At 42.4% G+C, this 60,150-nt stretch overlaps 1 protein-coding gene and 1 long non-coding RNA gene across 7 annotated transcripts; one reads left to right on the forward strand and one right to left on the reverse strand.

Moving 5' to 3' along the window:
- The first annotated feature begins 1,388 nt into the window (after positions 1 to 1,388).
- On the forward strand, positions 1,389 to 52,672 carry LOC115567474 (uncharacterized). 6 transcript variants are annotated; one of them, XM_030394123.1, is made up of 5 exons: positions 1,414 to 1,645; positions 6,603 to 6,790; positions 6,885 to 7,230; positions 7,375 to 7,464; positions 8,612 to 10,150. In XM_030394123.1, the coding sequence occupies exons 4-5, from the start codon at positions 7,432 to 7,434 to the stop codon at positions 9,365 to 9,367; spliced, it is 789 nt and encodes a 262-aa protein (XP_030249983.1). In that variant the 5' UTR covers positions 1,414 to 1,645; positions 6,603 to 6,790; positions 6,885 to 7,230; positions 7,375 to 7,431; the 3' UTR covers positions 9,368 to 10,150. The 6 variants fall into 6 exon arrangements, 5 of the variants coding, with proteins under 5 accessions (XP_030249986.1, XP_030249983.1, XP_030249982.1 ...); XM_030394122.1 differs by having other exon boundaries at positions 6,603 to 7,230; XM_030394124.1 differs by lacking the exons at positions 1,414 to 1,645; positions 6,885 to 7,230; positions 7,375 to 7,464; positions 8,612 to 10,150 and adding exons at positions 3,384 to 3,605; positions 16,793 to 16,962; positions 52,590 to 52,672 and having other exon boundaries at positions 6,606 to 6,790.
- LOC115567489 (uncharacterized) lies at positions 11,168 to 14,166 on the reverse strand. Its single transcript, XR_003981205.1, has 3 exons — positions 13,750 to 14,166; positions 13,614 to 13,664; positions 11,168 to 11,517 (listed from the first exon to the last, which is right to left on the reverse strand). It is a non-coding gene; the product is annotated as an uncharacterized LOC115567489 (long non-coding RNA).
- Positions 52,673 to 60,150: the final 7,478 nt, after the last annotated feature.

The raw sequence follows: 60,150 nt of genomic DNA on the forward strand, positions 1-60,150 counted from the left end.
CACTGGTCAGACAGCGGAGCACCTTCTCCGAAAGGCTGCTTCAGCTTCGCTGTCGTAGCAATAGATACAGGAAATCTTTCCTGCCACAAGCCATCACTTTATACAATAACTTTCTCACCTCTGCCTGACAGAGAGAACTCTGATCTCGCTACTGTTTTGTTGTATATATTATTATTGTTATAGTATATTTGCATATTTTGTTTTGTTGTATATATTATTATTGTTTATCGTTTATAGCACACTGTGCACTGTATATATACACTATGTATATATTGGATTCTATTTATGTTATGTACAAAGTGTTTTATTTTCGGACCCACTACTGCTGCTGTAACAAAATAATTTCCCAGTCTGGGATCATTAAAGTAATTCTATCTATCTATCTATCTATCTATCTATCTATCTATCTATCTATCTATCTATCTATCTATCTATCTATCTATCTATCTATCTATCTATCTTGTCCATGAGCACCATGTCCCTTCACTTGTTTGTTAGTTGCTGAAAATCAAAATAACTCTCAACATAATCATTCACAGTTGGGTCTGTGGGTTATCCTGACTAGCTGTTATGATTTCAGGAAAGAGATCAAGTCATTGTGTTGTTATATGCTTTCAGGCACATTACAAGACATCTCCAAACCTCATCAAATCACACTATAGATTGGCCTTGGCTAACATAATGTTGAAAGATGGTAGGTGTTTCACTGATCCCAAAGCCTACTCGTTTGCCATCTTTTGAAAATCTTTGATTTTAGAGTTTGTCAGAAGTGCTTACAACACTAACACCAAGGGTTAAACGTGTTCTCGCATGAATACTTATGTGAGAACATAAAATTTATATTGGTCAGTATATGTACATGGATTTTAACATCGAAGAAAGTGAAACACTGACAAAAACATTGACCTAAACACGTACAAAATTACATTATAACATTCTTCAGACAGGCTGTTACGGCCAGAAAGCTTCATTCAAATGTTAAGAATTTACAGTATGCTCTGCTCTGCACCGATTGCCTCTTTGGCATCACTTTTAGCCTAGCACTGACCAAAATCATTTAAACTAAACATTATCTACAAAAAGGAAGCCAAAACTTAACTAAACAGGTGTGTCGCATAAAGGTCACACCCTGTGGATAGCAAAACTATCTCAAGTACTTTACATAGAAACATGGGCGTAACCACGCATTCTTTGGGGGGGTCGTGTCCCCCCCAATATTGAGAAAATGGCAATCTGTCCCCCCCAATATACAGAAAAAATATGTTAAATATGCACTCTTTTATAAACCCTGTCAAACGATCTGTTTCGTTATTTCTTATTTATTTTCAATTTATTTCCGTTTTTAAGGAAAACACAATTGTGTGAACCCCCCTCTCCCAATTGTAAACTTGGTTGCGCCCATCCTAAAGTAGTTAACTGTTCGCCCTCACGGTGTAATAGCATACTGAAATGGAGCGCACCTCAGTAGCTGAGTCGCTCCCCCATACATGAAAAACCCATTGGTCAAGTTACAGTGATTGACAACCATCAAGCCAATCACAGCCATTTGATCAAACCCACTAGTCCCGGCCGCCCGGGAAAGTAAACAATAACATGCTAGCGGAGCTGCTGTCACTCGCTGCTGCAGACAGCGAACAGAGTGGAGGTATGAAACTGTTGTTTAACTAGTTAATAATGTAGAATTTTGTCTGTAAATAACTTTGTCTTGCTTCGTGGCATGTTTGCTAATATTAAGCAAGCCAGATGGATTAGGCCAAGCCAGGTAAGCCAGGCAAAGTTAATGGTAACTGACATAGTTTTCTAGAAACATCCACTGATTTTGATATCATTCAGCATGATTATGAATGCCAAAAAGGAAGAGGCAGCAGAAGATTGACTTCTTTTTCAAGTCAAATTGTCATGTAAGTGGAGTTATGTGACAGGAGTACATTCATATTCTTGCATTAATGCCATGTAGGTGTTAATGTACGTAATTTAAAGCTGTTTGTTGGAGCTTAAAACCTTATTTTCAATGGAGAAAATCTCCTACATAAACTCATCCCTGTTACTGCTCTCATTTGTTACACATACAGCTCCTCCAGGTAATGTCCAGATCAGTTCAGAATAGCAGTGCATGTGTGAAAGGGGCTACACTACTGTACATTATACACTGTTATTTATGCACTTACTATTTAGCTAAAGCAAATAAACTAGTAACACAAGCAGAAAAATCAATGTATTAAATTAAAATGATCATCAAGGTCAGCCATTGTTCTTCTGGTAAAATATTAGTATCTGGTCACAGTGTAGGCAGCACAGAGACACAGGGAGAGGCAGGTGAAAGCAGTGGCCAGGCAGGGACATGCTCTGGAGATACAGATGATCAGGTGAGAAATCTGAATGAGAACTTAAACAGCATGATAACATTAGTTTTGACCTAGGCCTACATGTCAGCAGTAAATAAAACTAGTAACATTGGGCCTGATACTGGCATATAGGTGAGATATAGAGCAAAACCTTTGAGATAAAAACAGTGATTTTCACTTAATGGGAATTTAAAGAGAAACTTTATATTGATTCTGTAGGAATCCATGCAATTTCACAGAATATTCCTTTACATGTGAATTCAAATGGTCAGTGTTGTCCTCAAAACTTCTAAATGTGCGAATTTTCATATATAAAATATCATAGAATTGTGGGAAATGTACTTTAAAAACAAAATTCGGGGGAAGGGCTCTCATTTGGACCCCCCCAATATCTATACCATGGTTACGCCCTTGCATAGAAATCAGTCTACAGATATAAGTAAGTGAGAATGTTAGTGAAGGTCTTTTTAAGTTACATTCCAACCAGTTCACAAATTGGCAATACAAATTTGTACATCACCTTATAAATTACCGAGAACAGATTTTTTTTTTAGGGACGTAGGCCTGTTATGATATGAAATGCAGTTTATGATGTGCATGGATGCATCAGTCAAAGTGAGTGCTGTTGTAGTGGCATAAACATATCACTATCTGTCGCTAGGAAAGAAAATTTATAAAAGACCTCAGGATAAAACTAGATGTAACAGAGGCTTTTTAGATAATCTTTGTGTATTTTTCCCTCACCTAGCTATTGGTACTACTTTCAAAATAACCATTCTCTGTGTGGTACAGCATGAATGCATTATATTACTGTTCTAGCATTTAGAGCAAATAGGAGTGTATCTGTGCTAAAAAAAAAAAAGGATTCCAGCCACATATAGCCTTTATCATGTGAGAAATAATTACTTGAATTGCAAGGTCTTAAATTATTTTATCAACAGCATGAACGAATTGAAAGGGTTAAATCAGGAACCATTCTGCAGCCAATCAGAATTTGTATCTGAGTTTTGGACCAGCTGCACAGAGCGCGCACTGCAGGGGGACGAGCTATCGAGAGAAAGCCCGGTGGACTGAAAGAAGCTAACGGTCCGACACTGACGAGCAGGGGTGTGGGACTGTAGAGGTTTGGGAGAGCGTATGACGACTTGTATTAAATATCAAACAACAGATGTAAAATTCAGTGGAGGACGCCGTGGACGCGCAGGAACATTTTACAATTGTTCGGAAAACAACTGCTCACAGCGCGGGACCATCTGCAAGGCAAGTGACCAAATTCAAACTTGGTAACGTTAAAGTTAGCATTAGCTTGGTAATTGCTTTATCACTAGACTTTACTCCTTCTTGGCAAAGGCACTATATCTGTATGACCTGTAATATTGCATATAGTTAACTGAAGTGTCAGCTAACTATTAAGCTATCAAGCTAACTCTCTCCTCATGTTGTGGAATGTGAGTGGAGAGTCGCTCACTAGCATAACGTTAGCTCTACCCATTTGGCCACACACACACACACACACACACACACACACACACACACACACACACACACACACACAGTGTTAGTGTTCAGTACACATATTTCCAGTGGTGGACAGTAACGGAGTAAATTTACTTGCGTACTGTACTTAAGTACATATCCAGAGGATTTGTACTTTACTTGAGTATTAGATTTCTTTGGTACTTATTACTCTTACTTGAATACATTTCCAAGACACATATTTTTACTTTTACTCGAGTTAATTTCTAGGAAGACTGAAAAGTAGTCGTTACTTTCAGGTCTGCTCTTTTTTTTTCTTTTTTTTCTAAAATACTATTGGACACAAGCTGTGTTTGTCAAAGAAGGAAACCTATCACAGTGCACGCTCTCCACTGGGATCTACGTAAAAGCGGATATACGTCATCCCTCCCCATAAGGATACCACCAAAGTAACCGTGCTCTCGACTGCGTTTGTCAACACAAAACCGCGACAATGGCTGCATCAGATGTAGTTTTTTGTAAAGCAGTGATTCTCAACCAGTGGTCTGGGGACAACATTGGCCTTTGAGGGGGTTCCAGTTCCCAACTTAGCTAAATGATAGAGTTAGTTGGACGGTGCATGTTCATTTGGTTACAGTTTTAATGATTGTTAATAAACATCTGCATCTGCAACATCTGCTGCAGTGATGTTGCTAGGTACGCGTCCTGCGTCCCTGACGCATTAAAATCTGAAAGGACGCACTAAACTCACTATCCATGCGTCCCGGGGACGCACCTCATTTTTCCCATGAAAAACGATACATTGTGAACATAAAACAACTCGTGTTTAATCACAGTAACTGGCAAAGAAACCTTGTTGTTAGCAGACCGGACAAGCGCTGTGTCAACCCTCTGTGCATCTACTCGGCGCAAACGTGATCCCCTGTACAAAGTATCGCGACATCCTAATTTAGCCGCTACCAAAACAACTAGCACGTCACCGCTGATTTCCTTTCAACCAGAGGCGTCGCACCCGTGGGGGATGTGTGTATTTTAACACCCACACTTTTCCCGGTGAGAGGGTTCAACACCCACACTTTTTCTGCAGTTTTTCTGCAGTTTTGCACAAACGCCTTACTGCGGCCGCTTAGTCTGCTCTCGCTGCAGCTGCCTCATTTCCCCCTCCCTCTCCTGTTGCTGCTTCAAACATGTCACCGGCTTTGGGACTGACCGGCTGATGATTGGCTGTTCTGCCCTAAGTCCCGCCTCTCCTGCTGGGTTAGATTTATTGTTCAGCTCGTGCTGATGAGGCGGGATCTGCCGTAAAATACCAAATAATAGCCGGGCGTTTATTTGTCTCAACCACTTAACAGACCAGGCGTTTATTTGGGACAGGCATTTAATTCCCTCCTCACAAAAATCCGGGTTGAAAATGTCACAAACTTCTCCAGCTTCTCTGTGAATTCTCTGGAAACGGAGAGCAACCAAAAACAATGTCTGTAACGTTCTCTGATGATTATAAACATTGATTATTCCTGATACGTTCAGTATACAGGTCGACACCAAACCACATGATGTGTTTTATAATGTTTTTATGGGTTTACAGCTGCTGATGTATGTAACGCTGTTACTGTGATGACATATGACAGTTAAATATTTAATCTGTATATAATAACCACATCCTGACATGTAACTGTGATTTTTGATAATCTAAGTACTAATAATAACAATCATGACAAAAAATTAACAGAGACTGCAGATCAAGATAAGAAGCTGCAACTGGCAGTGAGCAGCTCTCTTTTCTGTTAGCAGTGAAGTGACATAGTCCATGACAGAACATTATAAAATATGATAATGTATAAAATAACATTTAATGGTAAAAAAGAAAAAGTACAGTTTCAGTAGGCTTCTGTTATAAATATTATAATTAAACAAATCAAGACAGATGTCACATTTACTTGTCAGGGTGTGGTTATTATAGACACAGATTTAATATTTAAGTGTCATTTATCATCACCCTGTCATGTGTCATGCCACTGTGACAGTTGTTTTGCAATAAACTTTTCAGATTTGGAATTTTATTTGTTTAATTTCAGATACATTTTGAACATACATGAATATATCCGTTTATTATAACCATATCATACCACCATCAAAGGAGTTTAACACTCAATAAAATTTAAGAAAGAGAATAATATAAAAAAAGAAATACATTTTTTTAACTGGGGAGTCGGGACCCATTGAATTTCCCAGGGACACACTCAACTCACCACCTGTGTGTCCCGGGGACTCACTACATTGAAAACCTATCAACATCACTGTGCTGTCCTCCTGTGATCCCATTCATTGTATTTGTTTTTATAGGTGTTTCTGCAGGCTTTATATAACATTGTGGTTCTAAAAGCAAGCACATCAGTGCAGGTGGTTTCAAAGAGTTAATTCTCAGAAACAAGAGTTAAAAGGTCCTTAAATTCATTTAGAAAAAATTATAGTAATTCATTGATGTGAAAAATAAGAAATTTACTCTTACTCTTACTTTTACTTAAAGTAAATTTAAAAGCATGTACTTTTGGATACTTAAGTACCTTTAAAAGCAAGTACTTTTTTACTCTTACTCAAGTAACATGTCGACTGAGCTACTTTTACATGTAACGGAGTAAATTTTGACCAGTAGTATTTGTACTCTTACTCAAGTACTGGGGTCGAGTACTCTGTCCATCTCTGCATATTTCCTTGGATTTAAGCAGATATCTTCATTCAGGAGTCCCATGCATTAACAGAATACTTTTTCCCTTTTCTCAGCAGATAATTTGTGTGAGCCTGTATAGTCATGGATGGAGGAAGTGATCTTGCCTCGTTCATTACATCCACTCTTCCAAAACTAAGTGAACTTGACCTGGAGGACTTGAACTACATACAAGAGAGTGACCTTCTTCATGTCCTAAAGCCTGTGGAAGTGAGGAGACAGCTTTCACATTTCAGAACCACAAGTAAGTGTTTTAAGTACTCAGTCACATAATGCAACTTTCATCGTAAGAAAATATGCATATTAAGACATCCAGTGTTTCCCCTACCATTGTACAGGCCTGGTGGGCCGCCAGGCCGAGGAGACTCTGAATAACCGGCTTCGGCTTAATAACCATAACTACAGCCCTTGGTTGTACCACACTCCCCATTCGTCTTATTCACCTGGCGGCCATTTTGAAAACTCGAACGCCGTTGAGGGGTACACAAACCCGGAAGTCGCACTCCGATACATTCGGTACGACAGCAGCAATGGAAATTCTGTGGACAACAAATCTGACTGGTCTACCTGAACTAACCATCCAAAATGTGGAGCAGTGGGCCAATATGGACGGCAACATCCCCCGGGCTGTGTTACTAAAGGGATACAGTAACTGGGTTGAAGGATATATCCACGACGTGGAAGGTAAAGCAAACGTTTAAACTGTAGCAGGGGCTACAGACTTTCCTGCTAACTTGTTATGCTAGGATAGTTAGCTTAGCAGTGATGTGGAGTTGTTGAAATACTGTTCGCTATGTTGCAATTTTAAAACACTTAACATGTCTTTAGTCGACAGTTGGTAGGAGTCCTTCACGGATATTCGTGAGGGCTAGATCTTTTCCCTCTATGCGGAAAAATCAGGCACCTTACAACATACAGGTATCATAGTGCTAAGTGGACAAACGGCTCAGTTCGCAGAGCAGTGTCACAGCTAAACCAGCTTGCTAAATGTTTATTATGAGTTCATATCAACAATGTACCTATCCTGTCTGACTGAAAATAATATGTTTATTTTATCTCATGAACATGTTACCTGTATACTAAATAGGTTCATTTTGCCTTCAGATTTAACTTAGGTTTATTTGTTTCTTCTGCACAGTCTTAAAGTCAACACTGTGAATGTATGACACAACAACTTTAAACCTGTAGAAGAACAAAATAAACCTGTGTTGCCTGTAATTTATGTGATATCACATTCCTCATTGATATCCTCCAAAATATTATGTTTGAAATTAGCAAGACAGGGCTAGGTGCATGTTTGTGGTTAAGGATAGTGTAATGATAGTATCAGGTAAGTGATAAGGTAAGGTAAGTAACATTTTTTTAAGATGAGAGTTGCTCAGTTCTTGGAGCAGTGTATCCAGGGTTGAGGAAGGTTTTTCAAAATCTATTTAGCTTTAGGTTTACAAATCACGTGTCTGTTTAAAATTGGCTTGACATAATACAATAGAATGTCATAACTTAAAATAACACAAGTAACTATGTCTAAAATCCATACTGTGAGCTATTCCACAACCCTGACTTTTTTGTACAATGAGTGTCCAAGATATTAGGTATATTTGAAGTTATGTCTGCAAATATCATTGTAAACAACCAATAAGATTTTCATGGCAGAACATTGAAAAGCCAGATGGACCTAATTCATTGCACACTCAGTGTATGTATATTTATTTAATACATATGTTGTGTATTTGTTATAGTGTAAGTTTGGTGTAAATTGACCCATAGCCCTGTTGTATAAGCTCACCACATGCAGCCCATAGGAAAAAGAATGAGACAATTTGGAACAACATAGGCCAAGTCATGGACAGGCAGCTAATAGCATACCCATTGGGGCATGGAGCAGTGCTAATTGCTAACTGCTCCATGCCCCAATGGGTATGTTGTTCCAAATTATCTCATTCTTTTCCCTATGGGCTGCATGTGGTGAGCTTATACAACAGGGCTATGGGTCAGTTTACACCAAACTTACACTTTAATAGCAACTCTGAAGTGTCAAGTGTGTAAAGTTTGATTATCTTTTCAGGTGGAGCTGTCACTTGAGCAGCCATACATAAGGGAGACCCAGTGCAACTGCAAAGCTGGCTTGGGACAGTGCAACCACCTCATCGGGCTGCTCTATACCCTGGCTCATTTTGTCAAGATGGGCTACACGTCTGTCCCCCCAGCGACTAGCAAAACGTCATTGCCTCAAGCCTGGCACATTCCATCAAGGGCCCTGGGTGTCAGTCCAAGAACGGTGAGCTCTGTGAGTGTTTCAAAGTTGAAACCACTAGCGGCCAACGCACCCCCGCCAAAGAGGCAACGCGCTTCTGAAGGTGTGATGTCGAATCTGTACTGCCCTGTGTCACTGCCGCTTCCATCAAATGCCTTTGCAGAAAGCTTACACCAAAACCTGAGTGCAATACAGAGCAAGAGCCAGATGTTCAAGCTGCTGGAGCAGAACAGAAAGCAGCCCGCTGCTCCTGTCTCCACCAACTTCGGAGACCTTCCAAAGGGATCTGTGCTTACCTACCACACAGCACAGTCTACCAGGGCTGGTGATTATCCTCCGTTTCCTCTACCATCACAGCCATGCTCATTCAGCACAGTTCTGGATGACACTGAGGCCTGCTTCTATAGTGGCCTGACGGTCACTCAGGCTGTTGCAATACAGCTGGAAATAGACACTAGGGAACAGAGCCACAGTAAGACCTGGCATAAAGTCCGGACCAACCGTCTCACCTCCTCTTCCTTCAAGAGGATTTGTTCAAGGGTGGCAGACTTCAACGTTTTAAGCTGACAACCTGAAAAAAAAGACAGTGCAGACAAAGGCGATGAAGCGAGGCCTGGAGCTGGAGCCTGTTGCTGCGGCCGACTATCAAGACCTCACCGGTTTTGAGATCTTCCCCTGTGGTTTTGTCATCAACCACCACGCCCCACACCTAGGTGCATCACCTGATCGAAAGGTGATTGACCCCAGTGCCTCACCAACGCATGGTGTCCTCGAGATCAAGTGCCCCAACAAAGACAGTGTGAGGGATTGCAAGTACTTGCACTGCAACAATGATGGTAGCCTTAGCCTCAAGACCACACATGAGTACTACTTTCAAGTGATGGGGCAGATGGGCATCACTGGGTTGAAGTGGTGTGACTTTTTTGTGAAATGCAAAGATGACCATCACTTGGAGCGGGTGCACTTTGAACCAAAGAGGTGGGAGAACATGAAATGTAAATTGGACACATTCTTTTTCACCTTCTTTCTGCCTGCTGTGTGTAACAAGAACATGTAATGCATCATTGATAATCTGTTTATGTATATAGTTCTCTTTTGTTAATGTTTTTTAATTGTTTGTTCCTAATGTAATTTTTTCTAATGTTCTGAACTGTTCTGGTTCCTTTTCCATACTTACAGTATTACAAGCAGGCCATTTGACTGTATTCCTCCTAGCCAATAGCCATGTACAAAGTTACCTTTACAAACCTAGACCAGTGTGCCTTTCAATGTTTTTGAATGACCTGTTATCTTATGTTCTGACCAGTTGTGGTTCCTGTATACTAAGTCATAAAGTTATGAAGGATATCATCCATGTGTAATAAAATTGTACTTTATTCTTTACTTCAGATGAATGGACATTTCATTCATTCTGAAGGATATTCAGTAGCTTGTACATAAACATATAGACACAAACACATATTGTATAGATTCCTAAAATTAAACAATAATGGTTAAGATTTTGTACAGATTCGTCACGATAAAAAAATTATAGAACCTAATGGTAAAGGTTTTGTACACATTCATCAAAGATAAGCACTTATTTAACAAGGTTTGATATCATTTGTGGATATCAACATTACAGCTGTATATATTTACATAGCATTACCACATTTCAAAAGACAGGACCTTGAAAATTTGTTAAAAGGGCACAAACGGCCCACAGTTGGTTAATGGAGCCCACAAGTGTCATGGGTAACACTTTATCAGATATATGGTACTCTTTAATCCGCCTAATGGCACGCTCTACATGGATTCGCAGTCTCGCTATTGCTTGAGTTTTTCGAACTTCGTCTGCAGTGAAATGCCCACTTGGACCTAAAAAAGGAGGGATTACAAGGGAGACCTGTATTTCAGAGAGAAGGTCCTTGATGAGAAAGCCTTTGTCAGCCATGACCATATCTCCTTCTTCAAGCAAAGAAAGTATACCTGATTGTTTGGTAATCTCTTTGTCAGATATGGAACCTGTATACAGGTCACTGACAAAAGTGATTTCACCTGAGGGTGCAATGCCAATCAGACCCTTGAATGTGGTGTTGCCTTTGTAGTGTGAATAAGTCACTGAGTTGAGGACCTTGGAACTGGGCTTCTGAACGTGAATTTCTGTACAATCCAGTATCACCCTAGTACCTGGGAACGTGCATTTAAAACACTCTGGCATAAGCTCATCCACGGTTTTTCTTGTAGGCCAAATTGGAAGTGTTCCCAACATGTAGTACAGAAAGTTGACCCACGTCACACAGATCCTACTAACTGTTGACTGAGAAATGTGGAAACGGGTAGCAAGGTCCTGCTCAGGAAACCCCTGCCTCAACCTGCAGAGAAAAAGAAAAAACTGGTCCATAGTGGACAATTTAGAGGCACTAAAGCCTTGCCGAATTACCTCTAAATTTGCCTGTTTGAGTCGCTGAGCCTGACTCCATCCCACCATATTTTCTGCAGTAGGTTGCAGGGCCAGAAACACAGCTTTAAATGTGGCATAATCTGGGAACCCTGTATAAAATGATATCAGTTTATCATCACCCTTCAAATTTTGCACCACAAACTGTTTTTGTTGAAGCTCTTTTATCAACACTCCTTGCTCACAGATGGTCTTTCGAGCTTCGTAAAGTTGATCTTCAAGTGAGGGAGGCAGTACAGCATATTCGTGGTCTGGGTGTGGAGGGGGCGTCTCTTCACTGGAAATATAAGAGTATAAGAGTACATTGATAGACACATTAGGTCTTTACAAGGATACATGGATATGTGGATTAAAACATGGATTTTAATGTCACCTACCGTGAATTACCAAATAATAGCCGGGTTTCAATTAACCGCAGGGTCCCCTTTACACGCCGGGTGCAGGTGTATATTTTGATAAATAACAGCCGGTTCCAAATAAATGCTGGGTCTGATTTATTTATTTTTTCTAAATCAAGGAAGAAGACGTGTTCACTGACACTGCACGTTTTTCTTTTTCGCCTTTTTCACGTATCATGCTGCTTTCCGTCAGTCAATATCACATCAGCTGCTGCTAGACGTTTCTCTGTCAGCCCCAAGAGAGTGAGAGATAAAACTGAGCTTCAGCGTCTGTCCGAGGAGGACAGCAACAATACCAGGCTGGTGGTGGAGAGAAGGCTAGTGAGGAGCCTGAGATAAACTTGCGGGGATGAGTTACAGCAAACAGGCACGCCACGAGAGAGTGTCCCACAAAATGATCAGGGCGAAACAAATGTCCGCCACCATGAGTGACAGCAGAGATGAGGAGTTACCTGTGAGTGCTGGTTGGCTGAATCATTTCCTCCACCGCAACAACTTCACCTGCACAAGACAACTATTGCCCAGCAGGATGCCGGAGAATTCACAGAGAAGCTGGGGAAATTTGTGACATTTTCATCCCGGATTTTTGAGAGGAAGGAATTAATCGCCTGTCCCAAATAAACGCCTGGTCCCAATTTAACGCCTGGTCTGTTAAAGCCCCTGTACAGACTTTTCATTTAGTGTTGATTTTGGCGGCCCCGCTGGACGAAAGCGGTAGTGTTTTGCCGGAATGAAGACTGAATTTCCCATGAGCTCTAGCGCCCACTGTCGTGAAGACGTTTGTCTGGCCGGCGCGTGTAGATTTGTTTTGGAAACGTCGGAAAGACGATGGGACTTGCTTTGAAAACTTTTTTTTTTTTTTTTTTTTTTAGCAGCTATCTGCAGCGTGCATATGGACAAGGTAATGTGTCTATTTGTATTTCTACTTAATATAATATGCCGCCGGTGAAACAAAGTAATGCTGCTGTTGCGCTGCAATTTCCCAGCTATATATATTACCCACGGTGCTACAGAGCTAGCGTTACAGCAAAGTCACAGTGATTGTGATGGATGTTTTGTTCTAAGTAAGAAACTGAATCATTTATAATGACAGAGGATATTACCGATGCATCGTTGCAGGTCGGCTGGGCTGAAGCATACACACAGCTGAAATGGATGCGTGATCTAAGACGTTTGTTGTCGTTTTCACGAGTGTAGTATCTAGAGCTAATCTAGTGGTAACGTTAGCCAGCTTTGTTGTAACAACATAAATTCATGTATTGCTGTAAACTACGTCCCGCATTACATTTCATAAATGAAATAAAATTTACAAACCTGTCTAGGAGGAATCGGGCGAATTCTGGATCCGACCCTCCCTTCAAGCCCCGCAACTCTCTCCATCTCTGGAAGGAATCGCCAATGTTTATCCGTGTTTTAGCCCTAGCTCGATCGGATTCCCTCTTGGCCTTTCGTTGGTCTTCGGTTCGAATTCTTTTTCTTTTCTTCGTCTCATTATCAGCCATGACAAAAGTTTTAGCTCGGTTAGCACTGGCTAGCGTAGCAACAAAACAGCTATGCCGTATCCTGAATGTTGTCAGTTCCGGTCTGACTGCCGTAAATCGTTTCGTCAGTGGTCCGACCCGACCAAGGCCTTTCAGAGGTATAGAATTAGACTACTTAGAAATAGCGTATCTTCACGCTGATGGGCTCATTTGCTGTTGTAGGTAACAGAGACACATCAGCAGAAACCAGAGACTTTTGCATATCCAGTTAAAAACTCCGTACAGGGGCTTTAAGTGACTGAAACAAATACATGCCCTGGCTATTATTTGGTATTTTACGGTATACTGCAAAACATATGAAATAGCATTTGAATGTTTGTAAAATAATTCACGTTTCATTCATCAACAGCAGCATAACAATGGGCTCAGAGACAGTGTTGTAAGCACATACATGTGTTGCTCAATATCATGTAACCAAATACACCTTTACATACCTCAACACATTCACGACACCATCACCATCAACAGGGTCCGTGGAAACATTACTGGAATTAATCAGTGGAGAAATAATGTCATTACACTGTTAATAAATGCACTACAAACTGGTAGATTCACTCATCTAAACACTACCTTGCAGTTCTAACAACAACTCTCCTCTCTGGTCTGACCGAGCTCCAGGCAAAGACAGTGGGGAGAGCACCTTCTTTCAGCTTGGTGAGGCCATTCTTGGTTTTAACGAGACAGTCTGGTAGGAAATGCTCTGAGCATACCTTTGTGTGTGTTTTTATCTGCACCAATAAAGAAAAAAAACAAGAATCATTGTATTGATCAGACTCGATGTGACTCCTGAGCATCCTCTTTCTAGCTAGCACTAGGGACACTGACGTGTACACTGGTGTTGCCTAGTGATGTAAAATCAGATAACTAGCTGCTAGCTAGTGACTAGAAACTAATACATACAAGTTCACTCAGAATACACTTATATACGAGTGAATATGTGGTGGTAGATTTAATTAACATACTACTAATTTTGGACTAGGCGGTAAATGTAAAGAACCTGACTCTGCTAGTTCTAGCTAGCCTGGTTAGCGATACAAGCTAGTTATGGAGACTGACTCTGAGCACCAACTATCTGAAAACTTACCTTAAAATTACAACCAGGGTCCCTTCTGATGTTTTTAATCCACTCCCGACGTAGTCTCTTTTCCACTGGGAAACGGTGGAAGGTTTGTCCTCTATTTGATTTTTTTCTGTGTGAAGACGTACACCCGGGAACACAACAGTGTGGCGCCATTGCCGATAAGAAATAGCGACTTGAGAATTACCGGAAGTGGTAGGCGTACCCCTCAAGCTCCTTAGAACGTTCGAGGTGAATAAGGCGAATTGTGAGTTTACAATTTGTTGTTTAGCTTATATTTTTGTTCTGATTGAGGAGCTTCTCTCTCTCTTTTTTTTTTTTTGTTAAGCAATAATGATGAAAATAACACAGATAATAGGCTAGTTTTCCCAGGCATTATCAAAAGTATGTAACTCTGTTATAATAAAATGAATAAAAAAACGTATGTGTTTGTTAAAAAAAATATTTATAACTGATAGAATCTCAATTATGTGTAGGGATGTTTTGTCGCTTATGCTGTCGGCATAAGCAGCCCGTTAAAAGAGGACCATCCCAGAAAGTTTTCATTGAGATCCCTTCTGCAATGTACAGAAAAGATGTGCTTGATGCTCATATGGGTTCAGACCACCACGCTGCAGCCTTTCAGGCCCATGCAACTTTGATTAAAGGTTAGATTAAGCCTAATGATTTCATTTAAGTGATATCATTCAGCAATATAGGCCTACAATGATTTTTAATGTAAATGTTTGTTATTGCTGTATTTCGCGTCTCGTCTGTTTAGGGTTTTTTCGGTGGGTACCACCGGGCCTGAAAAAAATTATAGGGGAAACACTGATATCTATACTATAAGTATATGATTTTCCAGGATCGTATTATCATCTCCAAAAAAAAGCTACATGATGTCACTGTGGCAAAATATAATACAAAACATAACTCCAGTAATGTGTGTCTTTTATTAAGGCCAAAGAGATGTGTTGGGTAGTCCTCCAAGCAACCACCAGTCCTCAAATACAGCCTGTGACAGTCTCCTAACCCAGCCAGACGAGACTTTCTCTTCTACATGCATGTATTGGACAGAACGCTGTTAACCTATTTTAATCTTGAATGCAGGTGTCCTGGTTGGGCCAAAATTATGAACATGCAATGGCTGTAAATACTAAATGTATTGAGTCCATCCCAGCGTCTCTGATGGTCTAAAGTTTAACTTGGATATGACAAGTATGCAGCTTACTTCTCTACATAAATTAGCATTAGCATTCAGGAGTGGTACAGTCTAACACAGAACAAACAGGAAAGCTGGTAACAGAGCACAATAATAAACTGCAACATAATTTCACCCAGCAACTACCCCACTACACCCACGGGGTTGTATATAGACTGCAATGAGACAAACATCTTTGATAGCTATATAGAAATATCAGGCTTTGATACATATATGGTTCTGCAGTCAGCAACTAGCATGTTTTTGGGGGGAAACAAAGACATGTAAAGATATTTGTTTTATTTTGAAAAATCTGAACAGTGGCTAATGGGCTATAGTTCCAATGTAAACATTTAATTTCTAATGTAAAAATTATATATTATCTATTGGTCTGTGCACTGACATGATGGCATGGGTTATTGACTGGTGGCAAATGAATGTATGTACATTAGCTCAGGATACACTCATATAGATATTTCAGTGACCTAGCAGCTTGTCAGACAGCAGCAACTATTTTAAAACACAACAGAAAACTCATAAAACAGTTTTAATCATGGACAACAAAATGCAGTATGTATTTAGTGTATTACCAATGCTTAAATGTACTTTCAGTCCCTCTGAATCATAACGCTATTCAACAATTGAAATAGTTCATGGCAAAAAGAGGTCAGAGTAGAATGAAATGATATTTGGTGAAAATTGTCTTTTGAGTGGAGTGTTGTGGATTAAATGTGCCTAGGGTCATTTGCTGCTGCTCTGGTGGTGAACAATAATACCTTGTGATAGCAATCAAAGCTGTGATAACAATAAATGCAAATACTTCATTTGAACGCATCTATGCAGGATCTCTCTTTACTGTATGGCCAGTTAAAGATGTGAACTTGTGGGCTGGACTGTTGTCTGATTGAACTTCTGGTTTGATGCCATTGGTGGTTGTAGCTTTTCTCAGTTTAATATCATGGAATTCAGACTATTTATTAATTGCAAATGTGTTTGAATAAATGTAAGCTGGTTATAATGTTAATTTGATCAATGTGATTAATATGCTGATAATTTCTGTCTGACTAGCTACTGTCTCCCTTCGGATGTCTCCATCCGCAATGTTTGTACATTGATATTACTAACAATATCTCATACCACCATAGGTCAAAAAATCCAAACTACTTCTAAAAAGGGCTACAATGCATACATAACCAGTTGGGTGATGGATGATGAGATTTTTTATATACAGTTCGGTTTCAGTTTGTAAAGTACAATTATATAAGTAAAATTAATAATTGCTGTAGTTTATGGTCTTTGGGCTCAGCTTGTTACTGAAAGTTACTAATCCCCTCTCTTTTGTATATGTACAACAGGAAGTTCTCCTTTGGCAGCAGCACACTTCATGTTATATGTGGACCAGACCATTGTGAGCAGCCAAATCACCGGCTTCAGTGATGCTGTTGTGTTGCTGTTTACTTCCTACTACTGCCTGAACATCTCTTACCCCAGCAGCCCAAGGAGCAACATTGGAGTTCTTGCAAAGGTAAGAAATCATTAGTCAATTTTACACATCAAAACCGATATAAAATGACCAGAAAAATAATAACCCATCCATAATTATCACACTTAAAGCAGACCTGCCAACCTGTACGCATTTTGCGTAACAAGTACGCAATTTGACATCTAAATACGCTGGTACGACTCGCCCCTCTAAACTACGCAAAAAGCTGCGGGCATGTGAGTTCTGTGGCAAATGTGCACGTGCGGTACTCATGTCTGACAACATGATGCAGCAGCGTGGTGAAGCAGTTTCAGCCAATCATTGTGGAAAAGCGGAGAATAACGAGTCTACCGAACCTATAGCGTAACATCCCCGCCCCCCTCCTCCCTGCCTCCTCCTGCCCTCTGCCTCCCTCTCCGTCCCCCTCTCCGTCCTCTGTTCCCCAGGCGCTGCAGTTGCAGCTTAAAAAGATAAACTCTGTGTGTGTGTCAGCGGACCTGCCAGATTTTGGTAAATGTGAACCATTACACATAACGTTACCTTCACTGTGGAAACATTCGAGCCGAAGTCTAAGTGAAAAAAAATAAAAAAAATAAAATTTGCAAGGTGTTTTTTCCTAGCAAAATCTATCAATCATGTTCCCCTAATGACCCCAATGCATCGTCAAAGAAAAAAGAGAAAGAAGAGGCAGCGGTGCATCTGTGTGTGTGTGTGTGTGTGTGTGTGTGTGTGTGTGTGTATTTTAGCCTTTATATACACTACTCACAATAAGTTAGGGATATTGTGAGAGACTCAGTGGATTTCATACATACGGTGTTTGTTTCACTTCAGAGAGTTTTGGGATAGGGAGGCAATTGTATTGGGGTGATAGACACACCTCATTTTGTGTTTTCCATGTAATGGTCTCACTGTGTACAGTAGGGCTGCACAAAAAATCGTTAAAAAATCGCGATCTCGATTCACACATACACGTCATCTTATTTCTACACATAGTGATTCTGAAGCATTTTATATCTCGAGCTGAATCACAAACAAATGCTCCAATTTTCCTCCCGGATTTTTCGAAGCGCCCCCAAACGCAGCACTGCCGCTGCCTCCTCCCTCAACCTGTGGTAAAGCATCTTTACAACACGGGATTCAGCGGAGGAAGCCCGCCTGCAGTTGAGTGTTTGGAAGGAGTGAGTGAGAGACTGTTTTTAGACGGGGCAGCAAGCCGCCAATCTGCCCATCTTTTGGGCAGCTAGGTCCACGGTTTTAGACAGAGGGCGGCAAATTGAGAGTCTGTTTAGGTCCGCCGATTTGCCGCCTCAGAGGGTACACTTATTTCCACCTCGCTTGCTAGATGAGCAACTGGACAGCCGCTGAGATCCGGGAGATGCTAGCTGTTTCGTTGTGTTAGCTTGTTGTTGTAGCGCAAGCTAGAAACGGTCGCTACTTTCTAAGTAAAAGCCCCCCGCTAAGAACCCAGTTCTAAACTACAATGGGGTGCAATGTAAAGCTCATATTTTGAAGACAAATTTGTTGTCAACTGTTCCCAGCCCAACTTCGGGCTTCATGTCACGTCACATGTTTACTCGATGAATATTACGCCTCCGTTTTAGAAAGCCGATCACAGCAGCTATCACATATCACCTAGCCAAAGATACGGCCCCAATAAACACTGTACAACATGAGGGATAAAAGGATTCCCTCTCATCTTGGAGACACATTTTTTTTTTTTTTCTTTTGTAAAAATCATTTCTCATCCAATGATAGAACTTGAACAAAACAAAAAAAAACATTGTAGTATGGCAGAGGCATATGCCTCTGCCATACTACAATGTTTTTTTACTCAGTGCAATAAACATTTTGTGAAAAAATCGTGCCAGAGAATCGTGATCTCAATTCTAAGCAAAACAAATCGTGATTCACATTTTTTCCAGAATCGTGCAGCCCTAGTGTACAGTGTGCCTTACATATTGGGGCCAATACCAAAAAACTAAAAGACAACCATTTTCAATGTGGCATCAATTTCAACATTCTGTGGGTATAAAAAGCTGGTATTGTCAGTAAGTCATTCCAAGTTCATCATTCAAACAGCCATTAACACACAACGTCACTTAACGGACGAGCAGCGCCACCTGGCCATAGCGCGCCTTCGGGTCGGTGGCAGGCAGTCAGATGTTGCTCGTGAACTTGGTGTGTCTCAAAGTGTCATCAGCAGACTTGCATCAAGACACAGAACTACTGGCAGAGTTCGTTACAGACCCAGGAGTGGAGCCCCACGAGTGACAGACCGCAACGATGACCAGTACCTAAGGACCTATGCACTCAGACATCGTTATGCAACTGCCACACAGCTGCAGGCCCAGTTACGAGATGTGAGGGGTACTAGGGTTCCCAGACAAACCATTCGAAACCGACTCCACCGCTTTGGCTTGAATGCCAGACGACCGTTGCAGGTGACTCCACTGACACCAAGACACCGCCTTGAACGTTTGCAGTGGGCACAAGACCATGTGACCTGGACAATGCAGCAGTGGTCTACCGTCCTGTTCACTGATGAGTGTCGGGTCACCTTGCACAGAAATGATGGTCGTCAGCGTTGCTGGAGAAGGCGAGGTGAGCGATACACCGAGGTCAACATGGTCCCCAGGGTTCCCTCTGGTGGAGGAGGTGCAACAGTCTGGGCAAGCATCACCAGTCAGCGCAAAACAGATTTGGTTATTGTAGATGGCTCAGTCACTGCACGTTCTTACCTCAGAGACATCATAGAACCCATCATCATCCCCTAATTCCGCCAGCACACCCCCAACTTTCTGTTCATGGATGATAATGCTCCACCACATCGTGCCAGATTTGTCACAGCTCGACTTCAGGAAGTCGGAGTGCCTCATATGGTATGGCCAGCAATGTCCCCTGACCTGAACCCCAAAGCGCACGTCTGGGACCAGCTGAAGCAGAGACTGGATGATTGTACCCCACCCCCACGTGACCTGGCAGAACTGCGTGTAGCACTTGTGGAGGAGTGGAATGCATTGTATCAGAACAACATCATGAGGCTAGTGAGGAGCATGAGTCGTCGCTGTCAAGCTGTCATTGCGGCAAATGGTGGAAACACCCGCTACTGACATTGTCAGTTTTTGTTATTTGGGGCTATCCTTGTTGTTGTCTAAATTTTTGGGGTAATAATTATTCAACTAATGAAAATGGTGTTTCTTCTCATTCATTATTAGTAATATCAAAGGGAACTTTTACTTATTTCATTAAAATTCAGACCAAATAGGAAAAGCACTCATGTAAATAACGATATCCCTAACTTATTGTGAGTAGTATATATCCATTGCAGATAGAGTAGGCCTGTATATAAGGAGGGATGTGATTATTTATACAGTTTAAACATGTAGCCAACAAATCTTTTGCAGCAAGTTTTGCAACCACTGCCATGGCAGATGAGGGAGACGAAGAGAAGGAGGGACAGGGCAGCAGACCTGCCAAAAAGAAGAGTGTCCATGTAGTGACTGACCGATTATCGGCCATCGATATATCGGGGCCCGATAGAACGGGCCAATTTCTATCGGGGGTTCTATCGTATCGGTGAAATGTTGCGCCGATAGAAAAAAAAGTGTGACAATGACAAAAGCACACGCTGGTGTACTGATTTATTTTGTCCAGTGGGGCGCGCTGAGCTCAGCCAGAGACTCTGGCTCAGCTCACATTTCAGTGAAGTCCCTCCCCCACTCTACACCACGAAACCTCCCGACCACCTGACCAGTCAGCCGATCTGTTTATTTATTTTTATTTATTTATTGAAAGTTCTGCTACATTATTTATTTCATTTTTGTTTGTGTGCCAATCTGCACTTTTTCTAAGCTTGACTGAACAAGTTCAAATGTTAAATGTCATTTAAAAAAAGTCTGTTAAATGTTAAAAGTCTTGAATAAAGAGATTGGTTTAAGAAAGCATCTGTCTGTACTACTGTCACTGTGACTGTACTATTGCATAATCATATCGGTGCAAAATCTATTCACAATCCAAGGCCTGTTTTCATTCCAGCTCAAAAACTCACTATATCGGTTGCATATCGGCTATCGGTGATTGCACCCCCTCTAATATCGGCTATCGTTATCGGGCCAAAAAATCGGTCGGACACTAGGTCCATGTCCCCCAGAAGTTTTTGAATAAATATCAAGAACAGTGGCCATGCTTGCGACCCTCTAAAGTTCCTCATCATGCATTTTGCACAGTGTGCAATTATGATGTCGACATAAGCCACCAGGGAGCTGCAGGTAATATATAAATTAGCCCCAGTGATGTGTGCATATGTGCTGTAAGCCAGTGTAATTATTACATTCTTGAAAACAAAAACACCTATTGCAATATACAAAATAAATTATTACCATTTTAATCAAATACATAATAATTTTTAATTAATTTTGATTAAATAACTATTGAAATAATTCAATGCAGTTAACTTGTGGCTATCAGCTTGTATAAGCACACATATCATATAATGAAAGCAAGTGCAACTTTTTAGTTTTACTGTTCAATATTAACCCTCTGGCCTTGTTCGTTTTTACTATCCTCTCAGCTTGTTTGTGGCCAAAAATGGCCACCAACAGATTGAGTCTGTAATTTTTGGGATTTTGTATGTTTTTTTGCTGCTTTTACTGCATAAAATGTTTAATTAATATCAGTTCTTGTCATAAGTACAAAAAATTAATTCATTTTTGATTTTCTAACCCCTCAAATGCCAATTTGTTTGCACAATGCGCTTGTTGGAAAACTACCACAAAAATGATCACTGCCCATCTTCTCAGTGCTACCGGTTTTTCTTGTATTATCAATAACACAGTCTGAGATATGTAACTGATTAACAACAACATTGATTATTATGCATTGTTATTTTTGTGCAGGGAAGGCACAGTAGATAAAACTCCCTCTCAGCTTGTTCGTGGCCAAAAGTGTCCACCTCTTGTTTACATTTCCAAAATGCTATAAAACTAATATATATATTTAAAAAATTCCACTTTTTTTTTTACCAGTTTTTTAAATTTGCATCAGTCCTTGTCATGAAAACTAAAATTTCATTCAAATTCTGAATTTTAACCCTTTAAATGCCTATTAGATAACATAATGCTGATGATTTGTAAGGGAGAATAGCATTAAATCAGCATGTTTTTACAAAATAATACATGCTACCTGAATTATTGTTTAACCATCATTGCAGCTTAATGTGTGTCAATAATAAGCAGTATGAATGATTTTTATGCTTCATTAGTTTTTTGTGCAGTAACAGAAAAACATAAAAACTCCCTCTTAGCTTGTTCGTGGCCAAAAGTGTCCACCTCATGTTTACATTTCTAAAATGCTATAAAACTAATACATATATAAAAATAATTCCACTTTTTTCCCCCAGTTTTTTAAATTTGCATCAGTCCTGGTCATGAAAACTAAAATTTCATTCAAATTCTGAATTTTAACCCTTTAAATGCCTATTAGATAACATAATTCTGATGATTTATAAGGGAGAATAGCATTAAATCAGCATGATTTTACAAAATAATACATGCTACCTGAATTATTCTTTAACCATCATTGCAGCTTAATGTGTAGCAATAATAAGCAATATCAATGATTTTTATGCTTCATTAGTTTTTTGTGCAGTGGCAGAAAAAACATAAAAACTCCCTCTTAGCTTATGCATGGCCAAAAGTGTCCACCTCCTGTTTGCTTACAAAATGCTATCAGGGTTCGTACGGGTGCTTGAAATCCGTGAAAGTGCTTGAATTTCAATGTTGTGTTTTCAAGGTCTGAAAAGTGCTTGGATTTTAGTTTAGGTGCTTGAAAGTGCTTGACATTATAACTCTGTTTCTTTCACAAAATTGAGATCAGATTTGATAGTTTGCTTATAACAAGGAGAAATAAAATCAGTAAGAGAACCGTATGTGGAGATGTTTCCTCCTGGACTCCGCTGCTCCTCTCTGCGACCTGACGGTGTTATGCTGAGAAGTGCCTGCATGCCGGGATCTGCATGCCGCTCGCAGCATGAGGGGGATGCAGTATTCGGCAGAGCTGGTTTTGAACTTGCCAAGATATGCATCCCTGGCTGTTTAAGACAGACAAACTGCTTTATGTATGGAGTCCATGTTCGTATGAATAAACAGTCTTAATTACAATTTCTGTAACCTCATAACAGTGTTTATTCATATGAACATGGACTCCATACATGTAGCAGTGTATCTGTCTTAAGCAGCCAGGGATGCATATCTTGGCAAGCTCAACTGCAAAAGGTTGAGAACCCCTGGCCTAGTAGCACTAACCTGTTGAGGCAATGATAACTTACCTTGTCATTGCTAGCCTGTGGATGGGGATCTTGCTCACAATTTCTCTAAAAGATGGAGAATCCACTGTTGAAAGTGCCACAGTCTCCTCAGTTCTCGAGGTTCAAGCATTGCAGAACGGGAGAAAGTTTTTGCTGCTTAGTTTTTTCTCCGCTCTCATCCTCAGTTTGCTTTATTTTGGTTATAGCTTAATGTTAGTGTGGAATCACTCTAGATGTTTCATTAAATTACTTAAAAATTGCTATTTCGCGAGGTAGAGAGATCTTTTGGTTTCACACACAAAGTGCATTTAACTATAATGTTCTTCACATCCTTGTCTCTGATGAACTGAAAATAATGAGCGTATGTCCATCTCGTGAACGTAGAGTCCAACTTGTCTGCTGCTGCAGTCGTCTTCTCCTCAATCAATAGTTCTCTTCAATAACAGGAAGTAAACATTTGCGCAGATTTTTCTCCCCTGCATATCTCGCAGTGTTGGCAAATTTGTATAAAAACAACACACCACTTAATTTTGGGTGCAATGTGCGTTACTGAGATTTGTACCGAGGAAAATATTACCTTTTTTTTTTTGTAATGCCTTACATTACTGCGTTACAGCAAAAAGTAATGCATTACAGTAATTGCATTACTTTTGTAACGTGTTACACCCGACACTGCATTTTGAAACATAAAAATGTATGTTAAAAAAGAAAATTACAAGGTGCTCTCAGGCCTCTTTGTCTCGGTGCAAGTGTGCCTGAAGAACACCAAGTGGCTTCCCTCTTTTTTGGATAAAACTTTGTGTTCACCTTTAATTTCTAAACTTTTTGCTGTTATGAAACATAATTTTAGATGTTTTCAGCATAATACAATGTACATAATTGTGATAAAAATTGAAAGAAAAAAAGTATGAATATATATATTCCTGTAGATATGTATTTTACCCCAGCGATAAGGTGCTGAAAAAATGTGAAAATGACCCTTAAAAGTGCTTGAAAAGTGCTTGAATTTGACCTCTAAAAATGTGTACGAACCCTGTCTATTGGATGATTTATCTTTGGCACTGGGATAATAGTGGATGTCTTCCATAATTGGGGCAGGTAACCACTCCCTGCGCACATCTGAAAGAGTACTGTGAACACCTCACTGAGTTGGTCTGCACAGTGACACAAAGTGCGTCCACAGATGCCATCAGGACCAGCTGCCTTCCTGATATTCACCTTTTTGAACAGAGAAGCAACTTTCCTTTCTGCGATGGCAATTCCATTTTCAGGTTTTAAAGACATCCTCAATGTAGAGATCTTGCATAAAAAATCAGACCTTTCAAAACGAGAAAAAAAGGAATTGAAAGCATTGGGCAGGTCAGCATCATTTACACCACTAATAGTTGTGAGCTGCCTGGTTCTGCCAGAGTACTGGTTTATGGATGCCATCTGTTTTATCCCTCGCCAGGCAGCTCTAAGGTCACCACTGCAATACTGTCCCTCTATTTTGTCCCTGTACTGAATTTTGGCTTTCCTTATTTCGTTCCTCACTTCTATGGAGACAGCTTTTTTCTCCAGAGGGTCACCAGTGTAAAAAATCTTTTTCTTCTTATTGATTACAGCTTTGAGTTCTTTAGTCACCCAGGGTTTGTTATTTGGGTACATAACAACAGTTTTAGATGGAATTATAGAGTCTACACAGAAATTGATGTATGATGAAACAGCATCACATAGTTCATTCATATCATCACAACCATCATAGAAACACTGCCAATCCGTGCACTCAAAGCATGCTTGAGGAGAGGTAATGCCGTCGTCAGACCAGCTCTTGACAGTTCTCTCCTTTCTGTCCACACGTCTGAAGGTGGGTTTATATACAAGCATATGGTACACTCCGTTGTGATAAGAAGCTCCCAGTGAGGGCATTGGCATTGATGTGTATGCTCCTTTTACTGTACCATAGCACAGATCGATTATAGTGCTCTTCTGTGTAGTGGAGCAGGTCACATACTGTTCATATGTTTTAAGACCGTGTTCAGTTTGCAACGGTTAAAATCACCAAGAACAAATTTTGGTGCGTCTGGGCAGACAGCATCCAGCCTGCTCATTACGTCAGCGATCAGCTGAGCAGCAGCAGTAGCGTTGGCTCGCAGATGGATGTACACCAATGTGTAAAACAGTTGTTGAAACTCACGCGGCAGATAAAAGGGGCGAAGAGAGATTGTCAACAATTCTAGATCAGTTGTGCATATTCTTTCTCTGACCTTCACTGTATTACAGTACCTCTTGTTGACGTAAAAACACACTCCTCCTCCTCGGCTTTTTCCGGTAATCACTGGAGACCGGTTCAGGTGAATCGGAATTCCGAACCCGCTGAGTGAGAAGTCCTCATCCCGGTCCGAGTCACTGAGCCAAGATTCAGTGAAGGCGAGGAGACAGGTCTCCTTGATTTCTTTCTTGAGCTTGGCCCATACTTCAAGTTCATCTAGCTTGTTCCTGATAGACTGAACATTTGCCAACAAAACTGTAGGGAGTGGGGGTAATTTGCGCCGATCGCTCAGCCTGAGAGTCTTTATTCTCCGCCGCAGACCACCTCTTTTTCCCCTTTTCCTGGTCCTTACGATCGGCTTGCATATCTCCCTCGGGATACTGGCTGATATCTCTCCAGCTGCTGAAGTCCGCAGGGATAGCAGAAACTCCCGGCTCAGAGTAGCCCTCCCCGGTGCGCCATGTTCTGCTCCATGACAGAGAGAGACGCCAAGTAAAAGTAGTAGCGTTGCCGCGCAGGGCACGATGAAAAGTTACCAAATAATGTGTTTTTCTTTAATGAAGTGATATGAGGTCAACGAGGAGGTATTTATAAGCAAAACAATTGAATTCATAGCTTTTTAAGTTATATTCTCTAAAGAGTGCAGAGAGAATTATACTGTAACAACTCATGTATTGTCAGTTATTTATTGGTGCAAATGTGCACAGTGCAACTGAGACAGTATCAAAACGGCAAGTAAAATTCTCCAAAAAGTGCAGAGAATAACAGTGATGTTGAGTCCCCGGGACCCACAGGGGGTGAGTTGAGTGGGTCCCTGGGAAATTCAATGGGTCCCGACTCCCCAGTTAAAAATTTTTCTTTCTTTCTTATAATATTCTATTTCTTAAATTGTATTGGTGGTTGGAAGTGGGTTTGCTGGCGAGGTAGAGCTGGGTGTCATCTGCGTAACAGTGAAAAGTGATGTGATGTTATGTTTGCGGAAGATATTGCCAAGGGGAAGGAGATAAATGATAAAGAGGAGGGGCCCCAGGCGAGAGCCCGGAGGCACACCAGAGGTGACAGGGGAAGGTTGGGATGTGAAGGTTTTGAGCTGGATGAACTGAGTACGGCAGGAGAGATATGATTTGAACCAGTTTAGAGGAGTATGAGTGATACCGAGGGAGGACAGTCTCTTGAGGAGGGTGGTGTGACAGATGGTGTCGAAGGCTGCACTGAGATCGAGGAGGATGAGAATGGAGAGTAAACCAGTATCAGCTGCCATGAGGAGGTCGTTGGTTATTTTTAAGAGTGCAGTTTCTGTGCTATGGAGAGGGCGGAAACCAGACTGGAACTGTTCGTACAGGTTGTTGTTGAATAAATGAGAATGGAGTTGAGTTGCTACTGTTTTTTCAAGAATCTTGGAAATGAAGGGGAGATTAGAGATTGGACGTAGGTTATTGAAGTTTGTGGGATCTGCACCGGGTTTTTTCAAAATTGGGGTAATTGCAGCAGTCTTGAATGGTGTAGGAACAGTTCCAGTGGAGAGAGAGGAGTGGATGATGGCAGAGATGAGAGGGACCAGGGAAGGGAGGCAGGCTTTGACCAGAACCGTGGGGAGAGGGTCTAGCTGACAGGTGGATGGCTTGGACTTGCGGATAAGATCTGAAATTTCTGCAGAGGTGGGGAGCTGGAAGCAGGAGAAAAAGTTGGTAGGAGGAGGAAGTTCGGATATGACATTGAGGGTGGTTTGTGAGCTGAGATGTTGGTGGATCATCTGGATTTTCTGACTGAGGAATGACATGATGGAGTTACAGAAAGCAGTTGAACAGAGGTGAGATGGTAGAGATTCTGGGGCTTGGGTGATATTCTTGTACAGTGAGAATAGTGATTTAGTGTTACCTTTGTTGGAACAGATTATAGCAGTGTAATAATTGGATTTGGTTTGGGTAATGCAGTTCTTGTAATGTAACATATGATTTTTGTAAATGTCTTTGTGAATATGAAGTCCAGTTTTCCTGTATAGCCGCTCGAGTTGTCGTCCTTTAGCTTTCATAAGTCGAAGTTCGGGGGTAAACCAGGGAGCGGAAAGGGAGAAGGAGACAGATCTGGTTTTTAGCGGAGCAAGGGAGTTGAGTATCTGTTGGAGTCCAGTGTTGTAGTGTGAAACCAGCTGTTCGAGGGTGAGTGAGTTCTGAGTGGCCATGAGGGAGTCAATGCTGGAGGAGAGGGAATCTAAGTTAATATCCTTAATATTGCGAAAAGAAATGAGACGGGGGAGCTTGGTAGTGGAGAGAGAGAGTTTTACATTAAATGAGAGGAGGAAGTGGTCGGTTATGGGGAGTTCAACTGCAGTTAGATCGGAAGGGGAAACACCAGAGCAGCAGATTAAGTCCAGAATGTGACCCTTCAGGGCTTGACGCTAAGCTTTTTTCCAAGTAGCACTGTGCTACCATGCTGAAAAATTTAGTAGCACACAACATTTTTTAGTAGCACAATGAAAATTCAGCAGTTTTGGTAAAAACGTCATTTTCAAACAAATAAAGTACTTATTTAGCCTAATCCTAACCCTGTAGACTAATTTTTAATGTTATAACTGGCTCTTTTAAACTGGAAGAATGTCCCTGCTCCAGCAGTCAACATAGTCTGGTCTCCTGACCCTCTTGGAACTAAGCCAACTCTCTACGGCTGGACTTGGGTCATAGCTCTCCAGTGGAGGCCCCTCGAGGCTGATGCGCATCAGGTCCTCTGTTGTGGACACGGCCAGGCTGCTTCGTGTGGAGGTCTTAAAGCTTCACAGCTACAGTTCCCCGGCTGCCTCCCAGTGTCCAACATAACATTTTTTTCTTACTGGCCCGCTTGGCCAGTAGATTCGAGTTTTACTGGCCCCATGTGTAATTATAGTGGCCCAGCCACGAAAAAAATTAAAATAACTGTTTTTCTGGAAAAAAAAAGAACAAAAAAGACTTGTTCCCATTTAATTGTTTGGAGAGTCTTCCCTGCAAAATCAGTATGATCTGGCAGTGGTGGCAAAAAGTAATAGGGGTTTGCGTAATAACAAGTATTAAAATTTCAAAATTGAAATTACAACATATTTAATATTTTGAGATGTATCATTTCTCTCACTCCTATAATTATGTTATCATTTTTCAGGTGATTGATTTTCTGAAAGCACTGTACAAACAGTACCATTAATTATCCCAAAGTGGAGGGATCAGTATACCTGGATCATTTTTTAAAAGGCACCTATAATAACCACACCCTGACATGTAAATGTGACATCTGTCTTGATTCATTTAATTTAACTTAAAATATGGAAAACTGACTGCATAATATATGAATCAGAAACAGAAATGCTTTCCCATTCAAAGTCAAGAATATGCATAATAATAATAATAATAATAATAAACTATATACAGTATATGCTTGTCTTGCGAGTCTAATTTATTTTGAAAAAACATCAAGGAAGAAGACGTGACCACTGACACTGCACGTTTTTCTTTTTCGCATTTTTCACGTGTTGTGCCCAGAAGGATGCCAGAGAATTCACAGAGAAGCTGGAGAAGTTTGTGACATTTTCATCCCGGATTTTTGTGAGGAGGGAATTAAACGCCTGTCCCAAATAAACGCCTGGTCTGATAAGTGATTGAAACAAACGCCCAGCTATTATTGGGTATTTTGCGGTAGTTCCCGCATCATCAGTAGGAGCTGAACAATAAATCTAACACAGCAAGAGAGGCGGGACTTAAGGCAGAACAGCCAATCATCAGCCGGTCAGTCCCAAAGCCGGTGTCATGTTTGAAGCAGCAACAGGAGAGGGAGGGGGAGAGGAGGCAGCTGCAGCGAGCGCAGACACAGAGTAAACAGTAGCAATGATGGTGGGAGTCGGTCCAGAGAGCTGACAAACAGTGGATTCGAAGGAGGTGAAAGCAGGGGTAGGCACCGGCGAGACTTTCCACTTCTCGTGTTGGATTATTGCGAGACCCCCTCCCCAGCCGGTGCCACAGGGTTGACAGGTGTAAGTAAATGCCGGAGGAGTAGATTCGTTGAGTTGGGAGAAGTCGTTGGATTGTTGCCAGGTTTCAGTTAAACAGAAAAAGTCAAACTTATGGTCAGTGATGAGATCCTGGATAAGATGGCCCTTGCTCGTGAGTGAATGGATATTGAGTAAACCGAAGTTGACAGTGGTGCTTTCACAATTGGCAGTGCTACTAGCCGACCGGGGCAGAGAGGCTAGGACACTGTGGTCAACGGCCCGGCCAGTGTTGCGTGAAGGGGGACGGGAGTTGGACCAGATGGATTTTATGGGCTGAGTGGGAGGGACGGGGGCGCTAGAGAGCTGGACTGTGCTTTGTACTGCTGCTGGCATGGGGTGAGGAAGAATGTCAAAGGAGGGGGTGTGTGGTGTAAATAGTCAGTCACGTGGAGCATTATGTACGGAATATTGGATATTGGCTGCAAGCATGCGAGCACCTGTGGTGCTAGGATGGATGCCATCGGATTTAAAAAAGGAGGGGCGGTTCCAGAAGAGATTAAAATTGTCCGTAAAGTTAAGACCTCGGATGTAGCAGGCAGGTTTGAGCCAGGTGTTGAGCATTAATAATCTGGAGAAGCGCACGTCGCCGCGACCAAATGTGGAAATGGGGCCAGAAATAAAAACAGATTTTCCACAAGTGCGAAGGAAGTCCAGGAGGGAGATAAAAGCACATTTTGTCAGTTCAGAGGCACCCCGAGCCATGTCGTTGGTCCCTACGTGCATAACTAGTCGGGTAATGGAGGACGGGAGAGACTGCAGCAGCCGAGGAAGTTTTTCCAGGATATCCAGGACTGTGGCACCGGGGAGACAACAGGTGGTGGCGTTGAAAAAGCGGATATTTTGTGTAATGGAGTCCCCAATGATCAGGGTGGTTGGTGGAAAGAGTGGGCGAGGATTAGGTTGAGCCGGGAGGGATGGTGGTGATCCAGCGTCTGGGGCGTGTGCTGACGGCAGGATCGGTGACTGTGCCCGGCAGGACAGGTGTTGCGGTGGGTCGGCCGCCCCGGCCCCAGGAGGAAGAGAGTCCGCCAGCGACGTCGGGTGGCGCACGCCTTCAGAGCGTCGGAGAACGGCTTCCTTCAGGAATTTGCGGCGAGAAGTAGAGATGGTTGTCCTGGAAGACAGCTGGCGATCCGTGACCGAAACACAGGGGCTCCGGGCACCGGCGGGTAACGGCGGGGAAGAGCTAGCCTCGGGGGAGCTAACCTCCCTCACCGCAAGTGTAGGGCCAGCCATCCTGGACGTGGAGCCGCCCGAGACCGAGTCCGGAGCACCAGCGGTCGCAGGCGGAGAGGGGCCAGCGGCTCCCTGAAGCAGGCAGCCCCCGGAGCCAGGAGCCGTACGACCGCCAGCAGCCGTGTGTAGAGAGCAGGTGGCGGGGCCTCCCGGGACCGGGCGGAGATCTGGATTGTCGGCCAGGGCGTCAAAGCGGTTGGAGAGGCTCAGGCGAGGAGGAGAGACAGTCGTATCCTGGGCTCCCTTTCGGCCGCGGATCACAACTTCAGCCCAGGATGACTGGAGGCTGGGGGTTGAGGAAGTGAAAGGCCGCAGACAGGTGGAGGTATCCCATGGAGCAGTATCCTGGAGGGCCGCTTTGAGTGAGACTATTTGCATGGATTGTTCATGGGCAATGTCCAGACAGGAGGTCAACAGGGCCTGTTTCTTCTGCAACTCCTGGGAGAGTCGACGGATGTCGTCTTTGAGGTCAGATATTTGTTTATTTGCTTTTATGAGGGTGGTGTTGTCGGAAGCCATGGCTGTCAAGTAGCTAGCTTCTTGCTACAGCGTTCTGTCATGGAGTACATCAGCTCACTGCCAGTTGCAGCTTCTTATCTTGATCTGCAGTCTTTGTTAATTTTTTGTCATGACTGTTATTATTAGTACTTACATTATCAAAAATCACAGTTACATGTCAGGATGTGGTTATTATAGACAGATTAAATATTTAACTGTCATATGTCATCACAGTAACAGCATTCCATACATTAGCAGCTGTAAACACATAAAAACATTATAAAACATATCATGTGGTTTGGTGTCGACCTGGTTACTGAACGTATCAGGAGTAATCAACGTTTACAATCATCAGAGAACGTTACAGACATTGTGCTTGGTTGCTGTCCGTTTCCAGAGAATTCACAGAGAAGCTGGAGAAGTTTGTGACGTTTTCATCCCGGATTTTTGTGAGGAGGGAATTAAACGCCTGTCCCAAATAAACGCCTTGCCGGTAAATGGTTGAGACAAATACACGCCCGGCTATTATTTGGTATTTTACGGTAGATCCCGCCTCATCAGCACGAGCTGAACAATAAATCTAACACAGCAAGAGAGGCGGGACTTAAGGCAGAACAGCCAATCATCAGCCGGTCAGTCCTAAAGCCGGTGTCATGTTTGAAGCAGCAACAGGAGAGGGAGGAGGAGAGGAGGCAGCTGCAGCGAGAGCAAACTTAGAGCGGCCGGCGAAAGTGACTCCGGCCGCAGTAAGGCGTTTGTGCAAAACTGCAGAAAAAGTGTGGGTGTTCAACCCTCTCACCGGGAAAAGTATGGGTGTTAAAACACACACATCCCTCTCGGGTGCGACGCCCCTGGTTGAAATGAAATCAGCGGTGACGGGCTTGTTGTTTTGGTAGCGGCTAAATTAGCATGTCGCGATACTTTGTACAGGGGATCACGTCTGCGCCGAGTAGATGCGCAGAGGGTTGAAACAGCGCTTGTCCGGTCTGCTAACAACAAGGGTTCTTTTGCCAGTTACTGTGATTAAACATGAGTTGTTTAATGTTCACAATGTATCGTTTTTCATGGGAAAAATTAGGTGCTCCGGGACGCATGGATAATTAGTTTAGTGCGTCCTTTCAGATTTTAATGCGTCAGGGATGCAGGACGTGTACCTAGCAACATTACTGGAATAATACTGTAACAAGTAGGCTACTGACAACAGACTTAAACTCATTTGGCCTGTGTTATAACATAGAACATTCATACAACAGGCAGGCTTCACAGAATGTGCTTGAATTTTATGCCAATGCGATTTACTGTTTCACTAAATTATCTCGTTTGAAATTCGCATTGCCTGTGACAAAAGCGGGCTTTCCAGCTGCTTGCTTCTGTGCTTTGCAGTACTTATAATATATTCTTTTTTCGTAAAGGAGCCACGGGAATGTTTTCTGCCAGTCAGCATTAGAGATGCACTGATCGATCGGCAACCGATCGCAATCGGCCGATAATGCCCCTATCGGTTTTGATCGGAGTTCTCAAAATAGATCACATCAGGCCGATCATATGACGTTTAAGTATAAAGACAGTGCATTAACTGCATGCAGGGAGGGAATTTCATGGCCGCCGTTGCCCCGCGCCACAGTGGCCTCTGTGCCCCTGGCCCGGGCAGCGTAGCGGGCTTGCCCTGAATTACAGCCACCTGAGTGCACAGTAGTCACTCACAGTAACTTCAGTGAGTTCGCGGTTCGCGCAGGTGGAGTCTCATCATCACGATGATCTCACGTGAAAGCCTCTCAAACAGCAGCAGCGACGTCTCAAAACAGAAGAACGAAACTTACAGCACAGCGAGTGAGCTCAGCGTAACGATGATACGTAACTGACTTATGTGGTAGGATTTAGTCCGGTAAAGTTGGAAATATATTCACAGATTCGAACTTCCCGGATCAATAACTCATAAGTGCAGCCTTGTTAAAACACAAACGACGGCTCTTTCCTACTGTACTACGATAGACAACGAGCTACAACCGTATTTTCATCAAAACGAGCGTCTGGACATTAACTCTGGTTTTGTATGGTCAGCCGTCTGTGAGACGAGGGCGCAGGGACCGTCTACAGAGTGCAAGACCGAAAAGAGAAACTACAAAAAATTCAATAACTTCACTTTTATTCAGAGTGTAGTGTCACCAAAATCACTCCACACATCAGTGGGCTCCTGCTGGTTATTCTACAATTTTTTGTTTGGAAAAAATGTGCTTTGCCATAATTTTGGGGAATTTCTATTGGGAGAAATATTCAATAACACTAATATTCAGTGTGGTGTCACAAAAATCACCTCACCCTAACCCTACTTAACAAAAACTACTTTCTAATGTAACTTTAACTTGATTTTGGTATTAAAAAATGTTTTAATACACAATCCATGTCTTATTATAAATTAGGATGTTATGGTATCAGTCTGAAAGGTAAATCAACACATTTTACCCAGTGGTCTTTGTGCCCTGTCATGTGGCCTTGGTGCCCCTAAAAGGCCAAAGTGAAAGGCCAAATGGACTTGCCCCTAAAATGACAAAATTCCCACCCTGACTGCATGCATTCCCACTAGTAAGCTACAGTTACTCTATGTAAGCTGAGTCCAAGTTGTCTCTAAGAGAGTCTCTAGAGTGTGAAATATTGCACATTGCCTCAGCCTGCAATAAAACGGTGGTCAATTCATGATACTTTCTCATCTCCTAATTTGTATACTTAATAATACAATGTCAATGTTGTGTAAAAAGAATCATTAATTAAATATATGAAAGTTACACAAGACAACAATATAGAAAAATTTATGGATTTGACGCTGTGATCGGTGATCGGCAATATCGGGATCGGCAGATACTGCTTTTGGTGATCGGTGATCGGCCCCAAAAATCCTGATCGGTGCATCTCTAGTCAGCATTAAACGTGTACTTTTTACGGCTGGGAATGGTAGCGTTATCACCTGCTCCTCCGGTTTCTTCAGTCACGTTAGCTTCTTCATCTAACTCTTACTCTTCCTCATCCTCGTCCACCATTTCGGCCTCGGTGCCTGGGGCCACAGCTTCTGGCTCTGTCGCCCTTTTAAAAATATCGCTAATGCGCTTCATAGTTCAAACGTTTTGTTTTCATCTGTTTGGCTTTGCCTCGTTAGCATAGATACTCCCTCTGCCTTTAACCGCCTTCTGCAGCATGTCGGCAAGCACGCTCACTACGTGTAAATCACGTTTTTTTTTTTCAGCTGAGGCTGCATTCAAGTGCACAACCGGCCACAACCTCCAAACGTCAGCAACACATCATTAAACATTTATTGAACGGTAAAATTCGGTAGTCGCACACGTGCTACTAATTGCATTTCACAATTCGCACTGAACTATTTTTTACTAGCATTTGCGACGAGGTGCTCGCACTGTCGAGCCCTGTTGCCACGTAAAAAGATATTAAAAGACCCGCAACTGTTCCCATATGCATCGCTGATTCACTGACAGTTCATTCACACATAAAAAAAGGTAAAAGGCCTCTCAGAACATAGCAAACACATAAGTAGCATACACTGGGCAGACTGCTGGGTCGCACACTGTGAAGCGCCCCGGAAGTGATATATGATGACATCGAGATTCAAGTGCGCACTTTAGGCTCAATGGGAGTGGTCTCTGACACTTATGGCAACTTGCTCTGCCCTATTCTCATGAAAATGATACCAGAAGAAATGGCTTTGCAGTTCACCTGTCAAAATGGTAGTGAATGAGATGATTCAAATAATGACAACACGTTCAGTGTCAAAGGCCTGATGACGTTTTTCCAAAAGGAGGTTGAAAGTCGTGAAAGAACAGCCAATCTCACCCAGAGTGTGCAACAACCCGATAAAGAGAAACAATGGGAAAAGTCCTATGTGGAGAAAAGAATACCGGAAAAAAGGAGATCTTACACAGCCTCTACAGCCTCGTTTCACGCTGTCAGCATTAGAGATGAGCCAAAGTGTATATTCTGTGGAGGAAATAATCATAGATCTAAGAACTGTACAGAACTGACTCTTGAACTGAGGAGAGAAAAATTAAGAAAAGAAGGCAAGTGTTTTGTGTGTTTAGGCAGCAGACACGTAGTGCGTAATTGTAAGACGCAGGGAATTACCTGTGAAGAATGTGGATGAAGACACCACAAAGTAGTTTGCCCTCAATTAGCCAATCAACAAGAAAAACACACAGAAGAGAGACAGGAAAGCACACAGCAAGCTGCCCGAAATCTCCCAGCAGATGCAGTGATAGCAAGTGCAGCTCCCAGTAGTTCTATGAGTAGTACAGTTTTACTCCAAACAGCTACAGTTTGGATAGACGCACCCACTCAAAGTCAAGTGGCTAGATGTCTTTTAGATGGAGGTAGCTCGGGTAGTTTTATTCAAGAAGACATTTTCAGAGCAATTAACCTGCCAGTAATAGGTAAGGAAACACTGAATGTTTTTGTATTTGGCTCCAAAACACCCCAAAGATTGACATGCAAGAAGGTGAAGGTGCGTTTAAGGAACATCAGAAATAATTAGAACATCGAAGTTCAGCTCCTGGAGACGCCCAAGGTGAGCTCTTCAATTATTAAAATGGCAAGTGAAACGATCAGAAATGATTTTGAGTCAAAAGGAATGCCTATGGCGGATGTTCCCGTGAGAGGAATGGAGTCAGAAGAACTGGGAGTCCTAATTGAAGGAGACCAGGGGCCTCATTTATAAACGTTGCGTACGCACAAAAGAAGGCGTACGCAACTCTCTACGCACACCGTGGGATTTATAAAAAGAGAACTTGACGGGAAAATGTGCGGTCCTCCACGCCAACTCTGACCCATGCGTACGCACATAACTGGGGTAAGGAGAAACTGCGCCACTGATGGCAGAAGAAAGAAACGGGAGAAACTGTAAAACTGATACTGATCGTGTAAAATAAATAGTAATATTACCTCTCATATATGAACAGTTTATTTGCAAGAAATGTATTTTTTTTTAAAACTATTTCTACAATGAATAAACAAACAGGCTCCCTGGAGTGCACAGGGGAAACATATGATTTAGGACAATAGTAAGACAACAGTAGAGCAAATTGCGTTTACACTGATATGAATGCAGTTTAATATATTAATATCCTATATCATATAGCGCATTTCGTTTCATCTCCGTTTTCAATGCATAACGCATAAAACACTTTGTAACTGTGTTTTGTTGCCATACAAATAAAGACTATAATGATCTTATATTGTTAGTGTGAAGGACTGTTTGTCAATCAGGGTAATTCTCACACGTGTAGCAGATATTACCTAATAGATGGGTATATAAAGGCATGTATTTACAATGCGTTATGGCGCACAATGGCTGCTTTGGCACTGTTAGAGTATTTGGCAAACGGAAGGATACGGAGGCAGCGGAATTCAGAGACCAGCAAGATCCACTGGCCAACAGTGACGAGTGGCTGATGAGCCGTTTCCGACTCCCACGAGCTGTCCTCTTGGATCTATGTGCGGTATTGGGCCCAGCGTTAGAGAGGAGCACCCACAGAAACCACGCCGTGCCGGTCCCACTTCAAGTGGCATAATTGGTTTGTCGCAGCAGTACATAAAGTTTCCTTATACGGTGAACAGGCAAATAAAAATGCGCAATTTGCAGCAATGTCCGGTTTCCCAAATATAATCGGTGCCACTAACTGCACTCATGTTGCTATAAGAGCACCGAGTGAGAATGAATTGGGCGGGCATCAGTGTCCCCCTCCTCCGTCCCACGTCACTCAGGAGGGATTCCCCGATCATCCCCGCCAGTTTTTCATCCAGCTGGGTGAGCTCCGGTTGGCCGGTTTGCCTTTCTCTCTGCTTTCAGTCATGAATGAATATTAATTAGGGGCGTTTCTCTGAATATTCATAGGCAAATATGGGTGTGGTATGACCCGCACACAGGTGCGCCACATTTAGAGTGGAGTGTGATTTATAAAGGGAAATCGGCGTAGGACGTGCGTGCGCACTGTTTTATAAATCAGGATATTTTTGTGCGTACGCACTTTCTGTGTTTCGTGCGTACGCAACCTTTTGACGTCAATCCTACGCACAGTTTTATAAATGAGGCCCCAGTACTGGAGAATTGTCACTGGCAAAATGGAAAAGCTGGAAGATGGAGTAGTTGCACTGGAAAGTGTGTTTGGATGGCTGGTGCAAGGTGAGGTCACCACACTTAATATTGTCACCGAAGCTGTTGACGTTGAATTGCTGCATGTCTGTGTTGAGCAAGATCAAGCACTCTCCAACCAGTTGCGCAGTTTTTGGGAATTGGAATCACTCGGAATAGGTAAGGAAGAATTACATTCCGAGACAGATGAAACAGTTCTGAAAAGATTTGAAGAAACTGTGAAGTTTGTTGACGGCAGATACGAAATCCGACTGCCCTGGAAAAATGAGCATGTAACTATGTCTTCAAATTATGTTACAGCAAAAAACAGATTTGATAATCTAATGAGAAGGCTAAAAATGAATCCAACTCTTTTTGATAGATATGACGCAGTTATTCAAAACTATTTAAAAGACGATATAGTGGAAATGGTCAATGATGATGTAAAAAACGGCCCAGTGTACTATTTACCACATCATCCAGTCATAAAAGAAGACAGAGCTACGACGAAATAAGAGTTGTATTCGATGCCTCCTCTCATGAGAAATTTAGCTGCTCATTAAACGAGTGTCTGCTTATAGGTCCCAATTTAAATCCTGACCTTTTGAACATTCTGATTAAATTCAGACAATATCCAGTAGCTGTAATGGCAGATATTAAGTCAGCCTTTCTGCAAATCTCCCTCGACAAAAGAGACAGAGACGCACTGCGATTTCTCTGGACAGATGACGAGCCGATGTTGCAAAAGGAGATAAAGGTAAAAAACCTCAGGATGACAAGAGTCCCGTTTGGAGTGTCATCCAGTCCTTTTCAGTTGGCAGCTACTGTACGACACCATCTGAAACAGCATGAAGAAGAAAATCCCGAAGTCATACGGACAATAAGAGAATGTCTTTATGTGGATGATTTCACAAGTGGAGCCGACAACAGTGACGCAGCGGAAGAGCTGTGCGTAAAGGCCAGAGAAATAATGGCAAGTGCGGGAATGGATCTTTGTAAGTGGAAGTCCTGAACTTCAACAAAAATGTTCACAGGAACAACAAGAACAAGGGAAGGATTCCACTCCATTAAAGGTTCTGGGCCTCATCTGGAAAAGTGAAACGGATGAATTTGTCTCTGAAATGGCGGAGGTGATGAATTATGTCAAGGATAAAAAACTCACAAAAAGAGCAGTACTCCAAACAGCGTCAAGAATATTCGATCCCATTGGCTTCCTGTCTCCATTTATTATTAGAGCCAAAATCATGTTTCAAGAGATGTGGGAAAGAGGCTTGGATTGGGATGAAGAGCTGCCGACAGATTTGGCCGCATGCTGGAAGGAATGGTGCGAGGAACTGCAAGATGTGTCTCCACTGAAACGAGTAACTCTGCCTCGACTGGAACTGCTGGGAGCCCTCATCGGCGCCAGACTTGCACAGCAAGACAATGGAAGCCGTTTGTGGCTAACAGAGTAGCGGAAATCCAGAGTCTTACGCTGCCAGAAAACTGGAGACACTGCAAGGGAAAAGAAAATCCTGCTGATCATGGAACTCGGGGACTCAAATCAGAGACACTTGCAGTTGACACACTGTGGTGGAACGGACCGAGTTGGTTACGCACAGCCGACGTGACATCTGCGGAGGAAACAAACAAGTCTCTACTGACTGATGAGTGTATCGCTCAAAATCAGATAATAGAAGATGGAGAGGATGTTTGTTCTGTAACTGAGCCCATTCTAAAACTGGAAAATTACAGCAGTTTAAACAAGTTGCTTAGAGTAACTGCGTGGGCAAGGAGATTTGTGCACAATTTGCGCAACATAGAAAAACAGCGAGGAGAGCTCTGCGCGCAGGAGATTGAAGCAGCATAAAAATACTGGATCAGGCTGACACAAATGAAATGTTTTTCCAAGGAAATGAGACAATTGGAAACAAAGAGGGAATTGGACAGAACATCAAAGGTTCTCGCCTTGAAACCCTTTTTGGATGAGGAAAATTTGATGCGAGTTGGAGGACCACTGCAAAAAACAAATTGGGCTTACGGCCAAAAACATCCATGGATTCTGCCTTCAGAGGATAAGTTTTCCGAGTTGTTAATAAAAAGTTCCCACTATGACGTCATGCACTCTGGTCTACAGGACACCTTGACACAAGTCAGAGAAAGGTATTGGCTTGTAAGAGGCAGACAGATCACGAAGAAAATGTTGGAAAAATGTCTGATATGTCGCAAAAGTAAGGTTAAGGCTGGCCAACAACCTTTTGCACAGTTACCACGTGATTGTATTACAGAAGCTCAGCCATTTTAAGTGGTGGGTGTAGATTTTGCTGGTCCCTTACTTGTTAAACCCTATGGAAGAGGATTAGGGCCACATGTGAATTTTTTTTTTTAATTCTGACTTTCAAGTCAGAATTCTGACTTTAATCTCAGAATTCTGAGAAAAAAGTCAGAATTCTGACTTTAATTTTACACTTTTACACTTATTTTTGGAATATATGGTAAACAGACCTCATTTTATGGAAAAAGGAAAAAACTTTGTTTCACAATTCTCATGAGTTTGGATGTATAAAATCACATTTGCAATTCGAGGTTTTATTGTATTTTTCCCTAAATCTTTCATTTTTGGTGTGTTTTTTTTTTTTTTTACAGTTGCAGCCTTTCAACATAAAAATAATACATGAAAATAAGTGTATCTCTTTGGCATTAAATATAAGCTTTTTAAAAAAAATATTTGCATTGTTATCAGTTATAACAATAATAATCATAATAATAATCATAATAATATAACATTTTATTTATCAGCACTTTCAATAAAACTGAAAGACACTATACAAGATCATTGAGAGCTTTGTAATTGATGTGGAGGATCTTGAAGTGGATATGCTGCTTTATTGGGAGCCAGTGAAGGTGTTGCAGGATGGGTGTAACGCATTTCTTTGAGTACCATAAATTACAAAATAATAGCCGGGTTTCAATTATGCGCAGGGTCCCCTTTAAATGCCGGGTGCAGGTGTATATTTTCATATTTTTTGTATATTTTCGGTTTCAAATAAATGCAGAGTCTATTTTATTTTTTTAATCAAGGAAGAAGACGCTGCAAGTTTTTCTTCTAAGCCTTTTTTACGTATTGTGCTTGCTTTCTGTCAGTCACTATCACATTGATGATCGCCATGGCTCCAGTGCAGCAAAACAGTAAAAAGTACGACTTGAAATTTTAAATTTCTTCGTAAAATATGCAGAGGAAAACTCGGGAGAGGCAGCCGCTAGACGTTTCTCTGTCGACCCTAAGAGAGTGAGAGATTGGTGAAAAAATAAAACTGAGCATCAGCGTCTGTCCGAGGGGGACAGCAACAGGGCCAGTCTGCCGCGAGTGCTGGTTGGCTGAATCGTTTCCTCCGCCGCAACAACTTCACTTGTAGAAGACGCATAACTATTGAATTAAACGCCTGATCTGTTAAGTGATTGAAACAAATAAACGCCCTGGCTATTATTTGGTAATTTACATCCCGGCTGCGCCTAATTACCAAACACACGCGCAATCACGTACGCACATGGACACCGATTCAAACGTTAATGTAAATGAAACCTCTGATATTAAAATCTTTCTCGCGGACGTGATCCAGCCAGAACAAACGCCCAATTTACAGTGGCAGATTAATAAGGACTTCTGGGCAACTAGCAGACCGGTGTGCAAGCAGGATGGAGTGACAGCGGGGACAGCCAATCACACAAGAAACGGCAGAGCCAATCGAGGAGCTTGTGGGCGGGTCTAAACTCAGGGAAACTTGCTTCAGCTTGAGCGGCCGTTTTCCGCTTGGTCCTAGTGCTTGACACGTCTCTGTTAAATAAAGCCTAACATGGTTTTTGGACGGTAAAAACTGCAGGGGACCAAAACGGCCTTTTGAAAAAGTGCAGGGGACGTGTCCCCCCCCCCCCCCCCAAAAAAAATTACGGCGTTACTAACGGCGTTATTTTTTCTGTAACAGCGTAATCTAATGAATTACTTTTCCCATCGTTACAACGCTGTTACCGTTACTGACAATAAAATGTGGCGCGTTACAAATTGAAGTTTCTCTCTGAAGCTGTCATCCAACTCGGCTCTCAGCCACCGGAGCAGCAGGGCTGCTTTTTTTTTCTCCGGTGAGGCAGGAGGGAGGGGTGGGACAACCGCAGAGGTGATGATTGGCTCTCTAAGGTAGAGTGAGAGTTCGTAAGCCAATCAGAGGCTGCGTTCGGTTTACACACAAACCACACAGCCTCGCACACACAAACTAGCAGAGGTGAGCTGGTGAGAAATGGCAAATCCAGAGGGAATTTACGTTTTCAAAGTGGAAGTACAGACACTACTTTAACCTCTTTTGTCCACGTCCGTTTTAAGCAACTCTAATCTAATGAAGCATCTCTCAACTGCACGCGCTTCTACAACACTAGTGGCCAAAAACTCCGTTGTTGACACTGTTGATGTTGATAGCAAGTGTGGCTAACGTCAGCTCCGCTAACACAGAAGGACATGGAGCCGTCTGAGCAGCTAGCTGGATGTTTCTGCTCCAGCTTCACTAAAACTTGTGACACAGACTGAACTGAATGCAATGATAGGCAGGTATGTTGTTGAGAACATGCTCCCGTTATCAACAGCTGACCCAGACTCCTTCATTGGCTAAATACCAGGGAGAGCAGGTGCCCGTCCGCCATGCAGAAAGACATTTTCTAAATACATAGATGCAGAGTACATTAAAATCAATGCCGAGCTCAAAAGGGGAAGAAAAGAAAGTAACACAAGAGTTACTTTTCCTGGTAACTAATTACTTTTATATTGGAGTAATTCTGTTACTAACTCAGTTACTTTTTGGGAGAAGTAACTAGTAACTATAACTGATTACTATTTAAAAGTAACGTGACCAACACTGCATCAGACTGTATAACTCTTTGATAAATAGATGAGCTAATATTAATAATAATAACCACCTCCGGCGCCAAATACAACTGGCAGATATAGATATGCAGTACAAGAAGAAAAAGATGGAAAACCTTGCACTAGAGTCTGAAATAAAGAAGAAGACAATTAGAAAATTGGACCTTGAAATAAAAAAACTTGAGCGGGAGGTGAGTTATGCCTTCAATGCACACTGTATGCTGACTGTAACACAAATAATCATTATTCTCCTTTCCTCCCCCAGCTCCAAGAAGATGACACATCTTAAATAAAAAAATAAAAGGTCAATCCACGTAAAGTCAAATGAGCCAATAGCCTATATGAAGGCCCAAAATGGTGCGTTCCTTTCTGCTCTGACAATGGCGAGTGAGGGACCAATATGTGTTAAATTATTTTAGTTACTATGCATGCTTTAAATTTCAGTTAAATATGTCCTGCAGTGGCAGAGGAATTTGTGTTTTATTTATTTATTTATTTGTTTTATTTAATTTAAATTGATTTGGCTTCTTATGATGTTTGTGCTGTATACTGAAGCTTACAGGGAGGCTACTGCATCCATTCATTTGTCTGTTCATTTGATGTATATGGATTTGTCCTGCATTTATTTCAGTGTGCAGACATGCGGGGTGTATTATATACAGACCTTTGAATGTGTATTTATCCTTGTGTTGTATAATATGCTTTGATTCTGTGCTTTCCATCTTGTAGAGTCACTGTGGGACTTCAGTTTTGAAAGGAGGGGATGGTTTACCTGTTTTGCTTTGTCCTTATTCAATAAAGGAACATAATGTTACACTTTGATGTTGGATGGATGTGTATTTTATACGACAGAGTATTAGGGCCACACTGAGGAAGAAAGAAAAAGTCCTAAATTTATGAGACTGGTTCTTTCTGCGTAAAAGATGCATTTTCTTGCATAATCTTTTTAAAGTCCTGATACTTATGACAATGTGATGCTGATGTGCCAAAAGATTAAGTATCTCCTTGTTTGTGAAACCTATACTGAAGTACAATTCCACGAAATGCTCCACAGCCCTCATTTTAACAACTCTCCTCCTCTAAAACAACGGGTTACAATATTATGACTTTATTCTCGTAAATTTATGACTTTATTCTCGAAGTCTGTGAATTTTTTTTTTTCTTTCTCTGTGGCCCTAATATTCTGTCATTTTATATATAGCCTTATAGTCTATGGGAAACTGTAAATTATCTAAAATCATTATTTATCCAAAATGATTGAAATTAATAATCACAAACGTTTAAATAACAGTGGGTCTAGTTATATGTGATAACAATGTGTAGTGGGCAGTGGAATAACTATTGGTTTCCATCTGTGGTGACTGCTAACTGAGATAAGGGATGAGATTAAATAGATCCTGGAACTTAGCCTGGTCTGGAGCAGGCTAGCTCCACAGAATAAATCTCCATGGTAACTTATACCATAACATATCCTACTGCCCCCTATCCCACTTTTGTGCAACCGGATCACGGATAAGTTGAATCAGTATAACCAAGATATCCTGGCTTAATCCCTTATCCTAGTTTTGTGCAACGGGCCCCAGGACTGACAAATCGGCTATTTATTATTTATTAATATTTATTATTGCCTTACTTCCATCCAGCTGACGGAATGTTTCGTCCTGTGAATAAATGTTGTTCTGACCTCGGACAGTGATGAAGCTTCTCTGTTTGCTCCCTAAAACACAATGAAATGTAAAAGATGTTTGTGATAAGTCAACAGACAAAAGAGTTCTAATACAGCAAAAAAATATATAATCATCCATAAGGATAATCATAAATGTAGCTCTTTATTCCAACTAGACTTTTTACACGGATCACAGCCTGATCTAAATCTGTTCATCTTGGTCCATTTATGTACTGAAGTAAAACGAGTCTGTAACATCTCCACAGTCACAATACGATATAAGATATAAGTCAACCTCTGAACGTGTAATGGTTGAAAGTAAAAGGCATTAAGCTGAGCATTACCAACGTATTTTAACTGATATTTTGAGGTTTTAAGGTACCTTGAAGTTTAACATATCTGGCGTTTGACGCACAAATGAGTAAAAACTGAGTATAGGGCGACCGTGGCTCAGGTGGAAGAGCGGGTCGGCCTATGTTCGGAGGGTCGGCGGTTCAATCCCCACCCGGCCAACTGCTATCATGGTCGGTGTGGCCTTGGGCAAGACACTTCATCCACCTTGCCTCGTGTGAATGTGTATGACTGTATGTTTGAGGTGGTGGTCGGAGGGCCCGTAGGCGCTGAATGGCAGCCACGCTTCCGTCAGCCTGCCCCAGGGCAGCTGTGGCTACTATCGTAGTTCACCACCACCAGTATGACTGAGTGTGAATGAATGGAACCTGGAACCCTGTCAGGCGCTTTGGGTGACTTGAAAAGCGCAATCCATTATTATTCATTAGTATAGACCCAATACTTACATTTAAATGCAAGATCTGCGCCACTTGAGGTCACCATTATTTATTTATTCTCTTTGGGCGCGCAATGAATCTTGGGCAATTTGTAGCCGCGAAGGATATGTGTCCTCCAGGAACAGGCAAAAGAAGGAGGCACGTGTGGGGAGCATTTGGAGCACACTTTGAATTTGGACAGGCTTCGCGCGGCTTAGTGACGTAATTGCACTTCAAATACGCACTCCGAAGGATGCTGCCCCTGAATTTAGACTATTTTGTTTGTAGTTTGGGTTTTCCCTCCTCTTGGAGCGTTTTCTGTTACTTGTTATTTTTCTAGATAGTACAGTGTAGAAAAATATTTTGTAGCCCTTGCTTCCTCCCTTTTGGAGCGCCTTTTGTTGTTAATATTTCATAGTAGCTCAAGTCCTCGATAGAGTAGACCAGTTTTCAGCCTATTATTTTCCCTCCGTTCGGAGCGCCTTCTGTTCTGTTTTAGCTGTGTTCTTTGCCTTGTCCCCTTCCCCTTTTCCCTTTTTCCCTGTTTCTAGAGTCTAAGTGTTTCATAGCCTATTGTATTGTCACTCATTCTTAGGAGTAATTCAGGAATTTCTGAATAAATACGTGGATAAACTGTTCTCGCTCTGTTTCTGAGTCCTCCTTCCAGCCTAGGTTGACAACAATTATCCCTTTACTTTGCACTGTAATTAAATCAATAATCTTCTCAATTAAACGTGTCCCTTCTTCGGGAGGGTTGTATATTGTATCTAATAATGTAATATATTCTCCATCTATCTTCCCTACCACAAAAAATTATCTGCCCTCTTTGTAGCATACTGTATTCTCTACTTCAAATGGGAGATGGTTCCTTATCATTGTTATGACACCTCTTCTGGATGTGTGATATGACGAATAAAAGACTTGGGCTTTAAATAATTTGGCTAATTAAATTATAATAATAATTATATAATATATATATATATAATAATACATTTCTCATGTTCCATTTTGGACAGACGTGTTTCCTGCATAAAAACATTGTCTCCTCCTAGGGGCTTCATTTGTGCAAGCACTTTACTCCTCTTAATTGGCTTATTCAGGCCATTCACATTAAATGAAATGAAATTAATATTCATACACTAACAAATAACATATTTTGTTTTCTGTTACTGTATTAAGTCTACCAAGTTCATTCAACCTGTATCCTGTAGACCTAAGTGCCTTATTTATATAGAAAATATTTAATCCATCCTCAAGAAACCTTTGAGACCCAAAAATACATACAAAAATATAATAATATTAAAAAAACAAACAAACAAAAGAAAAAACGACAAAATATGACTTCCACTTGGGCTACCATACTTAAGGTAGCTATTCACAGTCTTCCATGTTTGTGTCAATGCATGTCTTTGATAAGGACCCAGAGCTGCAAGATTTTAAAAACAGCCCTAAAGAATATTTGCATCTAGATAATAAATAGACACTTTTGTGGTTTCGGGAAAAGTGGCCGTGACATCAAAACCGCCATCCGAAAACAAAACAATACGGACAAAATGAGTGCTGCGATTACAGTTATAACAAAATATTTAGAATGTAAATTCCTTTTAATGTCATTCATTATACAGTTCAGTCAATAATGAACAACAACAACGACGACGACGACAACAACGACAGTAGAGCCAGCCCATTGCAGTAGCCTTAGATCAACTTAAAATCAGCACTACTAATTCAAAATTAAATCCATAAACCTTGAGAAACTTGTTCATAGAAAACAGAAAAAAAAGAAGAGGATTGTTCAGATCTGAGAGCAGGGGTCCGTTTCACGAAGCAGGTTCAACAAACTCTGAGTCTAACCCTGAACTCTGAGTTGATCTACTCTGAGATAGGAAACTCTGAGTTTTCGGTTCCAGAACAGCTGATTTGAGTTAGTTTGATCAACTCGGAGTAGTTTAACCTGGAGTTAAGCACGTGCACCACAAGTATAAAAAGACAGCATCAATGGAGCCCTGATTCGACGAGTCACCATGGCAACGGGGAAGAGGAGGGCTACGTTTTTCACCCCACTGGAATTGGAAATATTAATGCGCTCATACGGTAAGTTTGAGCACGTTTTTAGAAGAAAGTGTAACACCGCTGCAGCAGCAAAAGAGAGGGAGACGGCGTGGGAGAACATTGGTGCTCGGGTCAATGCGTAAATTTAAATGTAGTCCTTTGCAATCACAATAATATTACAGGGGGAAACTGCTTGAGTGGTAGCCTATTAATTTATTTCATTTAGGTGCAACCCCGGCTGAGAAGCGCACTTGGCTGCAGCTTAAAGCCCCTGTACGGAGTTTTTAACTGGATATGCAAAAGTCTCTGGTTTCTGCTGATGTGTCTCTGTTACCTACAACAGCAAATGAGCCCATCAGCGTGAAGATACGCTATTTCTAAGTAGTCTAATTCTATACCTCTGAAAGGCCTTGGTCGGGTCGGACCACTGACGAAACGATTTACGGCAGTCAGACCGGAACTGACAACATTCAGGATACGGCATAGCTGTTTTGTTGTTACGCTAGCCAGTGCTAACCGAGCTAAAACTTTTGTCATGGCTGATAATGAGACGAAGAAAAGAAAAAGAATTCGAACCGAAGACCAACGAAAGGCCAAGAGGGAATCCGATCGAGCTAGGGCTAAAACACGGATAAACATTGGCGATTCCTTCCAGAGATGGAGAGAGTTGCGGGGCTTGAAGGGAGGGTCGGACTAAAAAAAAAAAAAAAAAGTTTTCAAAGCAAGTCCCATCGTCTTGCCGACGTTTCCAAAACAAATCTACACGCGCCGGCCAGACAAACGTCTTCACGACAGTGGGCGCTAGAGCTCATGGGAAATTCAGTCTTCATTCCGGCAAAACACTACCGCTTTCGTCCAGCGGGGCCGCCAAAATCAACACTAAATGAAAAGTCTGTACAGGGGCTTTAAGATGAAAGATAAAAACATTAGACCTCGGCATAATCTCATGGGGGTACCTCATTTTGATCATGTTTTACATTGTAAAATAAATATTAAGTGGCTGTTTGACTGTACAGTTGTTTTATCCCCAACATAATGCTGTTTTTACACACATAAATGTCTTCTCATCTATATCATGTTCTGTTTAATAATTAAGCCTATTTAAACTAACAGACTTCTACTCAGCCAACAGAAAGAAAGCAGATGCCCGTAAAACGGGTGGTGGCCCAGCACCGCCACCTCTAACGGAGGCAGAGGAGCTGAAAACATAATTGTCTGGAAATGCAAGAACATCTATGCGCGGTCTGATAATCATCTCCCGACGAATATTTAATTCTCTGCGCAGTAATGCTGCAAATTCATCCACGGGATCATTATCAAAAGGACATGCCATGGTAGTGAAAATAGTCGCCACCTAATATAACTTTTAATGTAGGCCTACTGACTGATTTTTGCAATGATCAATGAGAACTATACTACGCCAAAAGTCGCCTGCTAACTGTTCGAATGAGGAAATCAAATACCGTGTGTGGCTGAAAGAGGGCGGAGACAGAGAGAAACTCGAGGTTTGTTTAGAAAAACCTGGTCCCGACCAGGTTAGGTTCATAGATTATGTTACCATGGTAACTGACCGAGAGCTTAAGTTACCTCTCTCTGTGAAACAGGCTAGAGTTACCCCTCTTTATTTGGTTTGAGTTACCTCCCTTTGTGAAACGGAAAACTCAGAGTTTCCCTCATTTCAGGGTTAACAGACTCAGAGTTTTCACTAAACCTGCTTTGTGAAACGGACCCCAGGTCAGCAATGACGTGTAGCCTGATATTCACTGTGCAGCCGGAGAATATAAATGACGGACTGATGAGAAGCGGTCTACTGTTTGGTTCAGTCCTCGTCAGGGAGTGAGAGCTCATCTAAATGAATCTAAATTCTCCTCCTGGTGTAAAACTATGTGAATTATTTCGGACTGAGAAGGAAAGGGCAGCCGCTGTCAGACAGCTCCGTCAGACTCAGGGTTTCTTCAGGTAAACCTGCCAGTGAGCAGGTTATGTTCACAGAGTAAGTTACCGCAGTAACAGACCCAGAGTTTAAGTTACCTCTCTTTCTGGAACTGAAAACTCAGAGTTTCTCTCAACTCAGGGTTAACAAAACCCGCTTTCTGGAATACCCCCGTGGTCGCCCTCTCAGATTGCCTTGTCTGTTTATGTTGTTTACATTTTTGTGTACGTGTGTGTGTGGCCAGCCAGTGACCAATGGACATACGACAGATATTTTAAATGACATGCCTCTGTGTGCCTTTTGATCATATCCTTAGAATCTGTCAAGGTTGGTGTTCTGGAAAGGTCTCCAAAAAAAGAAAAGAAGAAAAAAAAATCTGGATTTTGGAGTTAGTTGAACCAATGTTAAAATGATAGTTATTTTTCAAAATAAATATTTTTTGTTTTTGTGTGAAAAAAGGGCGGGTGGTGGCAGTGGGGCTCATTGGGTGCTAAGCACCCCTAAAGCTCTGACCCTAGAATCAGCCCTGGTTACTTGTGAAATGAGATGTTTACCTCTACCTTGTTTTTCTTCTTCTAGTAGTCATCACGAAACAAGGAAGGGACATTTTGGCCTTTGGGCACTGACACAGATAGGGACATTCCAGAGGGTGAGGATGAAGAAGAGGGTGAGGAGGAAGAAAACGTAAATTTGACCATTATTGGAAGCGCCTTCAGTAAATTGCATTTAAAACTACTTTCTGCGGATTTGTGATACTTTCTTGGGCTATACAAGTACTATCTCTTGAAAAAAAAAAAAAAAAATGTTGTTTACTGTGGAAGCCCTAAACGGCCATGCATTCATACATTTTATTTCCTCTGTTTTCCCGTGATAACGAGATAATTTACTCCGTTTTCCCGAGATAATGAGATGATTTTCTCGAGATCTCGAGATAACGAAACTTTGTTTTCCCGAGATAACGATATAATAAGGTGTGTGTGTGTGTGTGTGTGTGTGTGTGTGTGTGTGAATGAGTCAGTCAGTTAGTGTAACGACTGTAAATGACCTTTAATGTGAATTGTTAATAGGAACATCCTGTTTTCATTTAGTTAACTGATATTCTTTGAAGCCAGGTTATTATCTCATTAATTATATTAGACACTTAATGCGGGACTTTTATTTTGAAAGCATCTCGCTGTGAACCGAGAACATCTGTGTTCCTGTGAATCGTCTGTGTGCGTGTTTGAAGTGTGCCTGCATGATTTTTGCTGAACGTGATGAAATGTTTTACTGTGCACCTGGCTGATAAAGGGTACAAGCTCTTACGGTGAGTCCGAAGGTGTGTTATCTCGGGGAAACAAAGTTTCGTTATCACGAGAAAATTATCCCGTTATCTTGGGAAAACGGAGGAAATTAACTTGTTATCTCGGGAAACAAAGTTGTGTTATCATGAGATCTCGAGAAAATTATCCGTTATCTCGGGAAAACGGAGGAAATTAACTCGTTATCACGGGAAAACGGAGGAAATAAAATATATGAATGCATGGCCGTTTAGGGCTTCCGTAGTTTACCACCTTTGCAGTACCTTAAGAAGTAATAAAAACAATACAAATCTACTTTAGTAAAGAAAACATATGACTGCTGTGTTACAATAAAAATGCTAAATGCAAAATAGATTTGGCATTCAAAATGAAATGAAATTGCTTTTTTTTAGATATTCAGTGGGACACTGTGGCGGTCAATTTGAAGTAAAGTGATTTGTTGCACGTTACCGTGTTACTGTTGTTCCTCACTCCGATAAGAAAATCAAGTTTGTAAATGTCTGGTCTCGCTATGTTTAAATATCAGAAGCAAACTCATCGAAGCAGAAGCAAATATCCGTATGTCAGTGTCCTAGATAGTTCTACACAATGTTTTGACATTAACCATGTAACTTATCAATCTTGGCTGTTGCATTTCGATAAATAATACATTTATTGAATAAAGTAATCAACAGTATCTGCCCGTGTTACGTAGGGGAGGTGGGGAGGTAGGGATGGATGGTTACTTGCATGGGCGAGGCTTGGCCAGAGTGAGAATCCGTTTAGTTGTAGTTAGGAATGGGCGATATTTTACCGTTTGCGATATACCGTCAAAAAATTTCTAAACAAGGCTCCAGCTCGATTATCTGGAACTGGTTTGGTTACGATAAGTCTGACATGGAGCAAAACTCTGTTATATGCAGAGTTTGTAAAAAACACGGTAATTGCAAAGGGTGGTAACACTACCAATTTGTTTCACCTCCTAAAACACCAGCACAAACCAGAATATGAAAATGTAAAGTGTAGAAAATGTGCACGGATGCAGCAAAAGCGACAGCGTCAACTTCAGCCAAAGCCTCCGGTGAGAAAACTCTTTGCCAGACGAAAATTGGTGACGCATTTGCTCATTCCATACCATATGATAAGCAAAGCAAACGATGGAAAGAATTAACGTAGGCAGTGGCGTTTTACCTGGCTAAAGACATGTTGCCACTCCAACCTGTGGAGAAAGAAGGATTCAGGCAAATGATTTTATAAGCTAACTGCCACTGTTTGTGCCTTAGAGTTTGAATAAATGTTGAATCTGTTCTCACATTTCAAACTTGTTTGATTTGAGTCATTACAGTTTTGCAGTACAGGTGAATTGGTATTTTTTATCGTCACTTTTATCGTTACCGGGATAAATGCCAGAAATTATCGTGATAATTTTTTTAGACCATATCGCCCATCCCTAGTTGTAGTGTTGTGAATCAACTAAGTAAGTTGCTCCAAAGCTGTGTCTCACACTTCTTTTTCTTTTACCTAGAATTGTTCCGATTCCGATACCATATCGGTGAGCACTGTAGTCCAGGCACCGTTTACCAGTTAGCTCCGTTAGCGCCATTAGCACGTCTACAGTCAAACTGGAGCGGTTTGTTTATTAAACAAAAACAGCAGCACGAAAAATAAACTGCGTACTTGTGTAGTGTGTACGTGTGTCTCGGTTGTTAAAGTTTATGTAACTTTGAGACTCATTTTAACAATCGGGAGTCATGTAAACATGACGTCACGCGTGTCTTTTCTGGTCAGTCATCATGAAAACATGAAGCCCTGCCAGTGGCGCGGCATTTGGACCAGAGTGAAAACAAACTTGTTTATTAGCCGAAAAGCGAAACGACAAATCACTGTACACTGCAGTATGTGTGAAAACACTCACTGTGGCTTTGTGAATTAATTTGTTTTCATTCCTGGATCTATATCTGTGATTTTTCAGTTGTATCTGACTATCAAACTAACTTAACCTGAACCAGGCTTTTCAACAATAATAATCACATCACATTCATGCAGGCATAGTAGTATATACTACACACACACACACACACACACACACACACACAGCAGGTCTATATATATAGGCTATTTATAACACACAGGTATGAGATTTGTGAAAGATAACTCCTAGCATTAATATCTCTCTCTGTGTTTGTGTGTGTGGCCTGCCAGTGACCAATGGACATACGACAGATATTTAGAATGACGCCTTTTTGCCCCAGTAAATTAAAAAAATGAGAGAAACATATCAAGGTATTTAGAGAGCTGAGGAGCAGGAAGAGGGAGAGCCAGAGGAGTTGGTGGAGGTTGGAGAGAAGGCAGGTGATGAAAGTGAGGGCACTTACACAGAGAGGGACATTACAGAGGGTGAGGATGAAGAAGAGGGTGAGGAGGAAGAAAACGTAAAGGGACAGAGAGAAGAACAGTGTCATTACAATTCATAGTACAGTGTGTCCATAAAATGAAACTTTCTGCCATAATTAATTTTTTGCATCATTGATATGTGATTCTTATGTTTTAAAAAAAACAAATACTTTGCCTACATTGTAAAATACATGCATACATAAGTAAATAATTGTTGTTTATAGTTGTGCCCTATGTTTACTGTGCATCTTTCCACAGATATCAGCAAGTCCAACAATGTAGCAGTGCAGCCCAAGTTGACTATATTCCCAACCACTTTGATGGGGAAGAGGAGACGGAGCTATAGGCCAAACTGGTATGAGGGGGTCAGGGGTCCATGTTTTGCAGCATTATCCTACTGTATTTAATTTCTAATTGGTTGTGAATGCAGAAGGCATTATGCCATTATGTTCAGCTTTTTAAGGACATGATGGCTATTACTTTGGCTTTTCTATCTTTCATACTTTTGGAAATATTCAGCTTTTTCTGCAAAATTTTTCCCATTCATCCTTATGGTGATTTTCTCAAAATTCATTCTGCTACAACTTCAGCATACCTTCAGCTATAGAAACCGTTCAACTATTGAAATGTTCAGCTTCTTAAACTCTTTCAACATTGAATCAAATGGGAAAATCTTCAAATCCTCTTCAAAACTCATCAACTTTCAACCTCTTCTTGTCTCTCATACCTTGAGCTAGAGACACCATTCCAACTTTAAACGAGTCAGCAAACCTTGAACTATGGACCTGTATTCAGTTTTTTAAAATCTTGTACGGTTTTGAAATCATTGCAGTTTTAGTTTTAAGGATTTTTAGCCAGTCTTTTGATTTTATAATGGGTGTGTATTGCGTCAGCTAGAGTGCGTGACATCATCAACCGCCGCACCCCAGAGTGGAGAGCAGCTGGGAGAAAAATTCCCTTCAGCTTGATTTGGAAGCCCGAGAGCGGCAAGAACTCCAGCAGCTCCCCAATAAGCCACAATGTGAATTTTGAGCATACATTTCTGGAGGAGGGCAGACGGTACCTGTTGTGTCTCTCGCTCTGGTGCCCTCATTTTACAATCTACAACAATTTTACAAATATAAACGGCATGAGTGAGTTCAGCAATGTCTCCTGTTACTCAACACATAAATATTCTGGCGATAACCATTACAGTTATTTCAAAGCAATCAACAACTTCTAGAAAACAAATATGTGTGGGATTTGGTGTTTGACCAGTTCTCATCTTATCATTCTCATCAATCTATTTCAAAGTGCAAAAAGATGCTCCTTAAAAATGCAAACTTCCCATGAGTGAGTTTTGACGCAAAACGAATTAAAGAAACACTGAAACCATGCTTGCCATGATAGTTATCCAACTTCAAACATTCTAAGGTAGGAAGCTTACTTGAAAAATCTTGTTTCAGTGAGATACAGTTGAGTCTGTATCAGAGTGACAAAAGATGTTCTCTCACTGAGAACAGCTTGAAAAATGCCATAAGTGAGTTTTGACCAGAAACGAATTAAAACACAACTGAAATCATGTTTGCCATAATATTTATCCAAATTCATAGATTCTAAGGTTGTACATCAATTTGAAAAATCTTTTTTCAATGAAATACAGGTCAGAATGCCAAAAGACACTTCTCTCACAGCTTGAAAATCGGCACAAGTGATTTATGGCAGAAAATGATTTAAACTACAACTGAAAAAACGTCTACCATGTTATTTATCCAAATTCATATATTCTGAGGTGGTCAAACTTACTAACATACAGACCTTTTTTCAGTGAGATACTTAGAGTTGCCACCCGTCCCGTTTTTCCCAGAATTGTTCTCTTTTTTCATCAGCTGTCCCGTGAAAACAAAATCTCTCCCGGGAAACAATTTTTCCGTTTTTTGGGGGAAAAATGTAAAACCTTAACTTGGTTTCCTTCGTTCTGTAGTCTAGAATGGTTCGCATCAAAAATGTCTCTGTCATGCCACACCACCACACTCTGGCATGTCATGTCACACCACCACACTGTGGCATTTCAAGTCACACCACCACAATACACTCTGGCATGTCATGCCACACCACCACACTCCGGAATGTCACGTCACACAACCACACTCTGTCTTTTCACATCACAGCAGCACACTCTGGCATGTCACGTCACAACACCACTCTCTGGCTCATACAATCACACTCCAGCATGTCACGTCATACCACCACACTCTGGGTCACACCACCACACTCTAGCATTTCACGTCACCACACTTTCGGTCACACCACCATACTCTGATATGTCACGTCACACCACCACACTCTGCCATTGTAGTGGCAAATATAAATTGGGTCATGATCATGCATATAAATTGATTTGAGAAATACACCTTGCAGTTGTGTGCTAACAGTGAATATGAGCCTGATGTAAGACCAAGGTCAGATGCTCCCTTTATAATAACAGGGCTGGAGTGAGGAAGCAACAGGTGACGCCGCAGCCCACCCAAGGCCAAGATAGAGGCCTGGGTGAGACACTTTGCAGCCATTAGGGAAGATATTAAAAAATATTAAAATGATAGTCTCGCGTGATCATGACGAGGGGGGTGGTCCAAGAAGGGGCGTTGGTGACACTGACCCCCAGGTATAACAGGTGGTGATCCGGGGAGATTTGTCAGTTGTTTGGGGGTACCTAATGGATTTATAACTTCTCTTGGAATAAACACCTTTTTGACTGAAGAACTGCTGCCTCGCCTCTGATTTGGACTTAGTCTCTGGAGCAGTTTTGGGACTTAGCCCTTGGAGCAAATTTGGGACTTGGGTTCTGAGCGGATTTCACCTCTGGTCTGGACTTAGGTTCTGAGTGGATTACACCTCTGGTCTGGACTTAGGTTCTGAGCGGATTTCGCCTCTGAGTTGGATTTAAAATCTGGGCTGTTTCTCCTTTAATTTGGATTTTAACCTCTGAGCGGATTTTCTGGGCCTGATAGTGGAATAATTTGACGGATAAGGAGGTAGTCTCCCACTACACCATGTCACGTCACACCACCACACTCTGGCATGTCACGCCACACCACCAAACTCTGCAATGTCACATCACACCACCACAGTCTGGCATGTCACGTCACACCACCGTACTCTGGCATGTCTTGTTACACCACCACACTCTGGTATGTCACGTCACACCACCACAACCTGGCATGTCACGCCAATCCACCAAACTCTGCAATGTCAGGTCACACACCAGAACCCTGGTGTGTCACATCACACGACCACACTCTTGAATGTGACGCATCTGGTATGTCACCAGCACACTCTGGCACTTCACGTCACACCACCACACTCTGGCATGTCACGCCACACAACCACACCCTTGCATGTCACGTCACACCACCAAACTCTGCCATGTCATGTCACAACAGCACATTCTGGCATGTCATATCACACGACCACACTCTTGAATGTGACACCATACCACCAAACTGCAATATCACGTCACAACACCACACCCTGGCATGTCACATCAAAACACAACACTCAGGGTCATACCACCACACTCTGGCATGTCATGTTACACCCCCACACTCATGTCACGCCACACCACCAAAATCTGCAATGTAACTTCACAACACCACACCCTGGCATGTCACATCACACAACCACACCCTTAAATGTCACACCACCACTCTCAGGGTCACACCACCACCCTCTGGGTCACACCACCATACTCCAACATTTCACGTCACACCACCACACTCTGGTATGTCACTTCACACCACCACACTCTCATATGTCACGTCACACCACCACTCTCTGACATGTCACTTAACACCGTCATTCTCTGGCATGTCACGTCACACCACCACACCACACTCTGGCATGCCACGTCACATCACCACACCCTGGCACGTCACATCACACCACCACACTCTGGGTCACACCACCATACTCTGTCATGTCAGGTCACACCACCACACTCTGCTATGTCACGTCACACCAGCACACCCTGGCATGTCACGTCACACCACCACACCACACTCTGGCATGCCACATCACACCACCACACTCTGGGTCACACCACCATACTCTGTCATGTCACGTCACAACACCACACTCTTTCATGTCACGTTACACGACCACACTCTTTCATGTCACGTCACACCACCACCATGTGGCATGTCTCATCACACCACCACAGTCTGTCATGTCACATCACACCAGCACACTCTGGCATGTCACGTCACTCTGGCATGTCACGCAAGCACTCTCTGGTATGTCACTTCACACCACCACACTATGGGTCACACCACCACACTATGGCATGTCACGTTACACCACCACACTCTCCCATGTCACGTCACACCACCACTCTCTGGCATGTCACATCACACCACTATACCACACTCTGTCATGTCACATCACACAAGCACACTCTGCTATGTCACGTCACACCAGCACACCCTGGCATGTCACGTCACAACACCACACTCTTTCATGTCACGTTACACGACCACACTCTTTCATGTCACGTTACACCACCACCATGTGGCATGTCTCATCACACCACCACAGTCTGTCATGTCACATCACACCAGCACACTCTGGCATGTCACGTCACTCTGGCATGTCACACAAGCACTCTCTGGTATGTCACTTCACACCACCACACTTTGGGTCACACCACCACACTATGGCATGTCACGTCACACCACCACACCACACTCTGGCATGCCACGTCACATCACCACACCCTGGCACGTCACATCACACCACCACACTCTGGGTCACACCACCATACTCTGTCATGTCAGGTCACACCACCACACTCTGCTATGTCACGTCACACCAGCACACCCTGGCATGTCACGTCACAACACCACACTCTTTCATGTCACGTTACACGACCACACTCTTTCATGTCACGTTACACCACCACCATGTGGCATGTCACATCACACCACCACACTCTGCCATGTCACGTCACACAGCACACTCTGGCATGTCAAGTCACACTACCACACTCTGAAATGTCACGTCACACCAGCACACTATGGTGTGTCACGTCACACCACCACACTCTGACATGTCACCTCACACAACCACACTCAGGTTTGTTATGTTGTGATGTGACATCCCACACTCTGGCATGTCACGTCACAACACCACACTCTGCCATGTCACGTCACAAAGCACACTCTGGCATGTCAAGTCACACTACCACACTCTGAAATGTCACGTCACACCAGCACACTATGGCGTGTCACGTCACACCACCACACTCTGACATGTCACCTCACACAACCACACTCAGGTTTGTTATGTTGTGATGTAACATCCCACACTCTGGCATGTCACGTCACAACACCACACTCTGAAATGTCACATTACACCACCACCATGTGGCATGTCACATCACACCACCACACTCTGCCATGTCACGTCACACCAGCACACCCTGGCATGTCACATCACACCACTGCACTCTGGCATGTCACGTCACACCACCACAACACACTCAGCCATGTCATGTCTCACCACCACACCCTGGGTCACACCACCAGACTCTGTCATTTCACGTCACACCACCACACTGGCATGTCACATCACACCACCACACTCTGCCATGTCACGTCACACCAGCACACCCTGGCATGTCACGTCACACGACCACACTCTTTCATGTCACTTCACACCAGCACACTCTGGCATGTCACTTCACACCACCACACTCTGACATGTCACCTCACACAACCACACTCAGGTTTGTTATGTTGTGATGTGACATCCCACACTCTGGCATGTCACGTCACAACACCACACTCTGAAATGTCACGTTACACGACCACACTCTTTCATGTCACGTTACACCACCACCATGTGGCATGTCACATCACACCACCACACTCTGCCATGTCACGTCACACCAGCACACCCTGGCATGTCACGTCACACGACCACACTCTTTCATGTCACTTCACACCAGCACACTCTGACATGTCACGTCACTCTGGCATGTCACACCACCACACTCTGGCATGTCACGTCACACAACCGAACTCTGGCCTGTCACGCCACACCACTAAACTCTGCAATGTCACGTCACAACTCCACGCCCTGGCATGTCCCTTCACACTACCACACTCTGAAATGTCACGTCACACCAGCACACTATGGTGTGTCACGTCACACCACCACACTCTGACATGTCACCTCACACAACCACACTCAGGTTTGTTATGTTGTGATGTGACATCCCACACTCTGGCATGTCACGTCACAACACCACACTCTGCCATGTCACGTCACACAGCACACTCTGGCATGTCAAGTCACACTACCACACTCTGAAATGTCACGTCACACCAGCAAACTATGGCGTGTCACGTCACACCACCACACTCTGACATGTCACCTCACACAACCACACTCAGGTTTGTTATGTTGTGATGTGACATCCCACACTCTGGCATGTCACGTCACAACACCACACTCTGAAATGTCACATTACACCACCACCATGTGGCATGTCACATCACACCACCACACTCTGCCATGTCACGTCACACCAGCACACCCTGGCATGTCACATCACACCACTGCACTCTGGCATGTCACGTCACACCACCACAACACACTCAGCCATGTCATGTCTCACCACCACACCCTGGGTCACACCACCAGACTCTGTCATTTCACGTCACACCACCACACTGGCATGTCACATCACACCACCACACTCTGCCATGTCACGTCACACCAGCACACCCTGGCATGTCACGTCACACGACCACACTCTTTCATGTCACTTCAGACCAGCACACTCTGGCATGTCACTTCACACCACCACACTCTGACATGTCACCTCACACAACCACACTCAGGTTTGTTATGTTGTGATGTGACATCCCACACTCTGGCATGTCACGTCACAACACCACACTCTGAAATGTCACATTACACGACCACACTCTTTCATGTCACGTTACACCACCACCATGTGGCATGTCACATCACACCACCACACTCTGCCATGTCACGTCACACCAGCACACCCTGGCATGTCACGTCACACGACCACACTCTTTCATGTCACTTCACACCAGCACACTCTGACATGTCACGTCACTCTGGCATGTCACACCACCACACTCTGGCATGTCACGTCACACAACCGAACTCTGGCCTGTCACGCCACACCACTAAACTCTGCAATGTCACGTCACAACTCCACGCCCTGGCATGTCCCTTCACACCACCACACTCTGGCATGTCACGTCTCACCACAGTCACACTACCACACTCTGCCATGTCACGTCAAACCAGCACACTCTGGCATGTCACTTACATGTCAATTACAAAATAATCAATTGGCGTGCGTGCGTTGCTGCGTGTCTCTGTGGTTGTTTTGATATCGATTTAACGCCATACATATTCTGGTATGTCACGTCACACCACCACACTCAGGTTTGTTATGTTGTGATGTGACATCCCACACTCTGGCATGTCACGTCACAACACCACACTCTTTCATGTCACGTTACACCACCACCATGTGGCATGTCACATCACACCACCACACTCTGCCATGTCACGTCACACCAGCACACCCTGGCATGTCACATCACACCACTGCACTCTGGCATGTCACGTCACACCACCACAACACACTCAGCCATGTCATGTCTCACCACCACACCCTGGGTCACACCACCAGACTCTGTCATTTCACGTCACACCACCACACTGGCATGTCACATCACACCACCACACTTTTTCATGTCACTTCACACCAGCACACTCTGGCATGTCACTTCACACC

The sequence above is a fragment of the Sparus aurata genome, chromosome 17 (assembly GCF_900880675.1).
Source record: "Sparus aurata chromosome 17, fSpaAur1.1, whole genome shotgun sequence".
In the NCBI taxonomy this organism is placed as follows: Eukaryota; Metazoa; Chordata; class Actinopteri; order Spariformes; family Sparidae; genus Sparus; species Sparus aurata.

Coding starts and splice junctions, on each gene's coding strand:
- LOC115567474 (XM_030394122.1), top strand. CDS start 7,432: ATGCGGAAAAATCAGGCACCTTACAACATACAG. Junction 7,465..8,611: donor AGGCACCTTACAACATACAG/GTATCATAGTGC, acceptor TTATCTTTTCAG/GTGGAGCTGTCACTTGAGCA.